The sequence below is a fragment of the Schistocerca piceifrons genome, chromosome 2 (genome assembly GCF_021461385.2).
Source record: "Schistocerca piceifrons isolate TAMUIC-IGC-003096 chromosome 2, iqSchPice1.1, whole genome shotgun sequence".
Classification (NCBI taxonomy): Eukaryota; Metazoa; Arthropoda; class Insecta; order Orthoptera; family Acrididae; genus Schistocerca; species Schistocerca piceifrons.
In genome coordinates, this window is record NC_060139.1 from 679,302,988 (window position 1) to 679,375,076 (window position 72,089).

The window sequence follows — 72,089 nt, forward strand, 5'->3', positions numbered from 1 at the left end:
CCGCTGCACGTATACGGACCACCCGCAATACGATCGATACGTAGGTGTAGTGGCGAAAGGGAACAGGCATCTCAGTCCTAGCCAGATCGCTGCAGATCTCTCAACCGCAACCGGTACACGCATACCATTTACCAACGATTGATTTGGGTTCTTTTGATGCTCGAAAGCCTGTTAAATGCATCTCACTTCAACCACATCACCGTCGAGAAAGAATTCGTTGGTGTAGGGAGCATGCTGGTTGGGGTCAATAACAGTGGTCCAGAGTGACGTCCCACTTCAACCACTCCACCGTCGAGACAGAGTTCGTCGAGGTAGGGATCATGCTGGTTGCGGTGAGCAGCAGTGGTTCAGAGTGACGTCCTCCGACGAATCTCACTTCACTATGACAAGTGATTCTGGCCACACGTTAAGCACCGCACAGCGCTCATAAACGTCCTCGGTATGGCCTAGGCGTTATGGTGTGGGCAGGAATTATGCACAATCGCTGAACACCACTGCGTATCTTTGTGCGAAGTACCATTACAACACAGCGGTATTTCAGGGAGATGTCTGTTTAGAGGTGTGGTATGTCCCGACATTCTGTTCATGGACGACACTGCCCGCTCACGCCGGACCGCTGAGGTGTTGGACAAGTGGAAAGTGAAGACATGGAATGTATGGAATGGCCTGTATACTCCTCGGATCTAAACCCTACAGTGAATGCCTGGGATGCCCTTCTCAGAAGGGATTTCTCAACTTACACCCCCCTCCCCCCCCCCCCCCCCCAGAACCGTGCAAGAACTAAAAACTCGAGACAGGGCTGGGACAATATCCCACAAGGACTAAAATGGTTCAAATGGCTCTGAGCACTATGGGACTTGACATCTGTGGTCATCAGTCCCCTAGAACTTAGAACTACTTTAACCTAACTAACCTAAGGACATCACACACATTCATGCCCGAGGCAGGATTCGAACCTGCGACCGTAGCAGTCGCGCGGTTCCGGACTGAGCGCCTAGAACCGCTCGGACACCGCGGCCGGGCCCCCAAGGACTCCTCAACAGTTTGGTGGCCAGCATGAATAACAGGTTCAAAACGTGGATTAGTACCCCCGAGGAGGACATATTGCTTACTGAGAATCCGATTTCTTTCTTTTTTTGTTTTGAGTCATCAGTCTTCTGACTGGTTTGATGCAGTCCGCCACGAATTTCTTTCCTGCGCCAACCTCTTCATCTCAGAGTAGCACTTGCAACCTACGTCCTCAATTATTTGCTGGACGGACTCCAGTCTCTACCTTCCTCTACAGTTTTTGCCCTTTACAGCTCCCTCTAGTACCATGGAAACCGTTCCCTCATGTCTTAACAGACGTCCTATCATCCTGTCCCTTCTCCTTGTCAGTGTTTTTCACATATTTCTTTTTTCTACAATTCTGTACAGAACATCCTCATTCCTTACCTTATGAGTCCACCCAATTTCCAACATTCATCTGTAGCAAGACATCTCATATGCTTCGATTATCTTCTGTTCTGGTTTTCCCACAGTCTATGTTTCACTACCATACAATACTGTGCTCCAAAGGTACATTCTCAGACATTTCTTCCTTAAATCAAGGCCTATGTTTAATACTAGTAGATTTATTTTGGCCAGGAATGCCCTTTTTGCCTGTACTAGTCTGCTTTTGATGTCCTCCCTGCTCCCTCCGTCATTGGTTATTTTACTACCTAAATACAATAATTCCTTAGCTTCATCTTCTTCGTCACCATCAATCCTGATGTTAAGTTTCTCGCTGTTCTCATTTCTGCTACTTCTCATTACTTTCGCTTTCTTCGATATACTTTAACTCCATATTCTATACTCATTAGACTGTTCATTTTATTCAGCAGAACATGTAATTCTTCTTCACTTTCACTCAGGGTAGCAATGTCATCAGTGAGTCGTAGCAGTGACATCCATTCATCTTGAATTTTAATTCCACTCCTGAATCTTTCTTTTATTGCCATCATTACTTCTTCGATGTGCAGATTGAACAGCAGGGGCGAAAGATTACATCCCTGTCTTACACCCTTTTTAATCCGACCACTTCGTTCTTGGTGCAATATCGACCTTTAAGTTAGGAGTCTGACTGTGTCAAACATGAACATCATTTATATCTGTTATCCTGATTTCCCATGCGGAGAAATCTGTACCGTTTTTCATTATAAATATACCAATTCACTTCTATTACTAATGTCTGTGTTTCACATTCTCCATCACTTCCTGTGATTATTCATGTCCAACAATGCCTCTGATCCTTACAATTGTCAAGCAGTCTACATACGTACAATGTTAAGTCTAAATAGCACCACGAAGACACATTTTCACGCTGGAGTCTTTTTAATCATGTGGTACAGTGCAGCTGAGAATCGGTCAACGTGGCTGTCGTCGCATCAGACTTATTACGTGGACATTTTCTGCAAAATTACCGAACGTCCAATCCTGTTCATGGTTCATGGTGCCAAATCCCAGTTGCAGGATGCCTAAAAAGTTAGGAAATGAGAATGTGTCTTGAGGCAGAGCAACAGGCAGCGCGCAAATTACCAGCACTACACTCATCCTGGATTTGAGACTGGGAGCGCTTAGCGACTTCCAACAAATTTTACACACGATTTTAAATCTATTCGAAACTTTTACTCGGTAGCAGTCCTCACAAAAAGATTAAAGGAAAAAAGTTTACCGCTTAGTACAATATGTCATAGCTTAGAAGATATGACGTCGTAAACAATGAGATTCGTGAAAAACTTCAGCCTCAGGCATGACGTGTTAATTTATTACTTCTTTACTACTAACTCTATTCGCAACATATTTTGCAGACATTACCTACCACTGAATATACCTGTAGAATTATATTATTGTGCGACATGAAGTTCAAGCGATATGCCATCATAAAATTGTGATGCTTGCAAAACTGACTTTTGCATAAAACGGTGCACAAATTACCCATACTGACCTCATCCAGTATTTGATAATGAGAGCACTTAGCGACTTCCAAAAAAACTTATGTTTTCAAACCTTTTCTCGCATACATGTTTAACGTTAAATATTTGACACGTTAACTTTTTTTTGTAATGGAATGTGGATATGATGCTCACTTCCTAGTCGAGCAGAGGTCAGATTAATGTTCTATCTGAGAGATACAGTTCGAAGAAACTAATCAAGAAAATTACACTGAGGTTCTTCAACTCACTGAGATTCATGTTACTAAAAACATGCATCAGAATAATTTACATTTCACTTGAGCAGCATTTCCTTATGATGCAAAGTTTCAACTCATACTGAAGAAGGCATTTTTACCATACGGATATCTGTATTTATGGGAGAAAGCAAACTTTCAGGCACTGCCGTATCAGATGCAGAGTATGGGCATGCAGTGAGTGTATGGCAGAAGTGTGACATCTCTAATTTAAAGGAATATGTGAAACTTCATGTGGACATCGACGTGGGCTTGCTTAAAGCTATTTTCGAACGATTCTGGAGTGTATGTGGTGGTAAGTTCCTACGGGACCAAACTGCTGAGATCGTCGGTCCCTAGGCTTACACACTACTTAATCTAACTTAAATAACTTACGCTAAGAACAACACAACGAGCATAGTGATTTACCACAGTGTCCAGAGCACGGAGTTCAAGAAAACGGTTCCCACCCCAAGCTAATGACAGTGCTGGAGGGGAAAACAAGGTATATATTATATTATCGTAATTTCCAGCAATGTCTCAAGTTTGGCTTGATTCTGGATAGAGTCATCCGAGGGAGGACTCGAACGTCCGACGGGGGGAGCCGTGCGGACAATGCCAAGCCGCCTTAGACCACACGACTATCCTGTGGGGCTTCTGGAGTGTATGCATGGACACATACGAGCTGGATCCTGCTTACTACTACATTGCACTAGGGCTTCTGTGGACACTGCTTCGAAAAGGACATGTTAACATCGAACTCTTGAGCAATGTTGACATTTGACACGCTGTTGTTTTTCAAACAAGGGATTTGTGGCAGACTTTGTCAGTGTATCTATAGGCATAACAAAGAAATCAACCAGTGAATGCATGAACAGTTGAATGCATCTGGTGATTTAAGCTACATCGTGTTCTTGGATATAAACAACTTATATAGACAAGCAATGAAACCACCTCTACTTCTCGAAGGATTCCGATGACTGTCTGATACATAGTGCCCCAGATTGGATTTTAAAAAATCAATCGTGTGGGCACGTTCTGAACCAGGGTACGTTTCGTAGATTTAACATACCCTATAAGATTGCATGACGAGCGTAGTGATTTACCACAGTGTCCAGAGCACGGAATTCAAGAAAACGGTTCCCACCCCAAGCTAATGACAGTGCTGGAGGGGAAAACAAGGTACATATTATATTATCTTAATTTCCAGCAATGTCTCAAGTTTGGCTTGATTCTGGATAGAGTCATCCGCACTATTCCCTTCAAGCAGCATCCCAGGTCGAAGGAATACATTAATTTAAACACCAAAATAGGGCTCTTGTGACGTGTATATTTGAGAAAGATTTTTACAGATTTGTAGATAACACAATGTTCAACAAAACTATGCAAAATGTCAGAGAACATCGCAAAATTCACTTAGTTATCCATTGGAAGGAGCGTTATGGCGCAACAGATTGTATTGTCAGGCCAAATTTTAAATGGGCTGCAATCTCCAACAAAGATTCTATTACTCTGTAGATAGAATAAAATTTCAGCAGTGTTCACGAAACCTGTTTATATTGATACATATATATTCGACCTATCCAAACTCCAAATGTACCAGTTCATAAATCTGAAGTTACTTTATGTGGATAACGACAGCTTCACCTATTGGGTGAAGGGTTGTGATCCAATTAAATAATAAGGTGCCACCTAAATGCATTCAACAAGTGTGCTTACACGGCTAATAATCCTTATAGCATAACATCTGGCAATAATAGGTCATCAGTCCCATGAAAGATGAGGCAAACGGGTCACTGATTGTGGAGTTTGTAGGTCTCTGCTCAAAAAAGTATGCATATCACACAAATACTTGTGCAACCCTGAGACGGGCTAAGGATGTGTAGCTTGTGGCATCTGTGGCCCTCGTAGTTGAAGACTACTTGAAGTTCATGCATGGTGGTGTAGATGGTGCTCTGTCACCACACTGCACATGGTACGCCAGTTCAGTACTCAGTCATGAAGACATGAGGGCACACTGTCTCGCAACTGAGAAGTGGTCTGTCTCAGCATAATGAAAAGCAAGTCATTTGTGCTGACGGGGTCGAAACCCTGCCATACATGCATAGTTCACTTGAGTGACAGTCTGTGTGTATTGAATATTTTGTGAAAAAATGTGTGTGCAGATATGCAATTATGTGTAAATGGGCGAATATATAAATCTGTGTGTGTGTGTGTGTACTTTGTTTTTTTTGCACACGATTTTTGTGAGTGAATGTCATGTACCTCGAGTTTTGCACATCATTTATGTGAGATAAATTGTTTTCTGCGCACCACATGTGCAAAGGCACATCATGTGAGGAAGTTAAACTGCTTTCTGCACACCATGTGTGTATTGTCTGTACAGTAGGATAAGTTTTGCTGCTGCTGGCCACGCCAAAAGAGATCGCATTTACATTGGTGTTATGTGTCACAGGGGAGATCTGTAAATAAATATTTCATATCAAAGAGTAGCTAAGGAATGTACAAGCTCATCAACTGCCCCATGAGCATTCCAGTTCTGTCAAGTGTGGTTAAAATGTATGAGTCTTTCAACTGTGTTGTGAGTATTCCAAGCTGATTGAGGAATAAAAAAAGTTCATCAACCGTTTGTAAACTGTGAAAGCTTTTTGAAAACGTAACCTATGAGACATTTTTTTGTGTACATATTCCTATAAATTGTTAAGTTGCTATCGTGAATACTGTATATAGTTCTTGCACTTTGTTTTTCTATATATTATGCAAAAATGTAAAGCATATCGTTTATCTATGCTGAAAATTTAGTGAAGTACTCCAATATTTTTTGTAAGAAAGCATAGTACCTGCAGTTATTGATTTTCACCATTTTGTTTTGTTTTATGTGTTCACCACAAACATATTATTATGTGAAACAAACACAGGTGTTGTAAGATTCAACACACTGTCAGCCATCCATTTTGCTGAACAAATGAATCTGTTTATTAAACTCAAGTCATTCGTTTATTTCATTCTACCCTGTCATATATATATATATATATATATATATATATATATATATATATATATATATATATAATTGTTTACAATGTGCCACAATGTCTGCATTGCACATGTCCTTTCTACAAGACTGGGTGCATTTACATTTCATTTTATGCAGAGACAACTTTCTATAAGGAGGAATGCATTACAACTGTTGAAATATGAACTCCTGCAGAGATCCCTCCCCCACTAGTGTTTGTTTAAATAAAGAAGCATCCAAATTTAGAGAATGCAGTGACCATACAGCTCTGAATGAATAGTAGCTTTTAATAGGATTGAGCCACTTTCTCAAGTCTCAGCCAGAATTCCACACTGTTATAAACAGCCCAACAGGTGTGTGCTGGAGTGTGACATCGTAGAGCCAGTGCCAATATTCCAGCTCTGAGCCAGAATTCCACACTGTTATAAACAGCCCAATGGGTCCGTGCTTACCTGTGACATCATAGAGTTCCACCAATACGCCTTGGTCACAACATCTTGTATCTGAGGTCAGCCATTTTGGATTCTGACGTCATAGTTAGGCTGTGTCATTCTAAGTCGGCCAGCATCATCTTGCATTTCTTACAAGTTATACTTAGGACAACAGCCGTACTTCCATAGGAAACTCAATAGCTCAATTTGGCTATTTTTTTCATTTCCTGTCAAAACTTTGAATTTTCCACAAAAAAATGAATTTCCCGCCATTTAATACGTAGGCTAATTGACTTTTGTCAGAGGGGGAGTGGTGGGGGTGTAAAAATCTTATGACCCACTGGCGACATCATTGATGGCATCACTGGTGATACTTTGGGCCGGAAACAGCCCGGCATATCATCTGCTGGTGTTCCTTCTGCAGATTTTGACTTCACATATCAGTGATTATCTAATTTAAGTTATTCGTGTCTAACAGTGGCTTGAGTATTGGAATTGCTTGTTTTGGAATTGCATGTTAATTACTGTCAGATGTTGAAGACTAGTTGTAAGGAACAATGTATGCTCGTTATCACTGTTCATCCACATTACTCAGTGAGTATTGTAGTGCCCCCAGAATTTTCCGAAAGTCTGGAGACACTTGTGTTCCAGCCGTAATTTTAAAGCAGGGCATAAGGATGAGCATGACATACTGCACCCATTTATTGTTTGTGCAGGCGAAACTGGAAGGGAGATAATTCGTCGGCACTGGCAAGTGTTCAGTGCGACCTGCCAAGAATAATCAAATACGGCCCAGAAGCTCCGTGGCCGGCTGCAAAGAGTAATGTAGCTTTGTGTTAATGAAAAAGAAATGTAGAGACTCGAAATAGAGACTGTTTAGAATACGTTGAACTGCTGTTGAGAATACGTGGACTGGACGTGGATAGTCAGCCACGATAAAAGCTTATGTATTAATTGTGTTCAAAAATGTGTAAATAACTGATTCTGGGTGCCCGGTAATGTGTGGGCTTACGTCATAAAGTTTAGTTGTTTTTCTGTACAAAGTAGAAATAAATATGTTCTGGTGCATTGAATGATATTCCAAGAGTAGTGTGTTTTTTAAATAAGAAGAGAGAGAGCGAGAGAGTGAAAATTTCCCCTTCCTAGCAGTGAAATCTTTGGAGAAGCGTCCAGTGCTAGCAGAAGACATCGGCGCTTCAAGAAAGCAGAACCAGCATTCTTCACCAAGTAAGTCCACGAAAACGCTTAAACGGTATGGAGAGAGCTTAACATTACACCGGGCCACCGCAATTTCTTGAGCTGTTAACTGCAAAAGCCTGCAGCTGGAGCTGTTCTGATCATACTAGCGATAAATCATCATTAGTGCGCTGACTACTAGCGAGGCCACTGCTGACCACAGTGTAGCCTGTGTGGTTATAAAGGGGCTATTTCGAAGTGTATACTGAAAACATAGACACACTATGGCTAGGGTTGTATTATAATAAGAGGGTTATTGCTCAATAGTTGCAAATGATGTTCTTCGACTAACAGCTAATATCTCATTGGTAAGTGATGTTATCATCATTAAGGTTAATAAACATCAAATGAGTGTTCTAGCTTAAGAGTCAGCTTGGCTATAGTTTCGTAAGTCGCCACTAGTTTGTCTGCTAATTCATAGTAACCATTACTACTAACCAGGTACATGTTAATACTCATGTTATTTAACTAAGTCTCCTATGGATGTTGTTGTGACTATTTAACCTCTGTGTTAACCAGGTTGTGTTTGTGTGAGGCGACATACACCAATTATGCGGATGTTAGTCTAATAATTACCAGTTTTATGGAACAATTTGAACTGTATGACAGCTGTGACATTTAGTATCGATTAATTCCAGAATTTTATTTTCTTGAAGTATTTAATTCATTATTATCAGTGAATGTATTTCTACGAAATATTTAAATTGTTGGTCGATTGCATGTTTTGTTTTGTATGCTTTAAACATGATTGTTGTCAGCCATTTATGTTATTGGTCAGAGTGATGAGGAAGTGAAGATCTTTAATAGGTCATATTAACTATTCATATCTCTGTTTCGGAACAAAATCTCTTATGCCTTCAAACTGCCTTCTGCCTTCAGCAATTCCCAGGTTCACACCATCACTGCTTATCGAAGCTGCACTGGCCGAGCTGAGTAAGTTTCGACGTCTAGCACAGGGTGCACTCTGAACACTTCGGATAGTCGAACTTCTCATCTGATTCTGAAGATCAAAAGTTGAGTTGCATGTGATATTTGCAGCTGAAGAAATGAGCAGCAACTCTGTCACAAAAACACAGAACTCCACTTCCCAGTCGTATTTTGTGCCACCATAGGAAACTTTTCTGTGATCACAGATCATCACATGGGATGCTCTGTACTTCAAAATGATGTTTTGCTCAAGGAACTTTCCGATTTCTGGAGCTTTGGCAGTCAGAACAGCTTTTGTGACAGCATAGTGGGCGAGGTAGTAGTCAGTGCAAACTATTGAGCATTGATTATCATTTGTCGAGTTCGGAAATCCCACGAGAGGTCAGTCCGAATTCGATGGAATGATGCTGCTGCAGACAGCAATCTTACCAGATGGCTCGAAGGTAACTACAGCACATGACTTCATCATTGGCATTTTTACAGTGGCTCAAATAGTGTTTAACACATTAGTAGAGACGTGGCCAGTGATACCTGAATCTGATTCTCTGTAGAGTCTTCACGAATCCCACATGACTAGAGTATTGTGGAAATGCTTTGAGAATGCTGGCTGTAGATAAGCTGGAACGACATACAACAATTACCATCCCACTGAATCCTTGTTCCTCTTATACAGTCTTCTGTATATTAATTTCTCCTTTGCTCATTTCCCGCTTCTTCATGCTTTCTGTGGTTTTCAGCAGTCCTTCTGTTCAATAGCAGTGTCATTTCATGGTAATATGGAAATGTCGTGTGGCTAGGGCCTCCCGTCGGGTAGACCGTTCGCCTGGTGCAGGTCTTTCGATTTGACGCCACTTCGGCGACCTGCGCGTCGATGGGGATGAAATGATGATGATTAGGACAACACAACACCCAGTCCCTGAGCGGAGAAAATTTCCGACCCAGCCGGGAATCGAACCCGGGCCCTTAGGATTGACAGTCTGTCACGCTGACCACTCAGCTACCAGGGCGGACATTTCATGGTGTGATCATTGAGATTTCATACACGCTACTGTGTTCGGCCGAAGGATTCCTTGAAAAACAATCTGCATTCAAGTGATTGTGTCCTCTTTTGTTCACGTCATACTCCTGAAGCCTCAGGATTCATGTCACCATTTGACCCAACAGATCCATCAGGCTGTCAAACAACATAGAGAATGGTGATCCATCACAATGGTGAACAGTTCGCCAAATAAATATGGCTGAAACTTGTTAATTCTCCAAACAAGTGCAAGGCACTCTTTCTTCGTTATAAACTAGTTCATCTTAAACTTGGTGAGTGCTCTAGAAGCATAAGCCATCACCCCTCTTGGTTTTAGAGGATTTGGCGGCCTGGGAGGCGGTTGTTACCTCTGTACACTGATGTGCACAGCTGTGGCATGTTGAGGAGTAACCTCATCAGTGAGCGGTGATGGGGTTCATCCTGCAGGCCGATGGTAATCATCTGCAGTTGACTGGTGTGAATAGATCTGTTGTGGTGGGTGAAGTCTAGTAGTGTCCTCCTTAGGTCTGTTCTTCTATGGGACGCTATATTTGACAAAGGCGTTGGTTGTTCCTGCATTGGTTTGATCCTGAGCTGTTGCTTGATGGATACAGACTAAGTCCGAATCAGCTGAATCCATTATTCCTGGCATGTTCAGCTGGTAGTGGAGAGTGGTGCTGAAAGTTGATACACCCCTTCTTTCACATTTTGTATTACTCTTTGACATGTGGGGTCGACATTCATGGCCGCTATCTCTTGTGCAATCATTCCGACATTTATGGCTGCTGTATTTCTTCTCCAACTATCTGTTGTATAAGAGAAGCGGGTTCATGGTAGTCTTCCACAATTGCCATAGGGGACCTCATTCGGGACTCAGTCCAACTTCTCTTGTCTGACTCTTTTCTGTTATATTTTCTTGCTTCGCCGGCGCCACTTGATGAATTCCTGTCTTCGTGACATCCTTTACCAGAAGTGCCTGGTAATATCTTCTGTGACTCCTCTCATAAACTGTGACATTTTGTCAGAGTCTATCATATTCATATTCATGATTTGGTATAAAGCTAGAATATTCTCTATTTATGACTATGTCATTTCCTTATGATGGCTGGCCTTATTGTTCAGTAGTTCTTCCTCTAAGTGGACTTGCTGCTAACTGTCACCGCACCTTGCTTTAACTCAGTTTGGAATTTGTCCCAGCTACCCAGCTTCTCTTCGTTGTTCTTAAACCACTGCTAGGCTGTGCTGTATTAGCACATATTTGCCAAACACATTATGTCATCCCACCTGTTGTATTTGGCTACTCCCTTTAATCCTTTCCATAATTTCATCAGGTCTCTGAAAAACAGTGATTGATCCCTGATGTGCAGCTGACTTACTGCTGATTTGGGATCTAATTGTATCCTGTAAATACAAGCCTAGAAAACAATGTACTACAGTTTCATTTGTCAGGTTATGTAAACTCACAAAACTGAGGATACTGGTCGCAGGGCAACCCGCTTATCCCGCATGAAGAATCTTTCCACTAAGAGAAAATAGGTGTTTGGTGTGCATTATCCGGCATGCACTTTATTGGCTCCATATTTTTCAATTATACCTCAAACAGTTACAGACATCTAGAGATCTTTGAACCTCTGTATGCATAATTAACAAATGCAGAGAAGATGTATGCGGTACTCCAACAAGATGGAGCAACCACTCACACATCCAACCAAATTATGGTCCACATCACAACATGTTTGCTGAAGTCAGACTTGTTAGTAGAGGTCTCTAGCCTCGAAGATCCCCATCGTGTGATTTTTATTTATAGAACACACTAAAAATAGCCCGCATCTCGTGGTCGTGCGGTAGCGTTCTCGCTTCCCACGCCCGGGTTCGATTCCCGGCGGGGTCAGGGATTCTCTGCCTCGTGATGGCTGGGTGTTGTGTAATGTCCTTAGGTTAGTTAGGTTTAAGTAGTTCTAAGTTCTAGGGGACTGATGACCATAGATGTTAAGTCCCATAGTGCTCAGAGCCATTTGAGCCACTAAAAATAAAGTGTATGCTCACAATCCTCACACAATAGTCGATCTTAAACGGAACATTACTAGAGAAATTAACAACATCGCGCCTGCAGAATTACAGAATTTGCTGGTAACATCATCACACAAAGTCAGCGATGACTGGATGCCTATTACCACCACTTCCAGAATGTCATATAAACAGATAACTTTTTTTAACGATAACGGTATCCATTCTTTTTCAGTTAGTTCATTGTTACTTGAATTTCGGGCATGAGGTGTACCAGTTTTACGTCAGACATCATGTATAAGATCTTTTCAAGAATATACACCATCTGAATCATTGTTTACAGGACCCTGGATTGGGAAAACCCGTGGTTGTACGTCTAGTATTGCTGTCAAATCGAATGAAGATGTCATAAAAAATGATTTACCAATTTAAAACATGTTAGTAAATACCTACTGAATACTAACACGGAATGTAATGATGATTTACGTTTTCCAAATTTATAGCAATTAAATAAGGGATTGGTGTAACTATAGTCGCCCATTTACGCTGCTAAGTATTCACACTGATGTAATTGCATATACCAGAAATCTGGTTAATCATCGCCTCCGTTAATTCAGCCGCGAAATTTGTCGATCAATGACATATAACGAGTTGCAACACTGGTGAGCGATATCGAGGAGTTTGTATCTCCGAGTTATTCCACTTGTCTGTTTTTTCCTGCTATTCCGCGTTGCGGTTACGTCTGCTTGTCAAGGACGGCTGGCCGTATATATCTCCAGCGACACAGCTGTTGAGTACAGTGTCAGAATGAATGCCGCGAAGCGCGTACTGGCAAATGCTAGCCATTTAGACATATTTAATAGTGTATTAGGCACCAGGTCATTTCACATTTCTCAGAAGAGGTAACTATACATGACCTTTGTAGCATACTTTCGTGCGCAAAATGTAACATTAGCAGCAGGTGCTAGATATTTAAGTAGGCTACCGTAATGTGCGGTTTTGTGGAATGGTATCGTAGAAGATCCAAAAGCTGAAGATGCGATCTTGTGAGCTAAAGGAAGAAGATACAGGTACTTTGTGATCCACAGCTGTTGTATTGTTTACAATAATGTGTCGTACAGACTTCAGGAAACTTTCACCGTGGCTTGTTTCCCTTTTTATTGTGGAGCTTCCGCCTGTATAGCACTGTTGTTTATTTTGCCATCAGGTTCATTCTGCCCTGTTAATTCATTTCCTTCTAACTTTTTTCTTTACCCCCACGTTTTGTACGTCAGATACGTAACCCAAAGTAGTTAGAGAAATGATTAGTTCTATAGTCTGATGAATACATAATGGCAATGGCATAATTTGGTATATATTTTTTTCCTCGATCTAGTATAGACGAGACAAAGAAATTGTTAGAAAAAGAGTAGGGCCATAGTCAGCATTAATTTTGTTTTGTTATTAAATTGGTATGTGTATCTTATTACAAAAAATTGTTTCCTTCTATTATATTTATTACAAAAAAATATATATAATTTACTATTATATTGCTGCACAATATACTCATTGACGTTTATGGGAGATGGGGCAGCTGCAGTTTCTCCCAATGCTGCATTCACATAAGTTATTGTTAAAATGTGTTTGTAATGTCGTATGAAAGAGTACAGTGAAGGAAAAAAAGATAGAGGATTAATATTATTATAAGTATACTTTTTTACATTTATTGCACTTACTTAACTTTTCGCCTAACATAATGTAGAATTTAAAAAATGAAGCCTTTTACACAGTAATCAAACAATGGAAACTCCAGGATGGATTGTTTGTGCTGTAATAGTAAATGGAAGTTAGGCCAGAAAGTCCAGTACTGAGATAAAATTGTAGCTATACTGATTTTGTTTGTAAAAGTTTGCCCCCATTTTTTATGGTGGTGGAAAAATAACTTATTTGGTGTGGGAACTAGGCCTATGTAATTGGCAAACAAGTTTAGCATTTTACAATTCACACATGGCTGAATGGAGAACTTCAAAGTTTTCTTCATATTTCTTCTTACAGAAGTAGGAGTGAATGAGCACTCTGTGCTAATCATAGTGCACTTGGTCTCTTGAGGCATTTACGTTCAAAGTCCAATTTAAGCTACTGGCAACTTGAAAACTTTAATTTTTGTATAGGATGTATTTAGTTTCCTGATCATTAATCTTGAATACCAGCATTTTCATATACTGCATTTCAACTCTGGACAATGTAGAAATTCAAACTTGTCAGTTTCAGCACTTCACTTAAATTACAGCAGTTCCAGTGTGGTTACACTAAACTTCCTCTCTATGCTTGTTAGAGCTAACATTTTCGTATGTAGGGACGAGGTCCTCAAACAGGTAGTAAACAGAGGCATGCAAGAAAATGAACCCTTGCAATGTATTGCCCTTTTGTATATGATGACTTGATAAGTGTTTAGGGGAATTGCAGGGCAAATGCTGGGGCAGACTCATAAAGCAGGCAGTGTAGATGGAAAATTTAACTCTTTCTTACACACATTCGTAGATCACTTTGTCTTGATTTCCAAACAGAAGCAAGAGGAAGGAATGGATAACTACTGGTATTAAAAAATTGTGTGTGGATTAGGGAACTATACGGTACTGAATATGGAGAACAGTCTGTAATTATGAGTTGAAATTCCATTACCACCAGCATTGTAGAATCCCCCACTCTGTCATTATAAAAGAAAAACTTTGGAAAAAAAAAATCTGGAAGCATAAGACAAAATAATGTGGAACATTATTAAACGAGAAACAAAGAAAAATAGCAATCCAAATGAAACTGAGCTCTGCAGGAAAGAACTCTGGCAGAAATTGCCATTTTTGGATCAATAGTCACTTCCTCACAGTGGTAACAAACATGGTACCCTTCAATAAACTGCCGGATCCACATACTTTACTTACTTGTTCAAACACTGCACACATAACCAGCAGAATTTAGTTTCTAAAATACAAATCGCAAGGCCAAAATTCATGGTCACAAAACAGTAGCAGATAGGCAAATCAATTTCAATTACACATTTCACACTCCTTCCCGTCTTTCCGGAAGTGTTCGAGGAAGTGGCCTGTGATAAAATGCCAACTCATTTGACTGAGAACTTGTTAATTGTTTCATTCACTTTTGTTAAGGATTCTCCACAGAGAAAGCAATAAAATGCCCATGTCCTAGCAAAGCCAAAGAAGGAAAATTACCATGTTGGTATATTTGCTGACCTAGCCAGGTCTTTTGAGTGTGGGGTCTCAAAATTTTCCATGGCAGACTGTCGCAGCATTAATAATGGCATCCCTTGTTGCCTCCTTGTCTAAGATATTGTACTGTAAATAGGACTCATTATTTACAGATGTAGGTAAATACTTTCTTTGAAAAATACAATTGTAATCAAGTAAACTTTGAGCAGCCTATAACCGATAAATATCAGCTGTCTACTATAACTGATGACTGTTAAGGCAGTAGTTCTTTTTAAAGTAAGTTTTGTTTCTCATTTATTTGAATTTAGCTGGCATAATCGTGTATAGCACAAACCAGTATAGGGACAGTTTGTTAATACAGCATAGAGATTATTTTTATGATTTGGTACTCTTTTTAATGTTCACTTTCACTTTTTCCACTTTCCCGAAGGTTCTCCTTTTTGATTGACTCAGTGGAACACTAAGAATGAAATTCATTTTACCAGAGCTACGCATTTATCCTCTGACTGTCACATGGTTCTTTACACTCAACTAAAATGATAATTAAATTCCTGAGTTACTTGTGCAGAAGCAGCTTTGACATTTACTCTTAAAGAAACATCCTGCCTCTATCAATGTCTCTTAATTTGTAGACATTAAGCTGCCTTAAAGAGGCTTGCACAGGATAGAATAGCACGGAGAGCTGCATCAAACCAGTCTTTGGACTGATGACAACATGTGCAACCCAGCTTGATCTCCATGTGTAACAGGTGTCGTCATAAGTATGTGAGCATTTCCTCACTAATCTCCACAGCAAGCTTTAATTACACCTTAACACAGCTACTAGACATCTGTACATGGAAATTCCAGGTTGGAATACCAACAGTGTCATGAAATAGATAAATTGCTGCTCACACTAAAGATAACATGTTGAGGTGCAGACAGGCACAATGAAAAGACTGTTACACCTGACGTATTTGGTTAAAGTCTTCAAATAATAAAAGGAAAGCACACACACTAAAACAGGCTTTGGTCGCAAGCTCATTGTGTAAGTCTTTTCATCACCCCTGTCTGCAACTCAGTGTGTCATCTTTATGGTTAGTAGCAATTATCCTTTTCAAAATACTACTGTACACTTTTAGTTCTTGCCACATATTGCCACTCAATTTTACATGCCAGCAGTTCCTACTAATACCCTCTCCTCAGCTGATGCTCCTCTGTTCTCATGAGAAATACCTTCAAGTAAGTATCTCTTCTGAAGCTACGTAGGGATACTGACATGCCAAGCTCCCTGTGACATACGACAGCCCTAACACATATACTTGGTCTATGGAAAGAAGGGTGACCGTTTGACAGTCTTCCTCAGGCGCCCTCTATTGTGCCCCCTATGACATACAGTATCAAAGTTTGCTGTAACTTTGTTTTCATCTCGGAGACAGTGTCCTATTAGTAGAAGGGAATTAAAAAAAAAAAAAAAAGACAAAATCCTCCATATGGCTTGATAATCTAGTGTGTTAAACGCTATGCCATTTAACTTAAAGCTACCCCAGAAACAGTAGTTTCTACTCCAGTTCAAAATTTATCAAAAAACTGCATGTGTTACTTTCCCCACATCTTAATCCAGTAAAGTAAATGACAAAAAATGGATATGCCCTGGAGGACTGTAAGTACAAAGTAACGCTTATTCTGGAAGCTAGTTCAATTATCGAGGTAACTTGTTTTCACTTAACGTGACACCAACCATTATATCTGTGTTGAATTAGAAATGATTACTTGTTTTAGGTTTCCATATGGACATTGACTTTAATAGTACTTTGTTGAATGAGAATTTCTTATTGGATAGCTTAAGAATCATTAGAGTATTTTGTTTTAAATAAGTGTTCACCCAACTGATACAACAATAATCAGATTAAATTTGTCGCAGGTTGAAAGCAAAGATTATAGATGGTGTGAAAATTGCAAGAGATATTAGAACAGAACTGAAAGTTGAGGTGGAGAAATGGGTAGCAGAGGGCAACAGGCATCCACATCTTGCCGCTATTCTTGTTGGACAAGATCCTGCCAGCAAATCTTATGTATCAAGTAAAATGAAAGCTGCAAAAGAAGTTGGTAAGTGAGGGAATGTCTGATCCCACTTTGTCACAATAACTCCTTTCATGGTAGTTGTTAAAAAATCCTATTTTTTTCCTTTCACTGTTTCCTCAGTGTGTAAAATCACAACATTTGTGTGCCATATGCTACCACCTCTCTCTGCACCCAGGTGAACTGGTCAAAGTCAAATCACAATATATGCCAATTTCTAATTTACATGAATTTCAGTTAGGAGGGAAACTGTTTTCTTAATTTATCAAAGTTTTTCAGGAGTTACAGTGAAGATATTGTATATACTATCACAGCAAACTTTGTTCATCTGAAATCCACAGGCATTCTGATACTGCTACTCTGTCTTAGCTATTGACTTTTTTTTTTTTTTTTTTTTTTTTTTTCAGTGCTGCTTGCTCCAACTTAGTAGATACTGAAGGTCAAATGTACATGGAGCACAGCATTTTTCATTTTAGGCCATTAGTATAAAATGTAACAGAAGTAAGTCAACAATTTTGCAATCTAATAATAAAGTCAAGCAAGATGTGAATAATTTTATTATTTTCAAATTTTACATTGACATTTAAGTAATGTAATTAAAAAAAAACTGTGGGATCACTCCAATTCATAAAATTCCACCACACATTCATGTCTGCAGTGGAAATACTTTTTTACTGAACAGAGTAGCCTAATTGATTTACAATTATTTGTTGTTTTATATAGTAAATAAGTTGATTTTTAAGCAGAGAAAACTGCTGTAGTGTATATATTATATCTGCATGATAGATTAAATATTTAGAGCTAATAACTGATTAAATAAATTAATTTCCAGGTATAACTACAAGTACAATAGCTTTAGCAGACACTGTAACAGAACAGGAATTACTGGATCATATACAGCAGTTAAATGAAGACGTGGCAGTGGATGGCATACTTGTTCAGGTAATAGTAGAAATAGCACTTGCAAGAAGGCACTTAAAGCAGTGAACTGTTAAAAAAACCTTGTCCTACTGCTTTCTCTTGTCTTCACTATGCACTGCAGATATTGCTAATAGTGAATGCTTCATACATTCTCTTGTACAGTACAAACAAATAATTACCAAAAATTTAGTATTGTAGGTAAAACACTTAAATACCATTAATAGTTTATTTTCATTGATGGATGGATTATTGTGTTTCACTGTTCTTAAGATTCTTTAGTTACCTTTACATTACAAGCTGAAAATTATTTCCTTCTTTTGGGCATTGCAAATGCCAGGTAGCAACGGAATACATAAAGTCAGTGATCAAGTCATTTAAATTATGAATAAAAGTTGTATAACAATTTCCTGAGGTTGACAGATGGTTATATGGTCATATAGACATAGGAAATTGTGCATTAGCATTAGTATTGGATATGATTATGGTGCAACAAATCAGTGCTTGCCAGCAAACAACTACATGCTGTAACAGCTGCAGTTTTCTTTTGGAATAAATTACTAGTATGGCTTCTACTAGCTTCACACATTATCTCATCTTATATGCAATTGTGTTGTCCAATATTCACTTTTCATATGATTTTGTAGCTGTGCAATAATTGTTGGTGCTGTGCAAGAAAAATCTATCAGGTAATGGACACAGTTCACTTTTTACTTCTATCCTCCCTTCTCTCACTGTTTCCAAATAGAAATGGGACTGAGCGATGTATCACAATGGCAAGTTATCTGTGCTCTCCCTAAATCACTCGAGGCAAATGCTGGGATGATTACTTTGTTACTTTGAAAAGAACATGGCCAGGTTTCTTTCCCACTACAAGTTTGTCATCAGTGGAATGCTCAACCCTAATTTTCCTTCCATATTTTCTTTCCTTGTCTCCCCCCCCCCCCCCCCCCTCTAGCTTTCCTTTAAGAGAGGTTCTTGGAGACATAGAATGGAAATATGATGTATGTACACCTTTGTGTCTCTCTTGCACATTAGAATTTTCATTTTGAAAAATGTACATCTGCTTGTGTTGCAATGCAGACATTGTTTATCTTAAGGTTGCATTTTTCTTTCAGTTGCCTCTGCCAGAGCATATAACTGAAAGGGCAATATGTAATGCTGTTGCTCCACACAAGGATGTTGATGGATTTAATATTGTCAATGTTGGTAGATTCTGTTTGGATATGAAAACCTTAATCCCATGCACTCCTCTGGGTGTACAAGAATTGATTAAGAGATCAGGTTTGTACTATTGCTTGTAACAAGTGGTAGGATTTAACTGTTCTGTTTGTATAAATATTTTTGGTGTTGGGTTATATGAAGTGAGCATTTTCTAGGTTTGTAATAGCAATTTGTGGAAATCACTTCATTTTACAAAAGATTTTCTGTTTATAAGTTGCAGACAGGCACAATTAAGACACTTATATAATGCTTTCAGCAACAGCCTTCATCAGCAAAAGAAACTCACACGATTCATATACACAACAAGCACACTTCACATATATATGACCACCAGCTCCAGCATCTTGGATCGAATGCTGGAATTGTTGGTCACGTGTGCATGAGGTGTGCTTGCTTGTATATATGAATTGAATTTATTTCTATTTTGCTGATGAAGGCTGTGGCCAAAAGCTTCATGCAAGTGGCTTTGAACAGTGCCTGTCTGCAACTCAACATGTCTTGTTAACGGTAAGTGGCAGTCCATTTTTTTTCCCACATTGTTGTCTTTATCTGTTACTGTTTAATTCAATGAAGGCAGAAGTAGAAAAAGTAAACAAATAATTCTTAGTGTTCATTTACTTTTGTTCTCATAATAGTTCACAAATAAGTTTCAGTGAAATAGGTTGACTATTAATTTTTCTTATGTTTCATAGGTGTAGAGACATTTGGGAAGAATGCTGTAGTTTGTGGCAGATCAAAGAATGTTGGCATGCCCATAGCAATGCTGCTTCATGCTGATGGTCAAGGTATGTTCACATTCTCAGATTTTAAGAGCCGTTATGGGTATCATAAAATTTTACAATACTAGTCTCTAATATAGTGCAACACAATTTAAAGAACAACAAAAATGTTGAATTTGCATACACTAACAGGTATTGGACCTGTTCTTTCTTTAGTTTCTATATTAAGTGTTAATTGCTCCAGAATTTCTGAGTTCACAGCAGCATTCTTGTATTATCTCCATTGTTGGGGCAGTGGTTGGAAGCTTTTATGGTATGTCAAGGAGAAAAATAATAGTTTTTTTCCTTGATGGAAAAAAATTAGTGCCTGTAAGATCCAAAAGACACGATTACTAAAAGCACAATGAAAGAAGGAATATGAGAAGACTAAGTTGCTTGGATAAAGTTTCTAAAAACCACGATTGGCAAGACAAAAAATAACAGTATTTGGGAAGAGATTGTGACTTACATTGGTAAAATCAGTAAGTTACAGATAAATGAAATAAATGAAATAAATGAATATTGACTGAATACATGAAGGAAAAATGTCACACAGATGTACATACATAGACAACTGATGACATTTAGATGTTCTGAAGAATAATCTACAGATGAAGAGACAAACATTCATTTTTTGATTATTAAAATTGATGGAAATGCAAAAGGATTATTGTATGTATCTGAAATAATTGCATCATACCTAGTACCATTTATAAGGCTTTTCATAATTTTGAAATATGGTACAGTGTAGTCGTGAGAAACCATTCCCATATTGTCTAAAGGATGTGTGGCGGCATTGAGCAACACACAACATATTAGTTTCAAATTTTCATCTGGTAATTGAAAATGTAAAGTGATCCTGCACTTGCAGGTACAGCTTTGAACAATTTTTGTGCCATTTGTAAATCTGTTTCTAACAATGATGCTCTTTGTTGTTGCAGAAATCAAACTTACGTTACACTTAAACAGTATTCACTCCTTGCATTCTAGCATTGGTAAGACAATAAATAACAGTATCATTAACAAAAGAAAAGGAAAAAATACAGCATAACTATTGCAAAGCTGTTATTCAGTTTCGAAATACTCAAATAAAACATTGGAATGTACTCTATCTAAAGAAATCAAATGACTTCTGAGAGTATGTGTGAGTGTGAGAGAGAGATTTCTGATTTTTTGGACATCTCTGAAACAAGACGCCACACATCTATGAATATACGTGCATTGATGACCACTGATCATTTCCATGTGGATACATGGATACACTCCCCCCTCCCCCTTCCCCGTACTCCTGCGGAAATCAGTGTGAGGCTGCGAGCAATGAGTATGGTGGAGAAGGGGCGCTATGTAAGTAGTATGCAACAAGTTGGGAATTTGGGATGGACGGGAAGCATGCTCAGTTAGACAAAGTAAGTAAGGTGACCACGTCCACAAATTGGAAAATCCGGTTTCATTTCCTGGTCCAGCAAAAATTTTAACTTGTCACATTGAATTCATTTCAGTGTCAGATTGCATCTGATGTCAGAATTTCTACTTTATTTCGCATTTGATATTGTTTTTCCTTTGTCAATGCAGGCTTTTTCAGCGAATTTTGATGATGAAGTCTTCTCGGGTTATCAGCCAATCCAAGGCATTGTTCTGCAGCAACATTTTGACAAGCTTCCTACTTGTCATCTTCAGGCGACGACTGAGGCTCACGTCTATTGCATGCCTTTATAGTCACCAGATCGCATGCTCCTCTGCAGTGGCTGTGTCAGTTGCATGTCTCCAGAAGGGATGTCACAGATGGTGCTGGGGAGAGCCATGGACTGGGGAACTTGCTGTGTGCTGGAGGGTCCAGACATTTCGTCCTGGCACTGCCTGTCTGTTCCATCTGCTACCTTTATTGCCTTTGCATCAGAGCACTCCTGGCAATACTTGCAGCTGCTACTTCCCATGCAGAGCTCAGCTGGAAACTACTATCCTGGCAAAAAAGATCATCATGGACCTGTGTCTGAACTGCCTCTTTGGTAATCATCACAGAACCCATTCGCCTGGCACAGCACCCTGCTACGTTCAAAGTGAAACATATTACCTTCATTGATGCTGAGCTCTGTGACTACAGATTTGTTTGTTTGGCCAAGGTTAACACTTCCCACATTCTGAATAGCACTGTGAAATACACCATTGCATCTGGTCGATGTATTGTTTGTCACGATAGCAATTGATGCTATTGACTCCATACGATGGTAGTCCTAATCTGTCTTTCATTGAGCTGAGCGTAGTTTTGGTTTTAGGTGGGAATGGTTTTGACATTATTTTTCTCCAGAATCCTGGCAGTCCTGGCCCTGGCTGATCCAGCATGTGGAAGGAATGCCAGTTGGTTACTCTTCTTCCAGGTTATTTCCTTGCTTGGCTGTAGATCATATCTCTGAGTAGCTGTTACTGTGAAAGGTTTCCCGAGGATGATGTAACTTGTTGGGTAGACGCTCCTTGTTCCCTTGTACTCTGTGCACCAAGGTTGTAACCACATATATCTCTTGTGCTGGATGGTGGCAGCTGTACCAAAACACCAGTAGCTGCCACCATCCAGCACAACTGAAATCTGTGCTCACTATCTTGGTGCATAGAATGTGAGACATAAGTGACAAGGAGAGTCTACACTCTTGAATTGCAGCACTTGTGGGGGAAATCTCTCACAGGAAAGGCTGCTCGAAGACACAGGTAAGACGCACTCTCCAGCCAAGTGAGAAGAAGAAAGATGATGACCTGGATGAAGACACAAAGTGTCTGGTGTTCTTTCCCTATGTGGCCGAGATTGCCAGGATTATGGACAGCAGAGCACAGCCTCAACAAAGGTAGTGCGTTTAACTTAGAACAGACCAGGGTGCTGTGCAGAACATGAAACATGTGCAACCAGGAGACAGGTTCTGGGGCTCAATCGTCAAGAGGCAGTGAAGATATAGGTTCATGATGATCTTATCAACCAGGATAGTAGTTTCCAACTGTGCTCCACGTGAGATGTGCCAGTTGCGAAAACATGCCAAAAGCACTCTGATGTGAAGATGACCATGGCAGCAGATGGAATAGACAGCTAGTATGTGATGATTTGACCCTCCAGTGCTTCTTCACTACCATCTGCAGCTCTCTTCACCGTCTGTGACATCGGTTCCGAAGATGCATGATTGGCACAGCCATTGCAGATGAGGCAGAGGAACTTATAGTCCAGTGGCTATAAAGACAAGCAATGGACATGAGTCCAATATTTTGCCTGAAGATCACGAGTAGGAACTTTTAGGAACTTTGTTGAAATGTTGCCACAGGACACTGCCTTAACTCAGCTGATAACCAGAGAAGACATAATCATTATTTTTATTTTTTTCTGTAATAAAAATGTGAAAGGTGCTCTTTTAATTTTGAAATCCTTTGTATTTGACTTCTAAATGTGATTGTTAATTGTGATAAAATACAAAAAAAGCCCTTTCCTTTCAGACATCTTAATTTGAATGAAGCCACTGCACCTTTGTGTTACTGAGTGGGATTAGAAGTGTAATATGATGGTTAGAACCGTTGAACATGTGCGGTTTTTATTTGATTGCATTTTTTTATATAATTTTTCTAAAGTTATTTAGTAGCTGTTCTAGTCACTGGAAACATAAAACTTTGTGTATATACATATAGATGCTATAATCTCTATGCACATAAAGTAAATTCTGTTGCAGGAGAAACTTCAGCAATGGATGCTACAACAACAATCTGTCATAGATATACACCACCTTCACAGCTTGCTACACTGACAAAACATGCTGATATAATAGTTTCAGCTGCAGGTAAGCAACTTTAACATAAGCCAAAACTTTTTATTCAATAGGAACACACCTATTAAAGGCCTTAATACATAGTCCAAACCTTGCAGTAAAGAATGGTAGACATTCTTCAAATAAAAATTATAACATATTTCTATTCTTCATTGTAGTAAATGTATTCCTCAACCTTCCTATTTGTATAAAGCTGCAATGGACCTCCTGCCCCCCCCCCCCCCCCCTCCCCCGCTGACCGGTGTGGGCGAGCAGTTCTAGGCCTTCAGTCTGGAACCGCGCGACCGCTACGGTCACAGGTTCGAGTCCTGCCTCGGGCATGGGTGTGTGTGATGTTCTTAGGTTAGTCAGGTTTAAGTAGTTCCAAGTTCTTGGGGACTGATGACCTCAGATGTTAAGTCCCATAGTTCTCAGAGCCATTTGAAACCCCCCCTCCTCCCGCAAAACATACAAAACAATAAGACAGACAGAAAATGCTGCCATCTTCCTGAGTGACAGCTTTGCTCAACAGTGTGTCATATATTAGCAATACTTATCTCAACAGACAAATTAATTTAAATGATATTAGTCTGATGAACAGAATTTTCTCAGTAAAGCAGTCTCATCTTTTCAGCAAAATGCCACATTTTATTCCATCTAAGTGGATTGATTATAATTGATAATGTGAAAATCTATGTTAAAAAATGATCTTCTTACACTACAGTAATCTTTTTTTTTTTTTTTTTTTAAATTTCTATGAACCTTTCCTATCTTGATTCTGTTTTTATTGCTGTTGGCACTTAGTATAGAATAATTTACACAGAAACATAATAACGTGAAGTGAGGTAATCTGCACTTTTCCACTGCTTATTCCAGCTGTTTCATATTTTTATGAATTGTTATTAGTGAGTTATTTTGAGAAAAGTATTAACTGTAATGAGTAATATGTCTTGAAAAAGCTAGTTGGGGAGCTTGCACAAGCAATAATTTTCTGGTAGGACAAACAAAAAATTATTTATACAAAAAAACAAGAGTGTAACACAATCATCCTCCTTTGCTGGCCATAGCAGTCTGCTACTCACCGACTTTTTATTCGGTAATTGGTGTATGGGACAGGTCTTGCATGTAGGTCTATTGCAGGGATAAGAACCACGAGGTGAGGGGTTGGGGGTAGGGATGGACAAGGACAGTGTTTGATTTAGAAGGGGGGGGGGGGGGGAGGTTACAATACTGTTGTCTTCCAGGAGGGGTTGTTAGAAACTGACTTCTGAAAACATTAATTTAACACTTTTTGCACCTTCTGGAAATGTAAATGTAGCATATGCACTAGTAAAATATGAAGTTATGTCATACCACATTTCAAAATCTGCAGTTCAGATTTATGTTTGTCAGAGGTACCAGTGTGTACTGACACAAATCGAGCACTGCACAAGGACATTGTTTAGGTTCAATGGGTAGCCGAATATCACTGGAAAGGGGGGGAGGGAGGGTGGTAGATGATGAAAGGTGGTCAAAACCCTGGCAGAGAATGTGATTCAATTGCTCCACTGCAGTGCTCCTTTGTGGCCAGACAGCAGGCTTGTGAGAGGTGGTAGGTGACTGAAGGGACAAGGCATGGGAGATCTGTTTCTGTACAAGGTTGGGAGGGTGATGTCAGTTTGTGAAGGCCTCAGTGAGACCCTTACTATATTTGGAGAGAGACTGCTCGTTACTGCAGATTTGACAGCCACAGATGGCTAGGCTGTGTGGAAGGGACTTCTTGGTATGGAATGGGTGGCAGCTGTCGAAGTGGAGGTATTGTTCATGCTTGGTAGGGTAGATGTGAACAGAGGTACTATGTAGCCATCCTTGAGGTCAAGATCAACATTAAGGAAGGTGGCTTGTTGGGTTGAGGAGGTCTAGGTGAAGCATATTGGGCAGAAAGTGTTTAGGTTCTTGAGGAATGGGAATAGGTTGTCCTCACCTTCAGCCCAATCACAAAGATGTCATCAGTGAATCTGAACCAGGTGAATAGTTTGAGATAGTGGGTGGTTATGAATGATCCTCTACATGTCCCACAAATAGGTTGGCGTAGGATGCTGTCCCGTGGATGCCCATTGCAGTACCACAGATTTGTTTTATGTTATGCCTTCAAAGGAGAAGTAATTGTGGGGGAGGCTGTAGTTGGTCATGGTGACTAGGAAGGAAGTTTTAGGTTTAGAATCAATTTGGTGTTGGGAAAAGTAGTGTTCAGCAGCAGTATGGCCATGGAGGATGTTAATGTGGAGTGCAAAGATGGCATCAACACTGATGAGCAGAGTGCTGGGTGGTAAAGGATCAGAAACTGAGAAGAATTGATGGAGGAAATGATTGGTGTCTTTTGCATGGGGCAGTAGGTTACAGGTAATAGGTTGAAGGTGTTGGTCCATGAGATCAGAGATCCTTTCTGTGGGGGGTGCAGTAACCAGCCACAATGGGGCACCCAGGGTGGTTGAGTTCATGAACTTCAGGAAGCACATAGGAGTACTGCAAATGGTGGGATGAGGAGACAGATAGACTCAGAGGAGAGGTTTTGGGGAGGGCGTAAGGACTGGAGATCCTGATGGATTTTGGAAATTAGGTCACTGTGGTAGGTTTTATAGGTGGATGTGTCAAATGGCTAGTGGAGACCCTTTGCCAGGTAATCCTTGTGGTTCATAACCACAGTACTGTTTTCTGGAAGTAGGATTATAAGTCTGAGATCAGTTTTTAGGTGATGGAGAGTGAGGTTGGTTTCCATGTTGTGGGATTTGGGGAATGACAGTGAGGTGACCTGTAAAGTTAGGAAATTCTGGAAAGTTAACAAAGAGTGATTCGGGGGCAATGGGGGTGGATCAGTTGGATGGAGGAGTGAACTGAGTCAGGCAGGATTCAAGTTTTTTTTTTAGGTTGAGGCTTAGTGATAGGGTTAGTGGCAGAAAGTATTTCCACTCTACAGACTTGGAGAAGGAGAGGTGGTCTTCAACAAGCCCATAGTGATTGAATTTGGGAGTGGGGCAGAAGGTAAGTCTTTTTGAAAGGATCAGGGACTTTGGAGGACAGGTTCATGACAGTGTTTTGGATTTGTTTTCGTTGTGGATTCCATATGGTGGTGGAAGGAAAATTCTGAGGGGTGTGGTGAATGTAGTATGTGTGCGAGGCATGGTTTGCCAGCAAGGAGGAGATGAGGGAGAGATTCAATGGAGGCTGTCATCGAGCTGGTTGCGAGTGGTTGTCCAGGTGGAACGGGAGGTGAACAGTTTGGAGAGGTTTTTTGAGGTGGCATTGTGCATGCTACTGTAGTTCCAGTAGGGCAAGAGTTTCAATCTGGGGGATGGGATTTAGGAATTTGGGATTGCAGAACAGGAGAATTTTTTGGGTGGAGAGAAGGTGTTGCAATGAGGTTTGGGCCTGGTTTATATATTTTTGTAGGATAAGGTTGGTGAGGGCAATGGCCTGACAGAATTTGAAGAGATAGAGGTCATTGTGGAAGGAGAGGCTACACCTGGAGATTGGTAATTCGGTTGTCGGGTAGATGCCATGAGCTAGGCAATAATGCAGGAACAGTATGTGGGACTAGGTTCTGGCTAGGGATAGGGAAACTTTTTTGTATTGGTGCAAGTGGAAGGAGCAAGAAGCTTTAGTGGGATATAAGGAAACATGTAAAAATATGTGGAATAATTCACAAAAAAGATGAAGGATAAGGTAATGGGGAAAGTGGTGAGAGCTGATGAGGGATTAAGGCTGACAGTGAAAGCAAAAAAAAAGAAAAAAACTAAACGCACATGAATACAGAGATTAAAAAGAAATAATGAAAAGATGGTAATAGTGGGATGCAGGTCAGTGAGTGGATATGTGTGAAGATAGGGGACAGTGGGTGTAACTGTTCATATGAATGGCTACTGCTGCCAAACTGTTGACAAGACAGCTGGACCACCCAATTGCTGAACGTGCCGCCCAACTTGTTGTGGTTCAGTTCAATGACTGCTTTACAGCATTTGTCAAATGGATCCTTCCTATCAACATTAGCATTTTCTGAAATGCACAGATGGGAGCTCTCCCTACAACATATCCTCCATTCTTATAATCTCCCCCAGCCCCTCCCTCTGCTAATCACTGTTTTCCAGCTCCTTCCCTGCTCCCAATCCAGCATAGCCCTCGCCTTCTATTCCACCAATGCCATCTAAAGGTTCTTCTCTTCTCTAGTTCTCCCCTCTCCCTTTTCTGCTCCTTGCTGCCTCTCCTCCCTCCCTCCTTCCCTCCCCCCCCCTTTCTCCCTCAACCTCAAAACAACATCCTGACTGTACACCCAGCAGTCCTATCCTGTCCCCACCACATACCTGCATGCTCTCGCAAGTAGCACGTCACCTTCCCCCACCCCCACCTCGCTGTCCTTCCCCCTTCCTAACTCATGCCTCTTCCTTATACCCACCAACCACCATGGATTGCTGCTCACATCAGAACTTCTATTTTTGTTTTACTAGAATGTAAAAATCATTTAATACAAGGTGAATGACTTATTGACTGCAGAGTTTTTCAAATATGTATTAACTGCATTTCAGGTGTTCCAAATTTAATACGGGCAGATATGGTGAAGAAAGGTTGTTGTGTCATTGATGTTGGAATTACAAGAATAAAGGATGTTAAAACTGGAAAATCAAAACTAGTTGGTGATGTTGACTATGAAGGTAAGCAGTGTTAGTTAAAAAAATGGTAGAACTGGATCTTTGCTTGTGTTTTTGTGTTTGATGGTGCTAATATATTGCAAGGACTAGAAGTCAGTGCATTGAAGTTTGGTTTGTTAATATAGAGAATCCCTTATTTTACATTTGTTGTTTGTCCTGCCTGTGGCAACTGCCCAACCATGATTTAGTAATTATTCAAATTTTAATAATGAGGCTACAAACCCATACTACCATCACAGGTATCAGTTACCTTAAAGGAGGAGAGTCGTATACGCTGATGTGCAAAAACGTTATCACTGCCCACTGTGAGGTTGAATGCCTCCTGGTGGTGTTGCAGGTGCATGATGCAGTAAGGAAAGAATGTAAGCAAAAGAGAGGCAAATGGGCAATCATTATAGCGAAAGTATGTGTTGCAAATATGGAAATCCACTGATAAGTGATTTTTGACAAAGCACACATTGTTGTGGTGCTGCAACTGGAAACAAGAATCTCTGAAATGGCGAAGCTGGTCACCTGTTAGCATACTTCTGTTGTGAGCAGCTAAGGAAAATGGTTGAAGGATGAAGCCCGTAGGGCTTATGGTATTGGATGACATCATGATAAAATGTAGAGGTTGGAGGATCCCCCAATATGTAATCCAGAGTAGGCAGCGATCTGTGGCAGATCAGATAAGAGTACAAGGCTCATGCAGGCAAAAGTGTTTCAGAGCACTCCATTCAAAGGCCATTGTTGAACATGGAGTTCCATGTCACATGATCCCTATGTGTTCCTGTGTTGACCCAATAACATTATCAGTTATGATTGCAGTGGGCACAATGTCACTGAGATTTCACTGTGGATCAGTATAACCATGTCACCTGTTGAATGAATTGCATATCTCGTTACACCAGGTAGATTGTTAGGTCTTTACACACAGTCATCCAGGAGAATGGTTATACAAAACATGCACTGAGCCACAGATGCAGGCTGGTGAGAGCAGAATTATGCTGTGGGGGTACCCTGAGTTGGTCTTCCATGTTATTTGTGGTGGTAATCAAAGGCATCATGTTGGCAGCGAACTACATGAACATTATTGTGGACCAGCTGAATCACTTCCCTCTACAGTTATGACATCTTCCAGCAAGATAACTGTCCATTTTGCAAGGTCAGAATCATGCTATTGTTGTTTGAGGAGCTTTATATTGAACTCACATTGATGTCTTAGCCAGCAAATACGCCAGATGTATACCCATTGGAAAACATACTGGGTGGCAGCTGTGTGCCTGCAAACCACCCTCTCATGGTGTGTGGGAATTGCTTGACCTGTGCATACACGTCTGGTGCCACATACTTCGGAATCCTGTCAAGACTTGTGCAATCCATGTCAAGCAGAATCTCTGTTGTACTGTGTTTGAAAAGTGGAACAACACATTATTAAATAGGTGGTAATGTTTTGGCTCATTTGTGTGTGTGTGTGTGTGTGTGTGTGTGTGTGTGTGTGTGTGTGTGTGTGTGTGTGGGGGGGGGGGGGGGGGGTAGTGTGTGAGTTTTAATCGAAGGCATCATGTCGGCAGAGAACTACATGAACATTATTGTGGACCACCTGCATCACTTCCCCTTACAGTAATTATCCTAATCTTGTCCTCACAATCCCTATGTGAGTGATATGCAGGGGGCTGTAGTATATTCTTAATCGTGTAAAGCCTGTCCTTGAAACTTTAGTAGACTTTCTCAGGATCTTCGAGTCTTCCAGTTCAGTTCCTTTAGTATCTCTGTCACACTCTGCCATCACTCAAACCTGTGACCATTTGTGCTGCCTTCTCTGGATACATTCAAATCCTCTCTTAGTCCTGTTTGGTATGGGTCCCACACACGTGAGCAGTATTCTAGAATTGGTCACATGAGTGATTTGTAAGTATCTTTTTGTAGATTCATTCCACTTCCCCATTATTCTACCAAACATCTGAAGTCTACCATGTGCTTTACCCACAACTGAGCCTGTGTGATTATTCCATTTCATATCTGTACAAAGTGTTACAACCAGATATTTGTGAGAGTTGGTGAATTCCAGCAGTGACTCATTGATAGTATAGTCATAAAATGCTAAATTTTTTGGATTGTGAAGTGCACAGTTTTACATTTTTGAACATTTAAAAGTGGTTGTCAATCATTCCACCACTTTGAAATCTTATCAAGATCTGACTGAATATGTATGTAGCTTCTTTCAGATAGTTCTCCATCATAGATAAGTGCATCATATGCAAAAAGTCTGTGGTAACCATTAATATTATTCCTCCTCCTCCTCCTCCTCCTCCTCCTCCTCCTCCTCCTCCTCCTCCTCATGATCATCATCATCATCAAAGACTGATTATACCTTTCAGCATTCAGTCTGGAGCATAGCCCACTTATAAAATTCCTCCATGATCCCCTATTCAGTGCTAACATTGGTGCCTTTTCTGATGTTAAACCTATTACTTCAAAATCATTCTTAACCGAATCCAAGTACCTTCTCCTTGGTCTGCCCCGACTCCTCCTACCCTCTACTGCTGAACCCATGAGTCTCTTGGGTAACCTTGCTTCTCCCATGCATGTAACATGACCCCACCATCTAAGCCTCTTCACCCTGACTGCTATATCTATAGAGTTCATTCCCAGCTTTTCTTTGATTTCCTCATTGTGCACACCCTCCTACCGTTGTTCCCATCTACTAGTACCTGCAATCATCCTATCTACTTTCATATCCATAACCTCAACCTTGTTGATAACGTAATCTAAATCCACCCAGCTTTCGCTCCCATACAACAAAGTTGGTCGAAAGATTGGACGGTGCACAGACAACTTAGTCTTGGTACTGACTTCCTTCTTGCAGAAGAGAGTAGATCGTAGCTGAGCGCTCACTGCATTAGCTTTGCTACACCTCGCTTCCAGTTCTTTCACCATGTTGCCATCCTGTGAGAATATGCATCCTAAGTACTTGAAACTGTCCACCTGTTCTAACTTTGTTCCTCCTATTTGGCACTCAATCCGTTTATATTTCTTTCCCACTGACATTACTTTCGTTTTGGAGATGCTAATCTTCGTACAATAGTCCTTAAATTTCTGATCTAGCTCTGAAATATTACTTTGCAAACTTTCAATCGAATCTGCCATCACAACTAAGTCATCTGCATATGCAAGACTGCTTATTTTGTGTTTACATATCTTAATCTCACCCAGCCAGTCTATTGTTTTCGACATATGATCCATAAATAATATTAACAACAGTCGAGACAGGTTGCAGCCTTGTCCTACCCCTGATGCTACTCTGAACCATGAACTCAATTTACCGTCAACTCTAACTGCTGCCTGACTAGCCATGTAAAGACCTTTAATTGCTTGCAAAAGTTTGCCTCCTATTCCATAATCTCGTAGAACAGACAATAACTTCCTCCTAGGAATCCGGTCATATGCCTTTTCTAGATTGATAAAGCATAGATACAATTTCCTCTTCCACTCATAACACTTCTCCATTATTTGCCGTAAGCTAAAGATCTGGTCTTGACAACCTCTAAGAGGCCTAAACCCACACTGATTTTCATCCAATTGGTCCTCAATTAAATACTCGCACTTTCCTTTCAACAATACCAGAGAAGATTTTTACCCACAACGCTGATTAAATAGATACCTCTGTAGTTGTTACAATCTTTTCTGTTTTCATGTTTAAAGATTGGTGTGATTACTGCTTTTGTCCAGTCTGATGGAACCTGTCCTGACTCCCAGGCCATTTCGATTATCCTGTGTAGCCATTTAAGACCTGACATTCCACTGTATTTGATGAGTTCCCACTTAATTTCATCCACCCCAGCTGCTTTATTGCATTGCAATCTATTGACAGTTTTCTGCACTTCCTCAAATGTGATCCTATTTCCATTATCATTCCTCTCCCATTGTACCTCGAAATCTAAACATTACTGAACGTATTTTCACCTACATTGAGCAACTCTTCAAAATATTCCCTCCATCTGCCCAAGGCATCCACAGGATTCACCAACAGTTTTCCTGACCAGTCCAAAATACTTGTCATTTCCTTCTTACCTCCCTTTCGAAGATTGCTAATTACACTCCAGAATGGTTTTCCAGCAGCTTGACCCATAATCTCCAACCTGTTTCCGATTTCTTCTTGGATGCTGCAATTATCTGTTTGGCTTTGTTTCTTTCTTCAACATAACTTTCTCTGTCTACCTGAGTTCTAGTATGTAGCCATTTTTGATATGCCTTCTTTTTCCTTTTACAGGCTGCCTTGACTGTGTCATTCCACCAAGCTGTTTGCTTCATCCTACTTTTACACACTACTGTTCCAAGACATTCTTTAGCCACTTCTAGTACTGTGTCCCTGACCTTGTCCATTCCTTTTACACTGACTGTAATTGACTACATTCAACTAACTGGTACCTTTCTGAGATTGCTGTTACGTACTTGTACCTGATTTTCTTATCCTGAAGTTTCTCCACTTTTATCCTCCTACATATGGACCTGACCTCCTGCTCTTTCAGCCTCACAATCCCAATTTCACTGTAGATTAAATAATGATCAGTGTCATCAAAGAATCCCCTGAATACACGTGTGTCCCTAAGAGCCTTCCTGAATTCCTGATCTGTTATTATATAGTCAATGACAGATCTGGTTCCCCTGCTTTCCCAACATACCGGTGAATGTTCTTATGTTTAAAAAAGGAGTTTGTGATTACTAAGCCCATACTGGCACAGAAATCCAAGAGTTGTTTCCCGTTCCTGTTGGCCTCCATATCCTCTCCAAATTTACCCATAACCTTTCATTACCCCTCTGTTCGATTTCCAATCCTGGCATTAAAATCACCCATGAGCAGAACACTGTCCTTGTCCTTTACTCTAACAACTACATCACTGAGTGCCTCATAAAAAATATCCATCTTATCTTGATCTGTCCCTTCACAATGCGAATATACTGACACAATCCTAATTTTCTTGCTAGACACTGTCAAATCTATCCACATCAATCGTTCGTTTACATACCTTATTGTAACTGTGCTGGGTTCCATTTCTTTCCTGATGTAAAGCCCTACACCCCATTGTGCTATTCCTGCTTTGACTCCTGACAGGTAGACCTTGTATTCTCCCACTTCCTCTTCTTTCTCACCCCTTACCCGAATGTCACTAACAGCTAAAACGTCCAGCCCCATCTTACTTGCAGCTTCTGCCAGCTCTACCTTCTTCCCAGAGTAGCCCCCATTGATATTAATAGCTCCCCATCTCATTACCATTTGTTTGCCAAGTCGTATCTTAGGAGTCCCTGGTTTGTCAGTTAGAGGTGGGACTCCATCACCTCCAAAGGTCCGAGGCATTTTGCTCTGATTGTTGCCAGCATCATATTTAAAGTACCAGGGAAGCAGGTTGCTAGCCTTACTTGCCCCGAGTCCCATTGGGTTTTACCCCTAACGGCTGAGGAACTAACCGGTGGATTTGGTAGTCTTTGCCGTATGAGCACAAAGGTGACCACAACTCAGAATATGTCCAAGATGCCCAGCCTTATTCCAAAGTAACTGGTATCCCAACTGTCGGGACCACTTACTTGGCCACTCATACGTTGCCCGTGGTTCATGAACTAGGACATGACTACAGGAACCCACACCATGAACCACTAATATTATTCCTAATGTATTAAAATAAAACATGAACAGCAAGTGTCCCAACACACTTCTACATCTGACGATGACCCTCCATCCAAGATAACATGTTGCATTGTCGCTATCAAAAAGTCCTCAATCCAGTCACAAATTTCACTTGATACCCCATATGATGATACTTTTAACAATAAACATAGATGTGGTACTGAGTCAAATGCTTTTTGGCCATCAAGAAATACTGCATCTACGTGACTGCCTTCAACCAAAGCTTTCAGTATGTCTTGTGAGAAAAGTACGGGTTGTGTTTCACATGATTCCAAAAAATGAATCAATGCTGGCTGCCATTGAGGTGTTCATTCTGTTAAAGATACCTCATTTTGTTTAAGCTCGGAATATGTCATAAGATTCTACAACAAATTGATGTCGGGGCTATTGGATGGTAGTTTCGTGGATCACTTCTACTACCCTTCTTGTGGACAGGTGACCTGTGCCTTTTCCAAGAACTGAGCACAGTTTTTTGTTGGAGGGATTTACGATAGGTACAAATTCAGCATAAAATCTGACAGGGATTCCATCAGGGCCTGGAGCTAGTTCAATTTTAACGGCTTCAGCTGTTTCTCAACACCACTGAAAATAATATTTATTTCATTCATCTTTTCAGTGTATGGGAATTAAATTGGGGTAATTCTCCAGGATTTTCTTTTGTAAAGGAACACTTGAAAATGGGATTAAGAATTCCAGCTTGTGCTTTCAGTTCCTGTCACATTCTGTAGAGACTGGCCATTGACTTTGGTGCTACTAACAGCATTTAAATATGACCAGAATTTGTTAGGGTTTCTGAAAGATAACTTGACTGTATTCTGCTACAATGGTCATTGAAGGCATTACACATTGCTCTTTTGACCAAATGTGTTTCATTCAGTATATCTCTGTCTACAGCCAGACACTTCATTTTACACCTATTATGCAGTGACCTGTTTCTTTAGAAGTTTCTCTACAGTGACTGTATACCATGGAGGTTCCCTCCCAAAATGGACTGCTCTGTTAGGTATGTATCTATTCAGTGCATGTTCAGCTATTCTTTTAAACTTAAGCCAGAGTTCCTCTACATGCTTCTACCCTGTGCTGAAAGTTTCAGGTTCTTCATTGAGATAGGACACAACTAGATTTTTTGTCTAGTTTACTGAACATACATATCTTCCTGCTTGTTTTAGTCGTCCTTTGTACTTCGGTCATCATTGTTGCCACAATCGCATCTTGATCACTGATACCAGTTTCAAGATGGACATCCTCAAAGACGTAAAGTCTATTCACTGCCATTAAATCCAACATACAAAGTGTGTAAAAAAAATCATCTGATTTGGAACGTCTATATTTCTAAAAGTAATAAACATATACAATGAAATTTTTTTTTAATGAATGGGAAACTTTTTTTTTCCCCTCCTTCATACCTTTTTATAGGTGTTCAAAATGCCCCCTTGAAGTGCACCATATATGTCAATGCGGTATTCAGATTGTTCCCACACTGCAGCGAGCATGTCTTGAGTTACAGCTTCCACAGCTGCTGTTATGCAATATCTCAATTCATCCATTGTTCTTAATAATGGAGGCACGTTAACAGTCTTTTATAAACACCGATAAGAAATAATCACATACTGTCGGGTCTGGTGACCATGGAGGCCAGTAGTGTAAGGCTGAATAATTTGGTCCAGTGTGACAGATGCATCGTTCAGTAATCCTTTGATTTAAAAATTCCATCCCTTCCAGATGCCAATGTTGCGGTGCTTCATCCTGTTGCTAAATGAAGTCATTTGAATTAGTCTCCAAATGTGGGAAAAGAAAGTTCTCGAGTATATAGAGATGTGTAGCAGTGTTCTCGCCAAAGAAAAATGGACCATACACAGTTACCCATGAAACTGCACAAAACAAATTAAATTTTTGAGAGTCCCTCTCATGTTGTACAACTTCATATGGTTATTATGTACCCCATATTCTTACATTATGATGGATCACCTTTGCACTTAAATGGACTGTTGCCTTGACACTAAACACTAAGCATGGAAGGAAACTGTCATCCTCCACCTTTCCAAGGACAAAATTACAGAACTCCACACATTGTCATGTCACATTCATGAAGAGCTTGCAGTAGCTGAATTTTGTATGGTTTCACATTTAAATATCGACACAACATACTGCAGACGGACATCAGGAGCATGTTGAGCTGCACAGTAAACAGATTTCTGGGGACTCCTTGTGAAACTATGGCGGATACGTTTGGCGTCTGTGTCACACTTGGGGATGACCCAGCGATTTGCCTTTACACAAACAACTTGGTCGTGGCATTTTATCATGCTCTGTGCTGTAAGAGGATCTACACCGTACATAGTAAGAAAGTCTTTCTGAACAGTCATTACTGACACGCACTACGCAAAACAAAGAACACAAAACCCTTTCTGTTGTCCCAACACCATTTCTACTAGAACTGAAGTGGGTACAAATTTCTGCTACCTAGTGGGAACCATGTAAAACTCGAGAGTTTGCACTTTCCAACAGTATGTTGTTCTTACACATCTCTCAAATAATATAATAGTTAAGATTTTTTTTTAAATCATACAATTCTTTAGATCCATCTATATTTTCAACATGAGTGGGGTTCCTAACTATTTGTTCTAGGTAGTTTTCAGAGAAGGTATTTAGTAATGTTTCACATAATGTCTTACCATGCCCATTACTAACAAGTGTAATTTTCCCAATTGATTACTGAATAATTAAAGTCTCCAGCGATGATTTCAGTATGATTTGGATCTTGTGTACAAATGAACTGAGATGTTCTTTAAAGCTTCTGGTTACATAAGTAGATTAGTCTAGTGAGCAATAGGAGGATCCAGTTATCATTTTATATCCACCTCTGGTGCTGAGTCTTGCCCAAACAGTCTCGCATGCAGCTTCAATTTCCATCTCAGTGGATTTCAGTGTCTTGTCGACTGCTACAAATACACCACTTCTTTTTTCCATTTTCCATCCTTTCAATATACACTCAGATATTCCCCAAAAATCTTATTGCTTTTGATTTCAGGTTTCAACCAGCTTTCTGTACACAATGTTAAGTGAGCTTCACTGCTTTTCAGGAGTGATTCAAACTCTAGCACTTCGTTGTGAATACTTCGGCAGTTAACCATTAGGATTTAAGTAGTGTCACCTGTGGGAGACGTTTCTTTCGATCTTACACCAATACTTCTTGGTTTCCTATAGCTTTTGTTATTTGGATTGGATGGACAGTTGCCTAATTACCCTTGTGCACACCCTGCACACAGTCGGCTACCTGAGGAGCAGCCTCTAACATTTAGTGCAAACTTGACCCATTCAGGGGCACATATGGTTGTCTCAGTTCTCAGCCCTGGGGGACAAGTCCAGGAAGTTACAGCATGTACAGCATGGTCTGTCACAGAATTTTCAAAGTCTCTGGTTCAGTCCTTCCACTGGACTCAGAACCAAAGGGCTAGGATCAATTCTGGGGACAATGCTGTAAATTTTGAACTTTGTTGAAACTCCACACACAGGGTCAGTCTTCTCAACCTTCTCTGCCAATTGCTGGAATGACCCAAGTATGACCTGGGAGCCCAGACAACAGGCATCAGTTAGTAGCACCATGTTCCCTCAATGGCTGTTGGAATAGCTTCTTCAATAAGATGATGAATGAGGCTCTCGGACAAACACACTGAGTGCACCTAGTATCCTTTCCTGTCCCTTGCTGCCATTTCTCTAACACATAACATCATTCGCTGTATGTCTGAACTGCCGACAAGTAATAGACTCCTACACTTTTGTGTTTGCCTCTTGTTGACACTGAATCAAAGAGATTTTCTCCAACAGGTGAAGCGAGTCCCACTGGCTCAGATTCAGTGAGACGGCACTTCAAACTTGTCAGTTAGGGGGATTGGTACAACACCTGGGTCCTCACCCACCCTGTAAAGGATAACTAGATCTACCGTTGACACCACTCACAGTGAAGTGGACGAGCAATGACAGATCCTGTACTTTGAGAGGAGACAGGATCCACAGGAGAGGATAAAACTTGGGGTACCTCTGGTACTGGTATCACAGGTACATGATTCTCAGGAGCACCAACTACTAATCATTTGACAGTAGTCAGGGTGATTTCCAGCTGCTTACAAATGTCAGCCAATTCATTCCATGTTTGAGAACAGCATTCACAGTTGGGCTGCATTTTGGCTAGTGCATTATATTAGAAGGCAATGAACCAATAACTTTAAATTAAGCCTACTAATTACCTTCTAATCTGTTGAGCTAAATAGTTGCTAATTCCCTATGAGAATTGAAGCAAATACACAAAATGAAATCTCTATTAAGGCAACACAAAAACCTGTGTAAAAGTTACTAGTTTCCTGAAACATTTTGAGGTTTATTATATTTGTTAACAAACTGGAAATAAGAGTTAATTTGTGATAGAGGTAGATAATATATAGGGCTACTCATCTTCAAGGGAAAACTAGATGTAACACAATATGTTAGTTAGAATACCTGTCACAGTAACTAAATCACTCATAGATTACACAAAGGATAATGGTAACTTCTGAAAATTTTCAAAAACCCCATGTTTATTTGCATTGATATGTGATGAAATTCGAGGGTGATGTATTCTTTGGCAGTAACTGTGAAACACACACACTGGTACCCTATGAAATAAGTACCCAAACACTCAAACCGGTAACTTAAGAAAATATAGTTTTGTAAGAATTTGAAAATTCCCAAAAATAACCTGTTTCTCATGTAATAATGTAATGAAATTAGAGAAAGATTGTTTTGGATGAGGATAGGCCTACTGTTCCCAAAAAAAATATTTTAGTTCAACTAAGTTTTAACCCACAATTGACAATAACAGTAAGAGTTTATTCCAGCATTTCATAATATATCACAATACAGGTGGGTATTGATACAACTGATGAAAGATTATGCTGAAGCAATGTGAACAGTAAAGTATGCTAGTCAAGAACTTCAAATCAGCACAAGAATCTTATACACAGGGTCACACACAAAGGGAAAGTCTGAAGTTAGCATTTATATGCAAACAAATGTGAATATTGCATGGATTTTTCACTTAGGCATTTCTGTCCACACTTCTACACTGGTGTGCAGAAGAAGAATGGTGCAGTGCGAGTTTCTCAGTCAGTCTCTAAAATGTGCGACACCAACAAAGGAAGTCTTCTGCCTGTTGCAGCTAACAATATTGTACTGAAGACCACAATAAAGGAAATTCTTAAGGGGCTTATGATACGCGTTACGTTACATGAGAGGATACATTATTACTCACAATAGAGGAAGAGTAAAGAGAAAGCTGACACAGTGAGAATGGAAAATGCGGTTGAGAAACAGCAACAGAGGAGAAGAGACATTCTCTTAAAAGCAGGCAGGAAAGCGCTAAGCCAGATTACCCAGGACAAAATATATCAGATGCAAGAGAATAGACCATTATTCACCAGTCCTCTTATATATGCTAAACTGATCAAAAAATGTTTCGCACCACCTGATAGTATATGGTTCTGAGGGAACAAGTGGAACAAAAAACTTAAGAGTGAAATAAAAAGAAAACAATAACAAAAAGTATATGTTTTGAAGTTTCCATTTATACATATCTGAGAAATCACACACTGGTGCTGAGTTTAAATACAGCGTTGCTCCACCCTGTGCATTGATGCATAATTAGATGCATTGACATGCTGTCCACAAAGTGATAGAGATGTTGCTGCTGAGGGCCCTTTTGCTCTTAGGTGTTGGTCCATCAGAGGTTATAAACAGTGTGAGGAAAATTCGTGTGCCAAGACAGTGCAAATTCCAAGTGATCTGAAGAAAGCAGCAGCAGTCATGTCGGCATACACAGCAGGCCATTTCATTCAGTTGGTTTCCGCCACATGATAGATGATGATCACAAAGGGGGGCACTGTTTTGCTGGTGCATAATTGTCTTGAAAGGTGAACCCTTGTTAAAATGTTGACAGTGGGTTGGAGGTTCCTGTCCTGATATTGCCAAGAAGGGTCTCTCCTCTATAATTAGGCTTACCATAGTTTTTTGGGTCCATTCCATGACATATTCATCAAGTTACTGAACAGTTTACTGAAACATTAAACTTAATATATATTTTCAGATGGATTTTTCACTAGGCATGACTTCTTTCACAAATGGTTTGTTTGTTGTAATGCATAATAAAATTCTCAACAAGGAAGCTCGGAATTTTAACATTTAGCAGATTTTTAACAATAGCTACTAGAGGTTTACCCCTTTCTCAGACCATATGTACTCGTAATTGAGAAAGATCTCTCAACTGCAGCAGATATCTCAGTCAAAGACATTGCTAACTCAACCATTTCAGAAATACTGCAACATGGAACGTGTTATTTGAAACACTTTAAAAATTGTTTTTCACTTTTCTTAAATAGTATGTGGTACTTTCTCAGAGCTCGAACCACAACCTATCCTTATGTTTTGAATTAACTGGTTGGAAAATGCACATTCATGAAATACACTAAGTGATCAAAAGTATCCGTACACCTGGCTGAAAATGACTTAAAAGTTCGTGGCGCCCTCCATCGGTAATGCTGGAATTAAATACCGTATTTACTCGAATCTAAGCCGCACTTTTTTTCCAGTTTTTGTAATCCAAAAAACCGCCTGCGGCTTAGAATCGAGTGCAAAGCAAGCGGAAGTTCTGAAAAATGTTGGTAGGTGCCGCCACAACTAACTTCTGCCGTCGAATATATGTAGCGCTACACAGGCATGCTTTGTAGGCACAGAGATAAATACTGGCACCAAAACCTCTGCGTCATTAAATAAATTAAAAAAAGAAAAGGTGGAAGACGAGCTTTTTTTTTTTTTCTCCGCCCCGAGTTTCGACCACTGCATTTTCATACATTATCCAACGAAGTAAATACAAATTCCGTATTGTTCATCTTCGAATGTAGCAGAATTTCAATGTACTACGAAAATCCGACTGGCAAGACTGTTAGGGATGTTTGCCAATATGGCCAACTGTACGTTCTGGAGTTTTTCCTACCTGTGAGAAGTGATGGCTGCTAATAGGAACCTGATGAAATGTGAATCACATGCAGTATTCTCTTCACCATAAGAATAATACGAATATAAACATTTTGCCATGTATTCTTTCGTGTTTGCTGCTATCTCATTTAAATCCTGTCTGCCTAATAAACTACGAAACTAGAGTGAGACAACAGCAAATGCGGAAGAATATATGTATCGTGTCATGTTTATATTCGTATTATTCTTATGCCTAATAGTGATACAGTCAGAAATGAAGCACGGCAACTGACTAGATTTTTAAATCTAAAATGTCTCTAATTTCTGTGCAGAATGTAATGTACTAAAGAGGCGTCTGCAAAGATTTTCAAACGGAGAAAAATGTTCGCTGAACTCTCGTTCAGAACATCTTCTGTCATACAAAGTCTATCATTTGGTTCTTGTTGATCATTATCAAAGAAAGCAGCAGTGTAAGTAACAACAAATAGCAGTCTCTTGCCATTGTTTCGCTAAGCGGCGGTAGCACGCACAAAAGCAAGCCATGTCGCGAGCGGCGACAGGTCGTAAACACGCACAATCAGAATGCAACAAACAATGCATGACACAGTACAGTAATGCATTTTCAGCTTAGAGCGACGTAAACACCTATAACAAAGAAAATGGCACTTATCAGATCAAAGCAAAATAAGCAGTCAATTCAAACCAGACGAAGCACGTGAAAAATGAAGAGTACCTGTATAAATACGAACAGAGCGCCTGACACATAGCAATGGCTAGCTGGTAAAGCTTAACTGCTAAGCTTAAGACTAGAACCAAACTACTGTAGCTGTATCGTCTTTCATTCGACCTAAATTGTCTCATATTACAATGGACCAACTTTGTTTCGATTTGGAGGTGCGGCCTAAAACTTTCCTCTCCCCTTGAATTTCGAGTCTCAAATTTCAGTTGCGGCTTAGATTAGAGTGCGTCTTAGATTCGAGTAAATACGGTATAGTGTTGGCCCACCCTTAGCCTTGATGACAGCTTCCACTCTCGCAGGCACACGTTTAATCAAATACTGGAAGGTTTCTTGGGAATGACAACCAATTCTTCACGGAGTGCTGCAAAGAGAGAGATATCGAGGTCTGTCAGCGAGGCTTGGAACAAAAAGTTGATGTTCCAAAACATCCTAAAGGTATTCTATAGGATTCAGGTCAGGACTCTGCACAGGCCAGTCCATTACAGGGATGTTATTGTCATGTAAACAGTCCGCCACAGGCTGTGCATTATGAACAGGTGCTCAATCGTGTTGAAAGACTCAATCGCCATCCCTGAATTGCTCTTTAAGATTGAAAACAAGAAGGTGCTTAAAACACCATTATATGCCTGTGCTGTGATAGTGCCACGCAAAACTACAAGGGGTGCAAGCCCCCCTCCATGAAAAACACGACCACACTAGAACACCACCACCAACGCCAAATTTTAATGTTGGCACAACATATGCTGGCAGGTGATGTTCAGGAGGCATTTGCTATACCCACACCCTGCCATCAGATCGCCACATTATGTGCTCATCACTCCACACAACGTTTTCCCACTGTTCAATCTTCTAAAGTTTACGCTCCTTAAACAAAGCAAGATGTTGTTTGGTATTTATCAGCATGTGTGGCTTATGAGCAGCTGCTCAACCATGAAATCAGTTTTCTCATCTCCCGCCTATCTGTCATAGTACTTGCAGTGCATCCTGATGCAGTTAGGAATTCCTGTGTGATGGTCTGGGTAGATGTCTGCCTGTCACACATTACGACCTTCAACTGTCGGCAGTCTCTGTCAGTCAACAGACAAGGTCGGCCTGTATGCTTTAGTGCTGCATGTGTCCCTTCACATTTACACTTCACTATCGCATCAGAAGCATTGGACGTAGGATGTTTAGGAGTGTGGAAATCTCATGGACAGGCATATGACAAAAGTGACACCCAATCACCTGACCACATTTGAAGTCCATGAGTTCCACAGAGCACCCCATTCTGCTCCCTCACGATGTCTAATGACTACTGAGGTCACTGATATGGAGTATGTGGCAGCACAAAGCACCTAATATGAAAAACGTATATTTTTGGGGTGTGCGGATAGTTTTGATCATGTAGTGTATGTCATTGGTATTTATGGAAGCTTTTATAATTTCATTAATACCTTGTGCACTATCTTCTACATAAGACCAGGCAATTTCAGTTACTAAATGTATCTACTAAAACTGACTAACTTTATCAAAATTGTTATTTCCTGCTTTAAAGAAATCTCATATGTTTGATGAAGCAGTGGCATTCATAGCACTTCTATGTTTAACTGTTTTCATGTAATCTTCATTATCACTGATCCTTTATGTCCAACACAAAGTACCACAGTACATAGTGTGCGGTAACATGTGTTATTACTCTCGTTACAATTTCAAAAATTTGTACTCCTGTTGCAGGTTAAAGCTAAACACACACTTTATTTTGCCCATTCCTAAACAATGAGGCAAAAAATAAAGAGATAAAATGGTTAAAAACCTGTAGACAAATTACTTCACACCTGAGAAAAACATAAACACATGGCCCCTGTGGTGTTGTCAAGTAACTAAGGTGAAACATTGTGGCTAAACAGGTAACTATAGCTCCCCATTGACATTAGTGCTTGCTTCAAGGTCAGTTGAGAGAGGCACAGGCATAAGGAAATGTTTAAAAAAGTTATGTTGAACATGTACGTTTAAAATTTAAAAAAATCCTTGCCTGTAATAAAATTCTCAAACTCCGAAAGTTTTTAGCGATCCCAGATGGCACTAAAAGAACTAGGACTGTCTGGGCTAATCATGGATGTATGGTAAGCATTTCTACACTTGAAATCAGTCCTAAACATGACTGATATACTTTCATCCTGAAAACAATGGACTGCAATGCCTAAGACATGCATGGCTAGCTGGTCACTCCCCACCCCTCACATCCTTCTGTGGTGGTCTTAAAGTATCAGACAAATCTTGTATCATTAGTGGAGATAACCTGACGCCGTTGATTTGGGTTCCGTGCCAGGTGTTCCCTTATCTTTGTTCTTCAAATGTCATAGTGGAGGGGGGTTTGCTCTGTGTGTAATTTGTGCTTAGTAAGCAGATTGATCATTGAGAGATGATGGCAAACTATGGGTTAATACAGACCATCCAGTAACCTCCAGAAATCTCATTCACAGTTCTTGTCGTATTCTTCTTGACATCTCTGTGGGCCGTAATTTGAAGGTAGCAATAACCAGCTGGTGGTGTTGATTGTGAATAACCACTAAGAGGCAGGCCCACAATGTTGATTGTCTCAAAATAGTGCAACTGTTTCAACGATATCATTTCGCGCCATGAAGATGTGCTGATGGTCTAAGCCTGAAATGATTCTTTGAAGCAGGTTCACATTTGGAAACTCCATGCGCTCTACTACACTGCACTGAGAATGCAGCGTTACCTCCATGACACAGGTTGCCATACATAGTGATTGATGTGGTTAAGAGTACTGCAATAGGTTTCCAATTAAATAACAAACCAAAATTATGCATGTCATGAAGTTTGATCAAATACTTTTTTATGTGTTCATATTAAGTATTGGATTTAATTTTATCCATAGGTGCTATTGTTTCTTCCATGACTGTATTAATATTGTAAAATAAAGAACTGTCTTCAGTCACAATCATCATTTCATTTCGAGCCTAGGGAGCTCATCATTAGGTGCTCTGACAGTCTACATCAATTTTTTTCCCCTCAGATTTAGCTTAATTCTAGTGTTTCCAGTAGTGGATACGTTGTTTTGAAGCACAGTATGAATAAACATCTTTATGTACATGTATACACTTCCCATTCTACAGCTTATTTGTAAATACATGTACGTAAACATGTTTATTCTTACTCTGCTTCAAAGCAATGTATCCACTATTGGAAACAGATTACAGTTAACCTAAATCAGAGAAAAAAGCAAGGTAGGCTGTCAAAGCACCTGAAGATAAGCCCCAAAGCTCGAAATGAATCACGCGTTGAAATAGAATCATGGTCATGACAGAAGGTGATTACTTTTTATTTTGTGAAATCTTTGATTTTCCATTATTGCAGCTGGTGAGATGAATACAACTAACATCTTAACAGTGGTAACACATAATCCATATGTCACTGAGGCGGTTCGAATTTTTAGTGGAATTAGCTGGTGGAATGTTCTGTGACTACTTCATTTCAACACAACTCTTGCTTTCCATATTACACCTCACAAACAGCTTAAGGCAATGGCTTTCAAAATTGGAGATAATTCTCAGGGTGGTATCTGGGCAATAATGCCTCATTTTGTGTAAGATTTTATGGGTGAAGCACTGTTTACAAACTATGGAAAAAAATCATAGTTATTTCTTGAACATTGTGAAGACTGACTCCCAAGGACATGAAATAATGTTTAACATAGAGCTTGTGCTGCGATGAGTCCAAATGAAATTCAATATGCAGTATTGTCATCCAGAATCAGTTTATAGTAAAATACAAACTGTACCTGTACCTGTAGTATGTCTTTGCTTAAATTTGAAACAGTAGGGCAGACGAGTGGGACCTTCTCTCCTGATAGCAGGACAATGGTTTGAATTACCGTTACTTAGTCATTTGATAAAATGCCACACATTTCGTGTAGTTAGTTGAAGTTCTCTCCATACGCTCTTTTCAATGCCACAGAAACGTACATAGTTCTATAAAAGATGTCATAATTCGACATTCATAAATGTTAAAAATAACTTGCATATTTCACCAGGTTGTCCACTATAACATAACAAAAACTGCACAGTGGTAAATGTACTCATTCTGCAAACCCTGAGTGGAAAAAGTGCATGGTATACTGCTAAATGAATGCTCAAGGGCTAGTAAGATAACTGTTAGTAAGGTTTTTTCCTACATGACATGTTGTGAAAGTTGTTCTTGTAAGCTGACTGGTATGTGCATGACTATGTGTGGGAATGTCTCTCCCTCCACAAACATTTTTAAATGTAACACTCCCATCACTTGGCAGCAATGTAATTTATAAGTAAGGTAATTAATATGCATGGCGCATTAAAGGAATAAAACAGACAGCCTATAGTGGTTAAAACGATTCCGTCATTTACATGTGTTGAGGCTCTGGACACATACATGAAGAAATTATTTTCATTTGACAGGCTCCCAAATTTGTAAAATCTGTCTCCCTCTTCCTTGTGCTACATTGCTGCAGTAAAAGTGTTAATTGTATGGTAATTTTGCAAACAACAAAATAAAATTCTGTATTTCATTTACAAATTATTTATGGTACTTTCTTCAGCTGTCAGTGAAGTTGCTGGGCACATAACTCCTGTCCCTGGTGGTGTTGGGCCAATGACTGTAGCTATGCTCATGAAGAACACAGTTATTGCTGCTAAGAAGACTGTTGTGTACAATATCCTCGATCCTGGAGCTGTGGTACAGAAGAAGGCTTCTCAGCTGAGGCCCTAGTAACACGACATTAAAAGTATGTAATTTTTTTGAATTTTGAGCATAAGGGTGGCAAATATACACTCTTAGCTGCCTGAAAGTTTAACACTGGAAGCAGGAACCTGATTTAAAATAATGTAGAGTGAAGGGTGTATCCTGAGTAATAAAAATACATTTTAATTAATTATGTGTCTGACATAGTTTGCATGTACATCCTAATATCTCAGAGTAATCTCTTTGCAAACAGTTTTTTTTTTTAAATGCAATTTAGTATGCACTTCAGATCACTGTCATACACTGCTACACTGCTTTGCAGATATGAGGCGTTCCCCATCACCTTTGTGCAATTAACAAATTTCTTAATTGCTGAATGAATGTTACTTGTCCTATGTTTGCTCTTACCCATCATGTTTTGTTTTAGGTGATGCATAGAAACCACACAGAGGGAGTATAGGAACTCCACCACAGTCTTTCAGTGAGAAGAAAATTACGATATGTTGACTGTGATCATTGTCAGTATTGAAGCAAACTGTTGTGAAACTAAATAAGCAGTCGGAAAAATCAAGTCAAATTGGGTATTAAAAATACTGTTTTTATGCCCTAAAAACTAAATATATGTATGTAATTTGAGTGGAGTTTAAATTTTAGCATAAGTCTTATTTATTTTTATAAGAAAAAGTGATCAGTCCATCCAGTTTTTATATAATGAACAAAATAAAGATAAATATTTAAGAAGTTAATGTTTTTTTTTTATTCATTTGGTGAGAAATCAATAACTGAAACACAATATTTCTAAGAATACATTATTCACGTTGTTTAAATTATCATTGCAGCAGCACAAACTTGGTATCAGTAAATTATTTCACTTGTCAGAAAAAATCCTTTGGATTTGTGCTTCATAGTCACACTCTGTTCTCACTGTCATTAGTTCTTTCAGACTCATTTATTGGTTGTGGCCACTATGAGCCAGGAGCAGCTCTGTCACAATCTTCCTGAATGCAATACAATGAATCAAAGTATGTAGACTTACTTTTTCAGCTTAAGAATGGTGGAACAGAGATGTTAAACAATTTAAGGTCTAAATTCTGTAAGCAGTGACCCAAAGGTTAATGTTAATGAGTCACTGTTGGTATTGATGACCTTGAGCACATACTTGAGGAATAAACGCTACCACACATTCTAAAGAAAAAGTATTTGGAGTTGTCAACAGGCACATACAAATGAAAGAAAAATTGTTAGCTTTAGGAATACATCCTTTCTCAAGCTAGACTAAAAACACACACGTGCACCCCTACTGAACTGCGGCTGGACACATAATGTGAGGATTGCAGTTCAGTAGGTGGACTAGGGGTTGTTGGGATGGATGGATGGATGGGGGGAGGGGGGGGGGGGGGGCAAGGCAGAAAGATGATCTGGTGAACTACCAGCTCAGAGGGAGGCAGCTAGTTTGCTGGCTAGGAATTGTAACATTATACGTATGAATGCTGGTGGTTCTGCCTAGAATTGGTAGGAGATTAATTTGCTTCTATGGCTGATTGCTAGCCGGTGGGTCCAGAGCTGAGGGTACCCAGTAGCGGTCCAGTGAGGCAACCGGTATGGCCCTGCCTAGGTACAAATGTGTCGGTGGCTTGATCGGGAAAGCATAAAATACAGTGCAGGGAATTTGGACAGTGGTTGCTTGCTTAGCCAATGAATAGATTGTGCACCAGAAATGGTGAACTTCGGCAGTCTGAAATACGGTTTCTTAAAACTCTCAGAAATTTGATGATAAATCATTTAAATAGAAGAGAAAATCTGAATACATCTGCAATTCTAAAAATAAATAAATAAAATGAGATTCACCCAATGAAACAATAACATTCTCAATATCTTAAAAACTACAGAAGTTAATATTTTACAGTGACTAAATACACAGATGAGCCAAAACATTATGACCACATACTTAAAAGCATGTCTGTCCTCCTGTGGAACACAGTTCAGCAGTGATTCTGCATGCCATGGATTCAACAAGTGTGAGACAGTTTTCCAGAGGTTTCTGGGACCAGCCGCCTATGTCACACTTGTGGGCATGGAGTTGGTGCCCAATTGTGTCCCAGTTGGGTTTCATCAGATTTAGATAAGCCCGGTGGCCAGGACATCAATGTGAGTTCACTATCATGCACCCCAAAATATTGCAGCATGATTTTGACCTTGTGACAGGGACCGCTATCCTGCTGGAAAATGCCACCGTTGTTGGGGCAGACATCAGGCATAAGAGGTTAGATGTGGTCTCTAATCGTGGTTACATAGTCCACAACTGTCATGGTGCCTTCGATTACTACTGTAGGTCCCATGGAAGCCCAGATGAATGTCCCTCATAACATAATACTACTCTCACAGGCCTGCGTCCATGGCATGCTGTATATTTCGCACAGCTGTTCATCTGGATGACGGCATATCTGGACACAACCATCGACCTAGTTAACAATAAATAGGATTCAACTGACCAGGTGACATGATTACACGAGCTGCGATCCAATCTCTATGATCCTGTGTCCACTGAAATCATAACTGACGATGTTGTTGGGTCAACAAGGGAACAAGTAGGGCTCCTCTGTTCCAGAACACTATGTTCAACAGTGTGTGCTGAACGTTTGCTCCAAAACACTTCTGCCTGCCCCAGCACTGCACTCTGTTGCCAGATCTGCCACAGATCACTACCTATCCTGCCTTAGAGAGTGGGCAAGCCTCTGATCCCTAGGTTCTGTGATGAGGTATGGACATCAAACTTCTTGTCGCCTACTCGTGGTTTCAGCATTCTTCAACCACTTTCCATAGATGCTCATAACAGTAGCACATGAACAGCTGACCAGCATTTGGTTTCTGGAGTGCTCATTCCCTGGCACTGGGCCACAACTTAAGTAGATTTCCGCATTTGTGCCACTTATTGTTGCTAGAATGATTCCTCATTCATCTCTGCTCCAATCGTATACTTCTTAACCACATCATGTTCCTTCAGTGGCACCAGGCAGCATACAACCTCACAGGGGGCAGTGGTCACAATGTTCAGACTCGTCAGCCTATTTTCACAATGAACTTTACAGTTAAATCTTTAAACATTCCATGCAGTTTGAACAAACAATATCTTGGGTGGTAGCACTGCACTATAGCTATTGTCCCTAAAAGCTATATATCTATATCTATTTTATTTATTGATTAACTATGTTTTATATATTTTCTTTATGCAGACGTTTGTCAGCTCATCATCAATCACATCCTCCATAATAGCGGCAACTGAATGTGTTATTAATGAATCACATCTTGTCATACTTGAGTTGTTGTTTTACTATTTTGCTAGTAACCTTACGTAACCCTTGAGCAGTTGTTCCAAAGTATAAAGTGTATCAACCACAAATAACATTGTTTTGTACCATTCCATTGTTATTTTACAACTGTGAGTTTACTTCTATTCCTCCATTATTGCTTCAGTTGACACAGTGATACGCTGTGTTGTTATAAGCCCAAGTGAGTAGCAGGAATATAAAGTGAACAGTGAGCCAGGTGAGAAAAAAATTGACAATTTGTGCAGGAAAACTCCAGATTCTGAGCTAGCAGCACAAACCCCTAATGAGGCAGTTGCCTATGAGATAATTAGTAATTGAATAAGTTTTTGGTGTGGATCTGATGCAGGTGCACTGTTTAATGCTCCAAGTGGGTCATTACTGTGTGGTAACACTTGAACACAGCAACAATGTAATACAATGAACCCTTATTTTATTATTGTTTAATTAAACTAAGATTATACTGTCAGTTTGCTCATACATGTTTACCTTGGTGACATAGACAGCTATCCTTTACATGTGTTTAAAGTACGCCATGTGGCAGCTCATGTTTTGAAAATTTGCGTCCCTGCTCGAGGATCAAATATCATTACAATAGATATTAACTGGTAATTTAAAAGTGGTGACACCACCTTTGAAAAGAGTACTAAAACATGCTTCTATGAAGCAGACATAAGTAATTGTTTAAACAATATTTGATGATATTTTGTTTTTTTTTAACATAAGCACACTGGCACAAATCTTTATTTAAATTTATTGTAAAGGGCCTATACGTGACAGAACGTTGATAGTATTTGATTGTTAAATATAGTTAGTTTAGCAAGGAAATGATAAAGTTGAGTCAAAATCATGTATGTATAGCATAAGAATGATGTATTTTGGTGGGAATGGCCTTTGGCCAATGAGAATTGCACAGTGGCAGAACACTGCTGGTGTCAAGTGGAGAGACACTTTTCGAGTGGGGCATTCAAGGAAGCGATTCTGAACATTTTATATTTAAATCTATTGGAAAGCAGACCTGCCTGTGGTATTGTGGGTTATTTGGTCGTGTGGGTGATAGATTCTGGGAGCTGAACAGCCACTATAATAATTTAACTTTTGTGAGGTCTTTGCATTACAGAGTTGAGAATATACAGAGTATAAGTTCCCTCTCATTAGCTTTTGTGTGTTGTTGTCATACTGAAGTATGACTTTAAAAGAGCTGGCGAATATTTCGTGCACTGTGATCACGAAATGGACTTAGTTTTTCGCATATCTTTGCTGGCTATTTAACTAGAGGATTTTGCTATCATTCTCATAAGGCTCTCAGTGCAACTTTACTGCACTTAGTAAAGTTATTTTTTGTCTGTATTATAACTGGTTACCATAGAGTAACTTTCCATATATTTGCCATTAACTTTCTTGGATAAACATTAGTCAACATAATTATCTGGTGTCATCTACACCAATTACAAGCATTAGAATAGAATAGTTTTTATGGCATTAGAATAGAATTGTTTTTATTAATTATTCATTTATCTATTATTAATACATAATTCTAGCTAATTCATAAGATTGTCTGACTGCAGGATCACAGCTAAAGGTTATGGAAACCTGCTGGGCATGAAAGCAGATGTGCAGCTCTACTCTATGATATAATTGAGCTAGTCTTTTAAACAGAGGTGTGCACAGCACAGTTACTTAAGGAGCAAGAAACATCAAGTAAAGTTGCAATTTGTTTGCTCATATGGGATGCTGTTTAGAGAAGCTGCTACTACTCAGCAGAATATCCTTTACATTACATCGCAGAATGCAGGAGGGAGGGGTGGCAGATGCACAGACTGGTAAGTGCTGATGAGATGTAGAAGTGTCAGAGCCAGTGGGGACCAGTACATAACATGGAGACATGATAGGAAAGAGAGAGGAAGGGTCAGTTGCTGTGTGGAGGATGCAGGGGATGTGGATTAATGGAGGTGGGGCCACGAGGGTTACGGAAGGGAAGGATGTGTTGTAAGAATAACTGCCATCTACATAAATCAGAAATGCTGGTGGTGGAGGGAAGGATCCATATGGCCTAGGCTATGAAGCAGCCACTGAAATTGAGCTTGTTTTGCCACTTAGTAGTCAACTTTGTTCTTGGCCATAGTTTGGCAGTGGCCATTCATTCTAGTGGATAGATGTTTGGTAGTCATATGACATAAAGAGCTGTGCATTCATTGCAGAACAATCGGTATATGGCGAGGCTGTTTCAATGGGCAGCCGTTCCTCTGATGAGATATAGTAAGCTAGTGGCAGGGCTGCAGTAGGAAGTGCAGGGTGAGTGAATTGGACAGGTCTTGCACATGGGTCTTCCATAGGAATATGATCCCTGTGGCAAGGAGTTGGGAGTGAGAGAGGAATAGGGATTAACTAGGGTGGTGTGTATGTAGAGATGTTGCCATAATACCACCTTAGGAGAAGTGGGAGGCGTCTTGGATAGGGCATGATGATAAAGATAATCAAAACCCTGGTGAAGGATATGGTTCAGTTGTTCCACTGCAGGGATGTATATTGAGTTACCAGGAGGGTACACCTTTGTTGCTGATTCTTGGGTTGATGGGAGGTTCAAGGGAGTGTGGGGATATGGCATGGGAAATGTGTTTGTGGGAAATTGACTTTGTATGAAGGCCTTCATGAGATATCCTACTAGACAAAGCATTTCTTGTCACCACAAGTATGCTGTCCATGGGAGGGGGGGGGGGGGGAGGAATTTTTCGGTGTGAAAGAGATGACAGCTGTCAAAATGCAGTTACTGTTGGTGGTTAATGTGTTTAATATGGAGGTGTGGATGGAACCATCATAGAGGTGGAGGTCAACATTGAGGAAGGTGGGACATTTGATTTGAGAACCAGGTGAAATGGATGTGAGAGAAGGTGTTGAGATTGTGAAGGAATGAGGACAGGATGTCTTGGCCCAGATTCCAGATCAGGGCATTATCATCAATGATCCTGAACCAGAAAAGGGTTTGAGTTTTGCAAGGCTAGGAAGATTTCCTTTAGGTGGCCTATAAAAAGGTTGGCATGGGAGGGTGCCTACCAGTTGGCCGTGGCTGTGCCATGCATTTTTTTATATATATCCTCTGAAAGTAATAGTTGTGTGTCAGGATATAGGTGTTGCGGTGTATGAGGCATGATGTAGTGGGTTTAGAGTCTGAAGGATGTTGAGAGGGATAGTGATAGTGGAAAGTCCATGGAAATGAGATATTTTGGCCTACAGGCAGATGGCATCAACACTGATGAAGAGAGAGCCAGGGTGTAAAGATGTGAGAATGGTGTAGTCAGTGAAGGAAGTGGTTAGTATTTTTGGTGTGAGAGGATAAGTTTTGGGCAGTTGAGGAATAAGGATATGGTGCCTTGGCCCTGAGTCCAGATCATGGAGATATCATTACTGACCATGAGCCCTCAGAAGGGGTTTGTGGTTTTGGGAGGCTATGCAGGCAAATGCTTCACCGCAGTTGTGATGAATCACATTGACTACCTGACAGAAGTCTCCTACCAACCATCTGACTTGTTCACCTAAAAGCTCTGTCATAGTGATCGCATCCCAGAAGTCCAATGTAACTTCCAGTCTCTACTGAAATTCTCAGGCACACTGCAGAGTCTCTCCTGCCTCACCCCTAACAATACCCCATGCACCCACCTTCTACATGCCTTCCTAAATCATTAAAGCCATCAATGTGGAATGCCAAACTGTAGCTGGTTATTGTGCTCTTACTGAAAAAATTTCCACTCTCATTGACCAGCACCTCAAACTGCTTGAAACCTAGCCTCACACATCAAATATTCTAACCTCTTACTTCACTGACTTTCCACCATTCCCATCACTGATTTCTGATTTCTGCCCCCCCCCTCCCACTGCTTTACCTCCTGGATCCCTACTCGTCATTGTTATGACACTTTCCAATATACCAACATCTATCTTCCTAGCCCCCCAAAACTGCCAAAATCTTGTGTAGTTCAGGTTCATTGACAAAATCTTCATGACCTGGACTCAGAACCAAAACACCCTCTTCTCATTCCTCCACAACCTGAAAACCTTTTCACCCATCTGCTTCACCTCCTCAACCCAACTACCCACCTACCTGGACATTGTTCTCCACATCTCTGATGGTTCCATCCACACCTCTGCCCAGAATAAACCAAGTACCAACAATACCTGCATTTCGATAGCTGTAATACCTTCCATCACAAAAAATCCCTCTCCTCCAGAGTGGCCAACATGGATGGCATATCTGCAGTGACAATAACTCCCTTGGACACTATGCGGAAAGTCTCGTGAGGATCTTCATAGACAGGCGCTACTCCATAAACATAGTCCATAAACAGTTTTCCCATGCCATATCCTTGCATGGTACCCCAAAAATAAGCAACAAAGGAGTGCTCCCTTGTCATTCAAATCACCTTGGACTGGAACGACTGAACTATATCCTTCACCAGAGCTTTGATTTTCTATCATCATGCCGTGCACGAGATCCTTCGCATCTTTCCTAAAGTGGTATTCCATCACCCAACCCACACAACACCTGAGTCTGTCCCTATGTCATTCCCACACCAATCGCATCCCTGTGGAAGACACAGTTGCCTGACCTGCTACTCGGTCCACTCGACCGGCATTTCCTGCTCCAGTCCTGTCACAAGCTTATCCTATCCCAAAAGAGGCAGTGTCATCCTTTAAAGCACTCTTGTCATATAGCAATCATTATGCAATCAATGAACAGCTTTTTATGTCTGTGTGAAAAGTTACCAGCTATCCATCAGAATGAATGGCCACTGCCAATCTATGGCCAAGAACAAAGTCGACTACTCAGAGGAACAACATGCTCATTTCATTGGCTGTTTCATAGTGTAGGCCATCTGGATCCTTCCCTTCACCATTAGCTTTTCTGAGCTATACAGATGGGAGTTATCCTTGCAACACATCCTTCACTACCGTAACTTCTGGCTCCTATCTCCATAATTCCACTATCCTCTCATCCTCCAACAATTGCCCCTTCCTCTGTCCTATCACCGCATCCCAGTTCATGTCTCCACATTACTATCATGAGCTGGTCCCCAGTGGCTCCATCACATGCATAACATCATGTACTAGTCTGTGCACCTGTCATTCCCTCCCTCCTGCATTCCTAACCAACAAACTGGCTGCTGCCCTCTGAACCACTAGCTACCCACCCCTAACTTCTCTTCCTGTCTCTCATCTCTCTCTACCTCAATCCATTCAGCCTGACATAGCTTCCAGCCCATCATAATCCATCAGCTTATCTACACTCCTGGCAATGGGGGTCCAGCACCCTCAATGTGGGAGCACAAGTGTGTGTTTTGGTGTGTATTTATAGCGTAGCTTGAGAAAGTATTCTGAAAGCTAGCAAGTTTTGTGTATTTTTAGCGTGCACTTGTCAACAACTCGATGCTTCTGCTTTTTGGTGAATGGTCTCCTTTATTCTTAAAATATTCACATTCAATCAGAACTTTCCTACTACTGTTCACATATATTCATATGCAAAGCATTTGATACAACTTCAGTTCATTAGTAGGATGCTGGGATTATGTAGCCAATCTGAAACATTTTGCACCATATTGCTAAAATGTGTTGGACTAATATCAAATAGGATTAACAGCGATATCAAATGTTACAAAGAAGGGCAGTGTGGCTAGTCACAAGTTTCACTATCAGGTATGAAATTCTGAAAAACTGTCAGATGTTTGAAAATGATCATTAGCTATCCTTCAAAAACCTACAAAGAATGTTTCAAGTGAAGTTTTAAGTGAGGATTTTAAACTATAAAAACATGCCAAGGACAACAAAAATGATAAAATAGAAAAAGGTGGTGTATGAAATGTAGAGAGAAAAGTGTAAAAAAAGGTCAAATATTCGAAATGGAAAGTACTGACTGAACTACACTGATCAGCCAGAACATTACGACCTCTGCCCATGGTGACATGTGACTTCATAACAAAAGTATGTAAGTGGAGCAGACATGGACAGGGGATCACCCTAGCAAAGATATGGGCATCAAATGGGGAAATCGATTGAGATAAGCAACTTTGACAAAATGTAGATTATTATCATTATTATGCATAGCCTCTGAATGAGTATCTTGAAAACAGTGAAGCTGGTCAAATGTTCATGTGCTACTGTCGTGAGCATCTATGGAAAGAAGTACAAGACAACTACCTCTAGGTGCTAAATGGTTGGATGTCCATGACTCTTCACAGAACATGAGGCTTGGAGCCTTGTCTGCTCTACAAAGTAGGGTGATGGTGGTCTGTGTTTCAGTGCACACCGGTCATCATACTTTGTTGAACATGGCATTCCGCAGCAGGCCATCCCTACATCATCATCAATTACGCCTGCAGTTGGCGTGGGACCATCGGGATTCGACCATTGATCAATGGAAATGTCGGCTTTTCACATGAAGCAAATTTTTGCTACGCAAGGTTGATGGCCATCTTCACAAACGCCGTCATCAAGGTGAATGGTAGCTCGAAACATGCAGTGTGCTATGGACGCTGGCTTGTGTGAGCAGTATTATGCTATGGGAGATATTCTCCTGCACTTGCATGGGACCTGCGGTAGTAATCTAAGACAGGCTGATAGCTGCAAACCACCAGCATCCTTCATGCTTGATGTCTTCCTTGACAGCAATGTCATCTTTCAGCAGTATAATTCTCCATGTCTCGGAGCAAGAACCATGCAACAGTGGTTTGAGGAGCATCATATATGTAGATGTCTTGGAAACCAAATATACCTGATGTATCCTTTGGAATCCATCTGGGTTGCTATCAGGATCAGTCACCACATAGGCAAATAAGCAGTCCATTATTTATGCAAATTACATGACCTGTGCTTAGTAATCTAATGCCACATACCTCCAAAAACCTACCAACAAACTGTCAAATCCCTGATATACAGAATCAGTGATGTATTTTGTTCCAAAGACGGACAAACAAGCTATTAAGCATTTGGTCATATTGTTTTGGGTCATCATTGTTACTTGATAACAAAACTGAGTGCAATGTTAACTTGATAACAAAACTAAGTGCTCCTCCCAAACACTAAGACTATACTGATAACATCAACAAGAAATTGTCATCATCTAAAATAAACATCAAGTGCTGAAGGACAAGTCGCAAACTAACCTGCAAACTGTGCTCTAGTGTGAATTGTTGTTGCAGATAGTTGTAAGCCAGTAGAAAAGGAATGTCCTGAAGAATCTAGACTGATTTATCTGCTTGGTACATGTACTGGATAGTTCAGAGTGCACTTACAGTCAGAGTACTTAAGAAAATTTGTAGCTCAAATAGATCTTGTCTGATGTAGTATTTTCAAGACCACCACCATCAATAACATAAAAGGTGACTTCACTTAAGAAACAGCTCTTGATACAATTGGGCAAACCTATACAGCAGTCAAGGCTGCATTTCTGCTTATACAAAGTAGTGATTTGATACATTGTCTGCTGTGTTGCTACTGTCAGCCACAGCAGAGCCTCGTGCATAATGCCATGCACCTGGCCTGGCTTGTCAGTGAAGCATCCATCACTAAGCATGTGGCTGTCCATGTTTTACATCCAAAATCTTGACTTCTGTCTGTCCTGCACACATGTCAACAAAAATAGTTCTGGCCATTACTTACATTTCTGAAGTAAATTCTTATTACTGCCAATAAAAAAAATCTTTGAAAGTAGAAAATACTTTCCATAGTTTGTGGAACTTATTTTGGGACAGTAGAAAAATACTGACTCAAGTGACATTTTTTTGTTTACTATAGCTTTTCACGTGGATGAGTGGAAGAAAATGTAAATTTTTATGCTTCATTGATCCAAGTGCACAAACCACTGTCTTCTGTAAGAATGTCTCAATCTCCCTAGAATTGACCTTACTTTGAACAAGACATCTTTCCATAGTGATGCAAGTGGAAAACTACACTTAAATCATTGTGGCTCCAAGTTATGGTTCCAATTTAGTGTTAAAGCTAAAGTCATAAAAGTGCAAAATACTAGTATGATGGTGATATATAGATGGGAGTTTGTGTAACTTGTTATATTAAAGTCAAAATAGATTCAAAAGAAGAAGACAGACATCTTCATGCCTCAGGAATGGTTTGATCTCATGCATGGCTGTCAGAAACATAAACCTTTCATAGTTTGAGCCATGGCTGACAAGTATGTGGAGTTTGAAAGCCTGTCATGTCACTGCAAAGATTACCAAACAATTTTTGGAGAGGATGCAAAGATATCACAAACACAAAAAATAAAATTCTTCAGGGGCTCAGTCCTTATTCATTACAAAGATGAAAATACAGAAAAATATCTCTCTATCAACATACCAATGCTTTCATTTGGTAAGTTACGTCATCTTTGTTTTTAGATATATTTTTCCCGCGTGGAATGTTTCCCTCTATTATATTCATATCATTAATTTGAACCCAACAATCACGTTTGTTATTGTCACTGTTGCATTTCGAAATCTTTTCTGTCATCTTACTTTCTCTTTTTGTTTGCGCAAGTAGTTTCACTTTGTATTCGCCTTCTCCTTTTTAGCATAATCTACCATATAATTTTATCCTGCCTATATATACTCAATAATACGTAACCCACTTCCAAACCATAACCAAAATTTTTTTTTTCCATTTTCAGCACTACCGCTGCTATAAAATCCACTGTTCCCAGCTCACAAACAGTTCCTTTCACCTATTAAACTACCATTTTGGCTAGTTCTAACAACTTTCGCTTTATTTCCATTTCCGTTTTTCCCACATCACTGATCATTTTTAGCTGCTTCCCACAGGTTTTAACGTCATTATTTCTTCGTCAGACAATTGTTAGCCTCATTTTCATAATCTGCCACCACAAAACCACTCCTTTTAATACATTTACATGCAGTTCTTTCGAAATTTTCCCGAATTTCTCCACCCTTTAACGTGTTTTGGAGGCAACACAAAACACCTAACTATTGTGCACATCGTTGTTTACCAACCCAAGTTCACCACAGGATCAACATAGCTCAGCTTTAACCAACACTTTTTCGACTTCTTTCACACCAGATCTCCAGTTGCTTTCTAGTTCACCTTTATCTCTCCCCATATATTTTCATTTTCATTTCAGCCTCATGTTACACTTTCCACCTTCTAATACCATGTCACCCTCACAAAATCCCCACAATGACCCCATTAAGTGTTATTTACATTCCCTCCGCAAACATGCCGTCGCCCTAGCCAGATTACGCTCCCATATTTTATTTACTCAGGCTTGTCTGGCATTTGGCATTACCCCCAAAGGCCTCACACTTAAAGTTCCCTCTCTGGCTGTAACCCTTCTTTCCATCAGTCCCTATACCAGTTCCAAACTGAACAATCCATAGCCCTCACCCACCTAATTCTTCACCTGCACATCAACTCAGCCAATGAACACACCCGTCAACTCCTATCCTTAATAAAAGTCCTCAATCTTTCCTCTCCCACATCCACATCAGCTGTTCAGAGCATCCTCCTACAGGCCAACCGCAAATTAGAACAGCATGCCACCCTCCACCTCAAAAAAAACTATCCAATCTCCTGGTTTCCCACCTCCGGAAAGGCAACTCAGTCACCCTCCACAACCTTCCCAGCAAACCTCAACTTCCTCTCATTGCACACAGACCCAGTCTCTCCCATCTACTAAATCTCCCACTTCCAGCTCCACTCCCCCCAAAACCTCAAGATTCTAATCAACACAATCTGGAACACAACACCCTAATTCAGTAGTTAACCTTTCCTCCAAACCTCTCTCTCAATCTGAAACCTCTGTCCTATCCAAAGGCCTCACCTTCAGCCCTACTCCCAGATTCAACCAAACAGCCCTCATCAAAGATTTACTGCCCTTCACTCGTACTCTCTGCTGGAAATATCACTTTGCCACGAAGAAAAATAATCCTAATCCTACTCCTAATGATCCAACTCCCCAAGACACTATCCAAATTGAACCCTGCATGGAACAGTTCCGTCCTCCGTCACAGCGGGACCCACCACCTCTTCCTCAAAATCACCCTCTCCAAACCTTCCAGAAATTTCTCACTTCCAGCCTTGCCTCTCAATCCTTCTTGAAAAACCTTAATCCTACTCCCAACATCACCACAGCTGAAGGCCAGGCTATCCGTGATCTGAAGGCTGACCGATCCATCGTCATTCTTCCGGTGGACAAGGGTCCCATGACCGTGGTACTTCATCATCGGAAGTATGTGGCTGAGGGACTGCGTCAGCTTTCAGACAACACTACATACAAAGTTTGCCAAGGTAATCCCATTCCTGATGTTCAGGCAGAGCTTCAAGGAATCCTCAAAACCTTAGGCCCCCTACAAAACCTTTCACCTGTCTCCATCAACCTCCTGATCCCACTGACACCCCGCACCCCTACCTTTTACCTTCTACCTACGTCCTAAAATTCACAAACCCAATCATCCCGGCCGCCCCGTTGTAGCTGGTTACCAAGCCCCCACAGAACGTATCTCTGCCTACGTAGATCAACACCTTCAACCCATTATATGCAGTCTCCCATCCTTCATCAAAGACACCAACCACTTTCTCGAATGCCTGGAATCCTTACCCAATCTGTTACCCCCGGAAACCATCCTTGTAACCATGGATGCCACTTCCTTACACACAAATATTCCGCACGTCCAGGGCCTCGCTGCGATGGTGCACTTCCTTTCATGCCGATCACCTGCCACCCTACCTCAAACCTCTTTCCTCATTACCTTAGCCAGCTTCATCCTGACTCACAACTTCTTCACTTTTGAAGGCCAGACATACCAACAATTAAAGGGAACAGCCATGGGTACCAGGATGGCCCCCTCGTATGCCAACCTATTTATGGGTCGCTTAGAGGAAGCCTTCTTGGTTACCCAGGCCTACCAACCCAAAGTTTGGTACAGATTTATTGATGACATTTTCATGATCTGGACTCACAGTGAAGGAGAACTACAGAATTTCCTCTCCAACCTCAACTCCTTTGGTTCCATCAGATTCACCTGGTCCTACTCCAAATCCCATGCCACTTTCCTTGACGTTGACCTCCATCTGTCCAATGGCCAGCTTCGCACATCCGTCCACATCAAACCCACCAACAAGCAACAGTACCTCCATTATGACAGCTGCCACCCATTCCACATCAAACGGTCCCTTCCCTGCAGCCTAGGTCTTCGTGGCAAACGAATCTGCTCCAGTCCGGAATCCCTGAACCATTACACCAACAACCTATAAAACAGCTTTCGCATCCTGCAACTACCCTCCTGACCTGGTACAGAAGCAAATAACCAGAGCCACTTCCTCATCCCCTCAAACCCAGAACCTCCCACAGAAGAACTCCAAAAGTGCCCCACTTGTGACAGGATACTTTCCGGGACTGGATCAGACTCTGAATGTGGCTCTCCAGCAGGGATATGACTTCCTCAAATCCTGCCCTGAAATGAGATCCATCCTTCATGAAATCCTCCACACTCCACCAAGAGTGTCTTTCCGCCATCCACCTAACCTTCGTAACCTCTTGGTTCATCCCTATGAAATCCCCAAACCACATTCCCTACCCTATGGCTCCTACCCTTGTAACCGCCCCTGGTGTAAAACCTGTCCCATGCACCCTCCCACCACCACCTACTCCAGTCCTGTAACCCGGAAGGTGTACACGATGAAAGGCAGAGCCACGTGTGAAAGCACCCACGTGATTTACCAACTGACCTGCCTACACTGTGAAGCTTTCTATGTGGGAATGACCAGCAACAAACTGTCCATTCGCATGAACGAACACAGGCAGACAGTGTTTGTTGGTAATGAGGATCACCCTGTGACTATACATGCCTTGGTGCACGGCCAGCACATCTTGGCACAGTGTTACACCGTCCGGGTTATCTGGATACTTCCCACTAACACCAACCTATCAGAACTCCGGAGATGGGAACTTGCCCTTCAATATATCCTCTCTTCCTGTTACCACCCCAGGCCTCAACCTCCGCTAATTTCAAGTTGCCGCTGCTCATACCTCACCTGTCACTCAACAACATCTTTGCCTCTGTACTTCCGCCTCGACTGACATCTCTGCCCAAACTCTTTGCCTTTACTGACGTGTGTGTGTGTGTGTGTGTGTGTGTGTGTGTGTGTGTGTGTGGATACCTGTCCCTTTTTCCCCCTAAGGTAAGTCTTTCCGCTCCCGGGATTGGAATGACTCCTTACCCTCTCCCTTAAAACCCACATCCTTTCATCTTTCCCTCTCCTTCCCTCTTTCCTGATGAAGCAACCGTGGGTTGCAAAAGCTTGAATTTTTTGTGTTTGTTAGTGTCTCTATCAACATACCAATGCTTTAGTTTGGTAAGTTACGTCGTCATTGTTTTTAGATATATTTTTCTCACGTGGAATGTTTCCCTCTATTATATTCATATTGAAAAATATAAAGTGATTGACCTCAAACCTACTGAAACTGATTTGGAGGCAATTCTGGTAACACTCAAAAGTTACATACCTGCAGAAGCTAGGGTAGCAAAGCCAATACCATACAAAAAGATGCAAGACATAAAAAGTTCTTAAATTTGCTCCATGAGCTCATCATTCATTCTATCTATCAGTTCCACGTCTACCGAGAAGAGGACGGGGTGATGAGGCCCAGGACAATGAAGACACGCTATCATATGGAGTTGGAAATGATTAAGTTTTGTTATCTCCTTAGATCTTCATGATTCCTTTAGTGCAGAAACCAAACTTTTTGTATCTTCCAATAAAAATATCACAATAAAACATATTTTTATTTATTCTAACATTAGTCAATATTTATTTAAAAATTTAATCAACAAATTACCAGTTTCATTAAAACAAACACAAACGCGTTTCCTTTGTTTTCTCAAAATGACGAGAATGTCGCTTGGATCAGTGTGATTCTACTGCAGCCTTCTTAAAGAGAGAGAGAGAGCTTCATGAATGTTGGAAAATAGGGTTAGATTACTTGGATCTTGAGATTGAGATGGACATGACAAGTAATTTTGCTTCCTGAGAGCAAATACTGGTCAGTCACATGTAATATGACAATTTCTCAATTGAATATACCCATTGATAAAATAATTGTGAGTCTCACAAGTGAAGAGGTTGACAATGGGCTCCACTACTGTGTAAAGACTGACATTTGAGGGCACAAATTACATTTTGGCTGTGCCTTTGTGTGGATTCCATGAAGCTTTCCAGTGTATGGTCAACTGGAAGAGCTATGCTCATAGCTGACATAGAACATATGTGACTGACTTCATATAAGATATGTACTTGTACCCCTGATTCACTATATGGAGATGTCACATTCAGAAATTATTCTGTATTTCCTATCCTTATGGTTGTTCATTTCGTATTATAAAATTTGATTTTTAGTTTCTGATTATAGTTTGTCATTCTTTATTTTCTTCTGTTATAAGTAATGTTAGCAGTAAATTGACTGGAATATTGAAATTACTTGAAACAAGTAATTTTTTCAAACACATTGCTTAGAAGGCATCCCTATTTAGGTAGCAATGGGACAGGTTTAACAAGTGCAGCAGTAAATAAATAAATAAGTCTTAAAGCCGATATTACTACTGCAGGTGATCTGAAAATGACTGTTAACTGGTTTGCAGATTGTAATGATCTGGGAGATGTGTTATTTTCTACCGGATTTGTCGATACCGAATTGTAAATGTTTTCTTATATTTTTGTCAGAATTTTTTAAATTGTAATTTGCCTTATTATATGCTAATTTACTTATATTTTTGAGAGTGAAAGCATATTGATTACTATTAGTAAATGTGATGAAGAATATCAAAGAGACTGATTACAAGTGGAAGCTTGTGTGTTGTGTAAAATGTCTTTGACGCTGGAGTTGTCTTTGACTGTAGTCAGTCGGCAGTGAACTCGTGGTGTGTGTTGACGGTAGAACAATGTGCAGGTCGCCGTCGTCATAATTTGAAAGTGAACAGAAAAAAATGAATTATGTTACTACTTTTTTATATAAACTTTAAGAAGAAACCACATTCGAAGAAATGGTATTTGAAGCACCAAAAATGAGGCAAACGCATTGAACCAGGTCATTTCTGCAGCCAATGAAACTGCATTGTGGAATCATACTTCCACTAGACAACTGAAGCCAAGACAAATATCGCCTTGTAAACATTTCACGGAAAAGGTACTGTCATGAAATATGCCAAATTTAAGTAAATAAAAAATAGTGAGCATATTTCAAGATACACTAGCTTATACAGGCCTTTATGTTTGAAGTGACTGAAGTATTTCGTGCAAGGGGGAGAGAGAGAGAGAGAGAGAGAGAGAGAGAGAGAGAGAGAGAGAGAGAGAGAGAGAGAGAGAGAGAGGTGCACCAATTCAGAGAAAAAAATTGGTAGACAAGAGACAAAACTCAATTACTACTCAGAATTGTAATATCCTTCAGTCTGCTGTTAAAAAAACTGAAACATAATTGCACTACGATCAGAAATAAAACATTCCAAAAATAAGGCAAAAAAACAATTTGAAACATTATTGAATAAGAATCAAATCACAGGGATCAAAATGAAATTAAGCTGCCAGGAAATAGCTCTGTCAGGTATGGTGATTATGCTTTGACACTAGGAGTAAACATTGCACCCACTAATACACAGCCAAATATTGATGCATTAGATTTACTTGTGCAGACATTGCAAACATCAGTAGACATTAGTTTAAAAAATACAATACTTTAGTAGATTACAAAATTTATCTGGTGACTAAAAAGTAGTAATTCTGATGTCTCTGGTAAGGTTTTTAGTAGAATATTAAAATTTCAGTGTGGCCTCATTTGATGAGCCTCGAGTTGCTTTTGTAATCAGTCAAAGACTTTGGGCATATATCAGAGAGACTTAAGTATATTGTAGAAATACCCATGTATAAAACAGATGATAAGCATATCATCTCTCATTGCAGACCTATTTTACTCCTTCCAGTCTTCAAAAAAAGTGTTTGAGAAAGTGACCAATGATAGACTACTGTGTCATTCACCACACTGCTTGCTGCAAGCTTAGTCATTGATGTCTCACTGTCAGTCCAGGTCATAGCATCAGGCTCTGCTGTGACTACCAGCAGGTATCTGGCATTCATAGAGAAAGCAGTACAAGATCTCAAAAATAATGTATGGCAGAGCTAAATCGGAAAAATATCTTGTTGGTATATTTTTTGACCTTGGTAAAGTCTTTATTGTGTGTACCACGACATTCTACATGGCAAACTAAAGCGATATGGCATTAATGACACCCCTTTTGAATGGATGAAGTGTTATCTAATATAACAGAAAGCTGAGGTGCTCTGACAGTCACAGGTATGAAACAAATCTCACAAGGGAATGGTCCAATCCAACATGTAAAAACATGTCATCAAGTTTTTTAAACAGGAAAAATACACCAAAAGAAGGACCCTGTTAAAATTTTGTCTGCTAAAACATACTGCAAGTATTTGAAAAAGAAATGTCAAAAATTACCGAAGTCGCAGTTCACCAGGCAGCTAGAGAAATGTGCAACATGGTAGGCATGTATCTTTGGTTGCAGTACATCAGTAAACAGATAACTTGACTTGGTGTGATCATGATTTGTATAGCGAATTTCAGTTTTCATTGACAGTTTCAGTGAAACAATTGTCTGCAGTTACTATTCATTCAAATTTGCGTCATTTAATATATATAATAATTACTAATTGCCTTTGTGGCAGCATAAGTGGTAAGAAGGGAGATAAACAAAATTAATATTCATTGTGTTTAATGCTTAATGTTGAGCAATGTGCAAACACAGTTTTGCTGCATAGCATCTGAGCACGAACTATTCATATGGAAGACAGACTTACATGAAGTAATAAATGTGTGCCAAAATAAAACTCACAAAACTGTGAAAGAAAAAGTACCTGAAAGATTTACTGTACAAGGTGGTCACAAAGTCCCATTACTCGTACTAATAACTAACGCAAACCACTAAACTTGAGTAAATAATGGGGAACAACAGTTCCTTGGAGGAGTTTTCTTGAGATATGAAACATGTAGAGCTACTCATGAGAGGCAATGCACCATTACTGATTGAGATCTACAAGACTGGGCCATCCAAATCACAACTGAGATGAATATTGCTGATTTCAAGTCTTCCTTGACCTGGTTAAACAGATTCAAGTCATACAATATAGTAAATTCCAGAATGATGAACTGTACTTCAAGTGAAAGTGTAGAGGAGATCCATTAATTCGTAGGTGACATGAGGACAGAGCTTGTTGTTATCTCCACATCTGCTGTGTCTAATGCTGATCAGTCAGGTTTCATGAAAGAACTGTGAACAAACTGCATTTCATCATTTCAAGGTGAAAAAGACAGAATCTGGTGACCAATCAATTAAAGCTATGACACATTAATATACAATAACGACAGTGATAAGTATGAGTGGGTTACTGTTTCTGCAGCTTTACTTCTGTCTTCGGGGACCTCAAGCCATATTAGGGCCAAAAATAGAAAGAGGGAGGACTGTTCAGCAGGAAAAATCTTATAATCAACCCATCAAAATCTGGAAAAATAGGAAATAATTATTTTTAACATTTCCTTTGAAGCAATTTCTAACCAGTGCAAAAGTTAATTCTTTGCTTTTGTTGGACTCTTGGCCTGGACATAATGATACATCTGTCTTTCTGGAGGATAATGAAAAGACTATTGATATTATTCATATTCCGTCTGGAACAATCGATGTGATTCTCGCAGAGATTTTTTTTTACTTTGGAAGCATTTTTAAGGAAACTGTCAAACATTATAATTTCCGATAGCTCTATGCCATTTTAGATTTATCAAGAAAACAGTAGTCTTAAATTTCAGTCGTTTGTGCTTTATCAGTGTGCTTTAGCATTTTTTATGAATTATTTTAAGTATGCTCTGTACACAGCAAAATAAGCAGAGCAACGGCCAGCAACATTTCTTACCCTTCTGCATTTCTGTCTAAACAAAACTAGTAATTACTGTGACATGCCTGAAAACATCAATTTTTGTTTTGTCATGTGTAATTAGATTAAGGAAAATTTTTGTTTTCATCATTAAAATGGCATTTCCATTTGTTGTGATGGCTATGGCGAATAAACAAAGAACTGTTTCATTGTTACTAAAATATACATTATTCAAATCTTATCATAAGAAAACTGTGCTACAGGAATTGTTATAAACTGTTGTATGTGTAAGAAATATTTCATTTCAATAAATAAAAGTCTTCTATAATGTTACATGAAACACTGCCTCAATTTATTTTCCTCTTACAGTCATCTTTGTAAGAATCAGATACGCAACAGTTTAACTCTCAACATGAACTGCCTTCTACTTAAAACATTAATGATACATAATTTTTTTATTGTTTTCACACTCAAGTTCACTTTTATCACTCCGGGTATTAGCCCTACATGGCACTATGTTCTCTTGTCATGGTCAATTGCACACTATGCAGGAAGGGCTGTACAAACCACTGTCATACATGTTTCACTATGTGACAAAAACAAATAAATTCAACAATTTTTAAAAAACACTTGCAGTGTATCTCAACAGCAAAAATTTTGACTATAAATTTCTTTTGTTGTGTTCTTTGAGCACAAAAAATTCCAGGTTGGGTTTTGACGAATCGGACTGGATCATTCCTAGTCGTAAAGGGAGAACATAACACGAGGAGTCCCACAAGGACTGGACATGGCCCCATGCTTGATTTTCACCTGCAGAAATAATCACAGAAAACTTCAAATTGTCACCAAAAAAACTGTAATGTTTGCTGATGATGCAAACATACTAGGTGCCTAAACTCAACCTTACCACACACACAAGCTTAGATGATAAATAAACTATCCTACAAGTTGTTCAAGCTAGTCTTAATCTCATGATAAATCATATCGTGAGGACCCTATATCATGCCACACTGACGTATTTATTATTCTCTGTGACATTTGCCATAAGAGTAATAGTTACCTTCATCACAGATTATTTATTACATTACTGCAGCTACTACTGGTTTAGCAGCCAAGCATTTCAGACTAATCTTTGTTTGCTGTCAATCCTTGCTAATGTAGTGATTGTTGTTGCTGTGTGCACACTTGGCATGGGACTGTAGTTGCAGTGTGGAGTTGGCAAGAGTCTGTCGTTGGTCAGCCATGCTTGCTAAACTGTTTTTGGGCTAATTATCCATCCCGCTTTCTATCAGTCTTTAAGTGTGAAGTGATTAACATTGTATTGTGACATACAGGGAATTTTTAAAAACTGAGTGTATTTAAATTGTTTGAAATTAGTAATAATTTTGGAATAAACTATTCAGTTTGTATTTCACTAATAACTGTTCTCAGTTAAACTCATCATTGTCCACTTCCTAAAAGTACCAGCCAAAAAAAAAAAAAAAATACCCGTCCTTTTTTCCCCCCAAGGTAAGTCTTTCCGCTCCCGGGATTGGAATGACTCCTTACCCTCTCCCTTAAAACCCAAATCCTTTCGTCTTTCCCTCTCCTTCCCTCTTTCCTGATGAGGCAACCGTTGGTTGCGAAAGCTAGAATTTTGTGTGTATGTTTGTGTTTCTATCGACCTGCCAGCGCTTTTGTTTGGTAAGTCTCATCATCTTTGTTTTTAGATATATTTTTCCCACGTGGAATGTTTCCCTCTATTACATGAACTAAGAGGTTACGAAGGTTAGTTCAACCCTATGAAATCCCCAAACCACCTTCCCTACCCTCTGGCTCCTACCCTTGTAACCACCCCCGGTGTAAAACCTGTCCCATGCACCCTCCCACCACCATCTACTCCAGTCCTGTAACCCGGAAGGTGTACACGATCAAATGCAGAGCCACGTGTGAAAGCACCCACGTGTTTTACCAACTGACCTGCCTACACTGTGAAGCCAGACAGTGTTTGTTGGCAATGAGGATCACTCTGTGGTTAAACATACCTTGGAGCACGGCCAGCACATCTTGGCACAGTGTTACACCGTCCGGGTTATCTGGATACTTCCCACTAACACCAACCTATCAGAACTCCGGAGATGGGAACTTGCCCTTCAGCATATCCTCTCTTCTCGCTATCCGCCAGGCCTCAATCTCCGCTAATTTCAATTTGCTGCCACTCATACCTCACCTGTCTTTCAACAACATCTTTGCCTCTGTACTTCCGCCTCGACTGACATCTCTGCCCAAACTCTTTGCCTTTACAAATGTCTGCTTGTGTCTGTGTATGTGTGGATGGATATGTGTGTGTGTGCGCGCGAGTGTATACCTGTCCTTTTTTCCCCCTAAGGTAAGTCTTTCCGCTCCCGGGATTGGAATGACTCCTTACCCTCTCCCTTAAAACCCACATCCTTTCGTCTTTCCCTCTCCTTCCCTCTTTCCTGATGAAGCAACCGTTTGTTGTGAAAGCTTGAATTTTGTGTGTATGTTTGTGTTTGTTTGTGTGTCTATCGACCTGCCAGCGCGGTCAGATAAGTCCCAGCTGACGAACACTCAACATTCAGGTTATCAGTGCCATTGCCGCGCAGGATTAGCTGAGCGGTCTAAGGCGCTGCAGTCATGGACTGTGTGGCTGGTCCCAGCGGAGGTTCGAGTCCTCCCTGAGGCTTGGGCGTGCGTGTTTGTCCTTAGGATAGTTTAGGTTAAGTAATGTGTAAGTTTAGGGACTGATGACCTTAGCAGTTAAGTCCTGTAAGATTTCACACACATTTGAACAGTGCCATTACAATCATGAAAACAAAGGAATATGGATAAACCTGTAAAATTTTGAGAGGGGGGGGGGGGGGAGCCTATAAATTGACACTCATTCACTCACTTTCACTTGTAACAGGAAATCTTTTTTTTTTTTGGACAGGTCAGTATTATCTCAGTTGCTTTTCTGAAATCTTTCATGTAATTTTATACGCATGAAATTATGAATTATTTGCACACTTAAAATTTCTGCTATTAATTATGCAGTCCTTTACTGTTTATTATGTTTATTTCTGGATTCATTTATGAAATAATAATTGAAGTTAATAATATAATGAAAACTAGTAGGAATTCATTAGTTAATAAAAATTGTAAACCTTTTGGAATATTGTTATTTTCACAGAGTGTGGGAGTCATAAGCTTGTCTGTGATGTGTTCGGATGTATTTTTGTATAATAGGTGCAAACAATGTAATTTTGGCTTTGTTAATGTGAAAAATCAAAATACTGTATGATATACTAAAATCTGAGAAAATCAGTGGAAAGTACATTTACATAAAAAAATTCTGCAACAACAGTCTTCAACTTTATTTAGATCAAACCAACCATCAGGACCTGATGTTAGATTTTCAGCTTCAAGAATCAGACACCTAGACAAGAAGAACCGGAGCCATCTCAACATCACAAGCTAAGTAAACATGAAAGTTTATTGTAATCTTTGCTTCTCTCAAATCTTCATAAAAGACTTTGCTTATTAATTACTTGGACTAGGCATTGTTTAATGTGGAAATAGATGGAAGAAGGAAGGAGGGGGCAGGTTACACACCTCACTCTCATTGAGCCACACAATCACTCTACAGTATCTCACAAGCTTGAAGACAATTGAGAAAGGGTAGAAGGTGCTACACCTTGGAATAAAACTGCTTTAAAACCATGGAAGAGCTAAAATAAAGACACAGGAAATGTAACTGGCTGACCACTTACAAAAAATCATGGGTGATCCAGTCACCCTTTTAGCACATTAAAAACATCTTCCCAAAATTTTCAGAAACAAGTAGGACACATCACAAAACCTTAAAAGCTGCACCACGTGCATTTGAATGTCAGTTAAAATAGAGGGCACATCTGCTGGTAAATCTGTCACTTTCCCCTCGTACAAAAATAAAACACAGTCTAGTAAAACATGGCACAGAGTGATCTGTGTGCTGCAAGCACCATACATGGGAGGGTCCTCTCCCTGGAGCAAGAAGCCATTCGTCAGAGGGCTGTAGCCTATGCAAAGACGAGTGAGGATGACCTCATCCTGCGGCTGAAAGGAGGTACATCACGGCTGCGTAGTGGGCTTTACGAGATGCTGCTTGTTATCTTTCTAGCCACCCATTTTTCCATCAATGCATGATTCTGTACCTCAGCCATGAGGTGATAGAATGCAGGGTGATGACACACAGAAATGACTGAGAGTCACAACACACCACCTTGACTGCTCTATCCATCTTTTCAGTCCCCACTCATATGTCCTGGGACCCAGCAGAATGACACCTCCTTCTGCAGCTGTTGTAGTTGGACAAGGGCGTCCTGGATCTTTATCTGCTGGGTACAAGCATTGGAGAGAGTAAAGGACACTCAGAGAATCAGAAAAGACAAGGAATTTAATACTCACAATGCACTAATCTGCTCCAGCACCCACAAGATTGCATATAATTCCATGCCAAGGACAGTAAAGTCCTGAGGCAGTTGGACCTTGAGGACACATCAGGGAAAACAACAGAGCAACCGGCAGTCCCCCCCCCCCCCCCCCCCCCCCCCCCCAATTTGATCCATACATAAAGATAGCATTGAGTTGTGGTACTCATTTAAAAGTCAAAAAATACTGTATTAAAACATATGCAACAGTGCAATTCTCCTGTACTGCACCAAATCTAAATTTGCTCTGGGCTTCTGCAGTATCCAGGTTGCTAGATTCTTAAAACCCTGGATTTATGGTTGTACCTGCTCCACTCCAAGTGACTCCAGCACATGGAGCATGCAAATCCCAAATAGCCTTGTTGCTTGTGAACTGTTGGAGAAGAGGCATTCCAGAGGTGGACAAGTAACAGTATGGTATGCCGGTGAAGTTGGAGCTGAGAGGAACTTACATGCCTAGCACGCCATGAGGAGTTGCCTTCAGATTGTAAGTGGTGAAACTTCCTGGCAGATTAAAACTGTGTGCCGGACCGAGATTCGAACTCGAGACCTTTGCCTTTCGTGGGAAAGTGCTCTACTGAGTTCAAGTATCAGTGTGACACACAGTTTTAATCTGCCAGGAAGTTTCATAGCAGTGCACACTCCTTTGCAGAGTGAAAATCTCATTCTTTAAGTGGTGGTTCACCAGCCTCAGCACAGAGAGTGGGTATGGGACAGATCCTATAAACAACCGTGGCCAGCCTAATCCTATCAAGGTGGACAGTGCCAATGATCTTCAGATAAGAAGTATTAGCCAATCAATATGCCATGCACC

General features: G+C 40.2%; 1 protein-coding gene across 1 annotated transcript; it reads left to right on the plus strand.

Annotated features, from left to right (window-relative positions):
- The first annotated feature begins 12,568 nt into the window (after nt 1-12,568).
- Nucleotides 12,569-47,315, plus strand: LOC124776399 (bifunctional methylenetetrahydrofolate dehydrogenase/cyclohydrolase, mitochondrial). Its single transcript, XM_047251376.1, has 9 exons — nt 12,569-12,724; nt 16,929-17,113; nt 17,919-18,028; nt 19,123-19,288; nt 19,921-20,013; nt 23,685-23,792; nt 28,319-28,444; nt 46,427-46,612; nt 46,997-47,315. The coding sequence occupies exons 1-8, from the start codon at nt 12,630-12,632 to the stop codon at nt 46,594-46,596; spliced, it is 1,053 nt and encodes a 350-aa protein (XP_047107332.1). The 5' UTR covers nt 12,569-12,629; the 3' UTR covers nt 46,597-46,612; nt 46,997-47,315.
- The last annotated feature ends 24,774 nt before the right edge of the window (nt 47,316-72,089 follow it).

Excerpts from the sequence above, each read along its gene's own strand:
- LOC124776399 (XM_047251376.1), top strand. The coding sequence starts at position 12,630 with ATGAATGCCGCGAAGCGCGTACTGGCAAATGCTAGCCATTTAGACATA. Across the intron at positions 12,725-16,928 it reads TTTCACATTTCTCAGAAGAG|GTTGAAAGCAAAGATTATAG; the intron begins GTAACTATACAT and ends AATTTGTCGCAG. Across the intron at positions 18,029-19,122 it reads TGGATGGCATACTTGTTCAG|TTGCCTCTGCCAGAGCATAT; the intron begins GTAATAGTAGAA and ends TTTTTCTTTCAG.